Source organism: Zingiber officinale, chromosome 10A (assembly GCF_018446385.1).
Source record: "Zingiber officinale cultivar Zhangliang chromosome 10A, Zo_v1.1, whole genome shotgun sequence".
NCBI classification, from domain to species: Eukaryota; Viridiplantae; Streptophyta; class Magnoliopsida; order Zingiberales; family Zingiberaceae; genus Zingiber; species Zingiber officinale.
The window spans coordinates 78,889,188-78,961,276 of NC_056004.1; the positions used below are offsets into that span (position 1 = coordinate 78,889,188).

The 72,089-nt window shown below is 39.4% G+C and overlaps 1 protein-coding gene across 2 annotated transcripts; it reads left to right on the plus strand.

Moving 5' to 3' along the window:
* Window positions 1-11,477: 11,477 nt before the first annotated feature.
* Window positions 11,478-48,602, plus strand: LOC122027203 (nucleoside diphosphate kinase-like). Of its 2 annotated transcripts, XM_042586116.1 has the most exons (8): window positions 11,478-11,822; window positions 11,922-11,978; window positions 12,067-12,153; window positions 13,156-13,236; window positions 13,335-13,447; window positions 13,562-13,611; window positions 32,510-32,670; window positions 48,338-48,602. In XM_042586116.1, the coding sequence occupies exons 1-8, from the start codon at window positions 11,568-11,570 to the stop codon at window positions 48,356-48,358; spliced, it is 825 nt and encodes a 274-aa protein (XP_042442050.1). In that variant the 5' UTR covers window positions 11,478-11,567; the 3' UTR covers window positions 48,359-48,602. The 2 variants fall into 2 exon arrangements, with proteins under 2 accessions (XP_042442050.1, XP_042442051.1); XM_042586117.1 differs by lacking the exons at window positions 32,510-32,670; window positions 48,338-48,602 and adding an exon at window positions 24,441-24,770 and having other exon boundaries at window positions 11,482-11,822.
* The last annotated feature ends 23,487 nt before the right edge of the window (window positions 48,603-72,089 follow it).

The following is a 72,089-nucleotide window of genomic DNA, read 5'->3' on the forward strand; positions in this document are numbered from 1 at the left end:
ATCATATGAGATATGCGAGTCATGCCTACGAGGCAAGATGACCAAGACTCCCTTTAGTGGGCACAGCGAGAGAGCGACTGATTTGTTAGGACTCATACATAGTGATGTATGTGGCCCTTTCAATGTCGCTGCTAGAGGCGGTTATAGATACTTCATCACATTTACTGATGACTTCAGTAGATACGGTTATGTGTACTTGATGACACATAAGTCTGAATCCTTTGAAAAGTTCAAAGAATTCAAGAATGAAGTACAGAACCAGCTTAGCAAGAGTATTAAGGTACTTCGATCAGATCGAGGTGGTGAATACTTAAGCCATGAGTTTCGTGACTACTTAGCTGAGTGTGGGATTTTATCTCAACTCACTCCTCCTGGAACACCACAGTGGAATGGTGTATCCGAAAGGAGGAATCGTACCTTATTAGATATGGTGCGATCTATGATGAGTCACACAGATCTTCCGACATATCTATGGGGATATGCTCTAGACACGGCAGCTTTCATACTCAACCGAGTTCCATCAAAGGCCGTGATAAAGACACCATATAGGATATGGACTGGGAGAGATGCCCAGGTGTCTTTCATGAGGATTTGGGGTTGTGAGGCTTACGTTCGACGTCAAGTCTCAGACAAGTTAGGACCCAAATCCGACAAGTGCTATTTCATCGGATATCCCAAGGAAACTAAGGGATATTACTTCTACATTCCCAGTCAGCACAAGGTAGTTGTGGCAAAGACTGGGGTCTTTCTAGAAAGGAATTTTGTTTCTAGAAAGACTAGTGGGAGCACGTTCGATCTTGAAGAAGTTCAAGATGCGAACAATAGCACTGATGCCTCGATGGAAATTGAACTGGAACCACAAAGTGTTGTGGATGATGTTGTTCCACAAGGAGTTGAGGAACAACAACCAGTTCAAGTAGACATACCTCTTCGCAGGTCTGATAGGGTACGTCGTCAGCCTGAGAGATACTCATTTCTCTTGTCTGACCATGATGACATTATGCTCATAGAGGATGAGCCTACCACCTATCAAGAAGCTGTGATGAGACCAGATTCTGAGAAATGGCTAGAAGCCATGAGATCCGAGATAGAATCCATGTACACCAACCAAGTATGGACTTTGGTTGATCCACCTGAAGGGGTAAAACCCATTGGGTGCAAGTGGGTCTTTAAGAGAAAGACTGACATGGATGGACTTATCTATAAGGGTCGCTTGGTAGCTAAAGGTTTCAAGCAGATTCATGGTATTGACTATGATGAAACCTTTTCTCCAGTGGCGATGTTTAAGTCCATTCGGATCATGCTTGCTATTGCAGCATACCATGACTATGAGATATGGCAAATGGATGTCAAAACCGCGTTTCTGAATGGAAACCTACTCGAGGATGTGTACATGACACAACCTGAGGGTTTTGTAGATCCACAGCATACTAGTAGAGTTTGCAAGCTGCATAGGTCCATTTATGGACTAAAGCAAGCTTCTCGGAGCTGGAATCTTCGATTCGATGATGCGATCAAACAGTTTGGTTTCATCAAGAACGAAGATGAGCCTTGTGTCTACAAGAAGGTTGTAGGGGACATAGTTGTCTTCCTCATACTGTATGTGGATGACATACTACTCATTGGGAAGGACATCCCTATGCTTCAGTCTGTCAAGACATGGCTAGGGAGTTGCTTCTCAATGAAGGACTTAGGTGAGGCATCTCGCATTCTTGGGATACAGATCTATAGAGATAGATCTAAGAGATTACTTGGCCTAAGTCAGAGTACATATATTGACAAGGTACTCCTTCGGTTTGCCATGCAGAACTCCAAGAAGGGATTTCTGCCGATGTCACATGGCGTGAGTCTTTCGAAGACTCAAGGTCCCTCTTCTAGAGAGGAGAGAGACCGCATGGATCAGATCTCTTATGCCTCAGCCATATGATCGATCATGTACGCCATGCTGTGTACTCGACCTGATGTCTCGTATGCTTTGAGCATGACGAGCAGATACCAGTCAGATCCAGGTGAAAGTCACTGGATAGCGGTCAAGAATATTCTTAAGTACTTACGAAGGACTAAAGAATATTTCTTGATATATGGAGGCAATGATGAGCTAACTGTAAAGGGTTACAGTGATGCCAGCTTTCAGACCGATCAGGATGATTACCGATCGCAGTCAGGGTTCTTATTTTGCATTAATGGGGTCTTTGTCGGTGGAAGAGTTGAGCGAGGATACGATGGTGATTCTACAACCGAGTATATTCTTTGCGCATCGAGGCGAAAGGAGGCGATTTGGATCCGCAAGTTCATCATGAACTTGGGGTGGTGCATCGCTGGCCCAGTTGAGCTCTATTGTGACAACAATGGAGCTATAGCACAGGTGAAGGAACCTCGCTCACATCAGCGGACCAAGCATATACTACGGCGCTTCCATCTCATTCGAGAGATTATCGATAGAGGAGATGTGAAGATTTGCAGAGTACCTACAGAGGCTATCATCGCAGATCCCTTGAACAAGGCTTTGGCAAGGAGGAAGCATGATGGTCACACTAGGTCTTTAGGCCTTAGAGCCTATACTGATTGGCACTAGTGCTAGTGGGAGATTGTTAGTTAGAGCCCTAGAGCCAATCATTTGATGATTGTATGGACTCATGTATATCATATTCTTGTATATTAATAAAGGCATTTGTTTGGTTATTATACTTATTTATATTAGTGCCAAATAGACTAAGTATAATAGCGTCCTTGAGTAGAAGGTTCATACCTATATCAATCGATTAGTTGAATCGATAGTGAGATGATATAGGGAACACTACTCTAAATCATTCCTAGTCGAGTATTAGCATTCAGGGACAATGTTAATACAATAAGACTAGCATGTAGGTCAATTCGATGACTTGATCTCACAAGTCATGGATATAGAGATATCGTTGACACATGGGTATGCAATGGAGAATGTATCTTGAATGACCCGCCATGAGAAAGTATCATGGATCGTTATATGAGTGTCATATACTTTCTCATGTGGCTATTAGTATGACTATTAGTCCTTGGACCTGAAGTCACCATGGATCCCTACATAAGGAGTTATGTACTTTGGTTTCGTCAAACGTCACCCGTAACTGGGTGGACTATAAAGGCGATTACTGGGTATATAACGAATTATGTAGAGGGATGTGAGTGATGTAGATGGGATCTATCCCTCCCATATGACGGGAGCGACATCGGTATTCTTGATAGAGTGAGACCACTAAGTGCATGGCCATGCCCAAATGAGTCAACATTAGATGTTGAGCTCATTTGATCGAGTGAGTCTACTTGGAGTTCAAGATTTAGATTGATTAGAGGATGACACGGTCTATGCCTCATATTGATCAATCTAGATGTCTAGGATAGAAGGACACTTGTCATTATTTTGTGAGTAGTCACAATTGGTAGTCACAAGGTAATGTCGGATCTCGACATTCTTGTAACTTGGGTAGTAATGATGTGTTGCTAGATACCGCTCATTACTTATGCTCCTAAATGGGTTTAGGGCATTGCCAACGTTACAAGAACCTATAGGGTCACACACTTAGGACAATTAGGTGGAGATTAGGTTCATATGATGAACCAAGAGGATTAGATTCATTTGATGAATTAAATTAGATTAAGAGTAATCCTAATTGGGCTAACTTGAGTTCGACTCAAGTTGATTCATGTGTTAAATGAGTCTAATTTAGATTTTGACTCATTGAATCAATTTAATTTAATGAATTAGATTCATTATATTAAGTTGGCTCGAATCAAATGGTTGGATTAGATCCACCATGGTAGAGATTGAGTCAAGTTTGACTTGACTTGAGAAGGAAGACCAAAGGTCAATTTTGACTTGACCTTTTGCCACCTCATTGGTGAGTTGGCATTAGGTGGACCAATAATGATGTTCCACATCATCATGGGTGCCACCTCATGGAAGTGACAAAGCCACTCTCTTAATGGTTTCATATTAATTGCAATTAATGCAATTAATGTGATTTTATTGTTTCATATTAATTGCAATTAATGCAATTAATGTGAATTTTTGAAATGTGGTCGGCCACTTTGTTTTGGGTGAAGAAATTTATTTTTCATTCACTTGTGTGTATCTTCCTCCTTCTCCCTCTCAAGCTCTCCCTCTCCCTCTCCTCCCTTGGCCGAACCACATAGGTGCTAGCACACCTTGGTTTTTGGTCATTTCCATCTAGTGTGTCCGTGTGGATACTTCTAGAGGACCGGCGCTTGACGGTCTTGAGATTTGGCATCATTTGGACGAGCGGGAACGCGAAGGGCATCGCATCAAAGGTATAAATGGTTTATCCTTATGTAGATCTACTGTAGATTAAAGTTTTTCAAACTCGTACTCGTATTTTCGTTCGGTTTTACCTTGCACGAGATCCGTGGCTTGGGCGATTTGGGGTTTCCGCGACGCGAAAAGCGGTTTTCGCGGCCCGAAAAACCCAACAATGATCTCACAAGTCATGGATATAGAGATATCAAGCTGACATATGAGTATACATTGGAGAATGTATACTGAATGACCCGCCATGAGAAAGTATCTTGGATCGTTATATGAGTGTCATATACTTTCTCATGTGGCTATTAGTATGACTATTAGTCCTTAGACCTGAAGTCACCATGGATCCCTACATAAGGAGTTATGTACTTTAGTTTCGTCAAACGTCACCCGTAACTGGGTGGACTATAAAGGCGATTACTGGGTATATAACGAATTATGTAGAGGGATGTGAGTGATGTAGATGGAATCTATCCCTCCCATATGACGGGAGCGACATCGGTATTCTTGATAGAGTGAGACCACTAAGTGCATGGCCATGTCCAAATGAGTCAACATTAGATGTTGAGCTCATTTGATCGAGTGAGTCTACTTGGAGTTCAAGATTTAGATTGATTAGAGGATGACACGGTCTATGCCTCATATTGATCAATCTAGATGTCTAGGATAGAAGGACACTTGTCATTATTTTGTGAGTAGTCACAATTGGTAGTCACAAGGTGATGTCGGATCTCGACATTCTTGTAACTTGGGTAGTAATGATGTGTTGCTAGATACCGCTCATTGCTTATGTTTATAAAGGAGTTTAGAAACATTGCCAACGTTACAAGAACCTATTGGGTCACACACACAGAACAAGTGGATGGAGATTGGGTTCATATAATGAACCAATTGGATTAAGTTCATATGATGAGCCAAGATGATTAGATTCATTTGATGAATCAAATTGGATTAAGAGTAATCCAAATTGGGCTAATTGAGTTGGACTCAAGTTGATTCATGTATTCAATGAGTCTAATTTAGATTATGACTCATTAAATCAACTTAATTTAATGAATTAGATTCATTATATTAAGTTGGCTTGAATCAAATGGTTAGATTAGATCAACCATGGAAGAGATTTGGTCAAGTTTGACTTGACTTGAGATGGAGAGGAAGAGTCAAGTTTGACTTGACTAATTTCCACATCATTAGTGAGATGGCAAGATGTGGACCAATGATGATGCTCCACATCATCATGGTATGCCACATCATGGAGGTTACAAGCCTCCATTCTCATTAATGTGGCCGGCCACATTAAATGAGTAGGAGTTACTCATGTGGGCGGCCACACAAGTGAATGAATGGGAATAAATTTTCATTCATTGGTCTCATTCATTTCATCTCCTTCCTCTATCCATTCTCTTCTCCCTTTCCTCCTTCTTGGCCGAGAGTTTCAAGTAAGGTGAAGAGGAATGTGTTAAGGTCCAAAGAAAAGGGTGAAGTGAAGGTCACAAAGGAGGACACCTAGAGGAGTATGTGAGATTCCTTTCCTTTCTCTCCTTTCTCCCTTTTCAAATCCTACCCGAGAGCTCTAGAAAGTGCTAGCACACTTGGGGCTCTCTTCTCCATCCTTTGAGTGTGAGAGACACTCCTTGTTCGTGTGGATATCATTAGAGGAGTGTCTACGTTGACACTCTCGAGATCCGGCAATTCCTTGGACGAGCGGGAAAGCGAAAGGGCTCGCTTCGAAGGTATAACTCTCATCTAGTGTAGATCTAGAGTCTTTGAAACTCGTACTCATATTTTCGTTCGATTTTTCCTTGCACGGATCCGTTGGCCTTGGGTGATTCGGGGTTTCCGCGACGCGAAAAGCGGTTTTCGCGGCCCGAAGAACCCAACAGCTCCAACTTCCACTTAGTATAAAAGGGGATGGATGAGATCAAAACCTAATTTTTCATCTCCTCTTCTCCTCTTCTCCTCTAGCCGAAACTTCTCCTTCCTCCTTTCAAGGTTCGGCCAAGAACCCTAGGGCTCCAAGTCATAAGGCTTTCCAAGGGGAGAATCTAAGGAGAGGGTCACTCCCAAGGATGTAGTCTGTGCGAGGGAGGGTGGCGTGGAGTTTAAAGCGTGCAAAAGAGAGGATTGTCTTCCCTACACCTTATAGTAGTAAGATCTAGCAAAAAGATGTAAGTATCTCTCACCTGAGTATGAGTAGCTTCGATAATACATGTTACGATATGTTTTAAGCATGTTGCATGTTATGATATGCTTAGTGCATGTTAAGGAAATCAAATGCTATGATATGTAAGATGCCCTCTAAAGTTTTGGGATTAAGAGCATCTTTAGATCATCTTGATTTGTTTCCCATTAAGTTTTGGGACTAAGAAGTATAATCAAGTGCCTAAATTGCTTCCCTATAAGTATGGGGGAATTAAGCGCACATAAGGTGTTTGGTTAAATGTCAAGCAAGTGCAAGTACAAGAAATTATAGTTAAAGGAAAGTATTTTACTTTCGAAAGGCATGTACTAGACACAAGGTCCATGAGTGGGCTCCTAGATCGCCCCTAGGCTCCTAGACTACATAGTAGTACTTTGATAAATTCGGGATTAGCTACCTCGGATCTTATTAAGGATGCGCGCAAAGTGATACAATGTCGGGTTCAAGCAAGTGATTATTATTTTCACTAGTTATGTAATATAATGTTTTTAAAATTCATTATTTGCTTAGTGGAAGCATCCCTATGGTTGAGGACCTGAGTTATAAAGCGCAGTATTGTGGAACTCTCTAATAAGCCAAGATTCCGGTTTTCATTACATTATCAGCATGTTTTTAAGTTGATTTTTGCATGATAAACTAGTTTAAAAATACATGTCATGCACATATTTCCGAATTATGCGTTTTAGCGTGAGTTGCTATCAAGTGCATGTTTGTGTTTTCCTTAAGCAGTTTTAAAAGCATGGTTGCATTGTTGTAATTTTCCTCAAGCAATTTTTAAAAGCATGTCCTCTTTTAAGGTTAAATATCTTTACGCTTGGTCGAGCTTTGCCTGACCGAGCACGTGCAAGCACTCATTGGTGCTCGCTCGACTTTCGCTTGGCCAGTATTATACTATGAGCTTTTATACGGCTAAATGCCTTTACGCTCGGTCGAGCTTTGCCTAACCAAGCGCATGCAGGCACCTCGCTCGGCCTTTGCTCGGCCGGTAGTATACTACGAGCTTTTATAAGGTTAAATGCTTTTACGCTCGGTCGAGCTTTGCCTGACCGAGCGCGTGCAAGCACTCATTAGTGATCGCTCGGCCTTCGTTCGACCGGTAATATACTACGAGCTTCTATAAGTCTAAGTGCCTTTATGCTCGGTTGAGCTTTGCCTGACTAAGCGCGTGCAAGCACTCATTGGTGCTCGCTCGACCGGTAATATTCTACGAGCTTCTATAAGGCTAAATGCTTTTACGCTCGTCGAGCTTTGCCTGACCGAGCGTGTGTAAGTACTCATTAGAGTTCGCTCAACCTTCGCTCGCTCGGTAATATACGACAAGCTTCTATAAGGCTAAATCCTTTTACGCTCGGTCGAGCTTTGCCTGACCGAGTGCGTGTAAGTACTCATTGGTGCTCGCTCGGCTTTCGCTCGGCCGATAATATATTACGAGCTTCTATAAGGCTAAATGCATGCCTTTACGATCGGTCGAACTTTGCCTGACCGAGCACGTCTAAGCACTCATTGGTGCTTGCTCGTGTTGGGTTTTTTGGGCTGCAAAAACTATTTTTTGCGTTGCAGAAACCCCAAAACCCCGCCACCGGATCCATGCGAAGAAATAAAATTTCGTAAAAACTTTTACGTACGAGTTTTCTAAGCCTAGATCTAAACTAGATCTACAAAGGAGAAGAGCTTTACCCTTGATGTGATGCCCTTCGCTAATCCCGCTAGTCCAAGGTTCGCCGGATCTCGAGAGTATCAAAGTAGATACTCCTCCATATGTATCCACACAAGCAAGAGATGGAGAAACCTAACAAAAGGTGTGCTAGCACCTTTGAAAGATTCGGCCAAAGAGGAGTAGAGGGAGAGAAGAAATCTAGAGAGGAAGAAGAAGGAGTGAATGAGAATCAATTCTCACTAGTAACTCCCAAAAAGTGGCCGACCACCTTCAAGTGAGAGGTTATATACTCCATGGAATTTCAAGAGTCAAAAACTCTTGATCTCCCTCATGATGTGGCACACACATGTGCTAATCTTGATGATGTAGCACATCATCATTAGCCCACTTAATGCCAACTCACCAATGAGGTGGCAAATGGTCAAGTCAAACTTAACCCTTCATCTTCCTCTCAAGTCAAGTCAAACTTGACCACTTCCCTCCCATGATTGATCAAATCTAACCATTGGTTCAAGTCAATTTTAATTTAATGAATCTCTATTCATTGAATTAAATTGACTCAATGAGTCTAAGTCCAAATTAGACTCATCTAACATATGAACCAAATTGAGTCCAGCTCAATTAGCCTAATTTGGATTACTCTTAATCCAATTTGGTTCATCACATGAACCTAATCCTTTATGTTCATCAAATGAACCTAATCTCTAGCTAATTGCCCTTTGTGTGTGACCCTATAGGTTCTTGTAATGTTGACAATGCTCCTAAACCCATTTAGAAGCATAAGTAATGAGCGGTATCTAGCAACACATCATTACTACCCAAGCTACAAGAATGTTGAGATCCAACATCACATTGTGACTACTAATTGTGACTCTTCACAATATATGACAAGTGTCCTTCTATCCTTGACATCTAGATTGATCAATGTGAGGCATAGACCATATCATCCTCTAATCAATCTAAATCTTGAACTCCAAGTAGATTCACTCAATCAAATGACCTAAATATCTCATATTGACTCATTTGGGCATGACCATGCACTTAGTGGTCTTACTCTATCAAGAATATCGATGTCACTCCCGTCATATAGGAGGAATAGATCACATCTACATCACTCACATCCCTCCACATAATTTGTTACATAACCAGTAATCGCCTTTATAGTCCACCCAGTTACAGGTGACGTTTGACGAAGCCAAAGTATGTAACTCCTTATGTAGGGAACCATGGTGACTTCAGGTCCAAGGACTAATAGTCATACTAATAGCCATATGAGAAAGTATATGACACTCATATAACGATCCATGATACTTTCCCATGGCGGGTCATTTAGTATACATTCTCCAATACATATCCATGTGTCAACTTGATATCTCTATATCCATGACTTGTGAGATCAAGTCATCGAGTTGACCTACCTGCTAGTCTCGTCGCATTAACATTGTCCATGAATATTAATACTCGACTATGAATGATTAAGAGTAGTGTTCCCTATATCATCTCACTATCGATTCAACCAATCGATTGATAAGAACCTTCTACTTAAGGACGCTATTATACTTAGTTATTTGGTACCAATATAAGTAAGCATAATAACTATAAGCAAATGCCTTTATATATATAAGAAATATGATACAATGAGTCCATACAACAATCATCAAATGATTGACTCTAGGGCTCTAACTAACAGCTCGGCCTTTCCTCGACCGGTAATATATTACGAGCTTGTATAAGGTTAAATGTCTTTACGCTTGGTCGAGCTTTACCTGACCGAGCGCGTGCAAGTACTCATTGGTGCTCGCTCGACCTTCGCTCGACTGGTAATATATACTTCTCTCATCCTTCTCAATCCTAACTCCCTCTTCATTTAATTGATTGACCTATCATAACCTGTATTAGAAGATATAACAAGAAAGAAAAGATATGTACTAAGAGCATCTTCAACTAAAAGTAAGAAGCAGACTCTCTTTTTGTTTTTTTGGGTGACTCTTTGCATTGGAGATGTTTGCGATTAAAAAAATAATAAAAAATAAAAAATAAAAAATAAAAGAGAGAGTTAGAAGCTGACTCTCTATCTAGAGAGTGTGCATTTTTACTTTTCGTTGATACATCAGCAGGGAAAAATAATTAAGGAGCTGGGAAAAAATTTCCATGGGAGATGCTCTAACACCAATGAAATATGAGAAATCTCATGCTTTTGCACTCACGCAATAGCAATTTTAGTTAAAATTATCTAAAAACTACAATAAATAATAGTTTAGAATACAACTGCTATATGTATAATAACTTTGAAGAAAGTTGTTATATGTTTTAGCAATTTTAAATAAAGTTATTATAATAATATTAAAGTAAATTTGATCAATTTGAATAATTTTGATTAAATTTGTTTCAATATAGCAATATTTGGTGTGTAATAATTTTAGCCAAATATGAGTAGTTTTATTTTACATTGTACTAGTTTTGGCAGAAACTATTACAATAATGGTGGAATAATAACATATTTTAGATAAAAATAGGATACAGTGTGGTTTTAATATATATACGATTTTAAAAAAAATTAAGGTATTCTTTTGACTATAATAAAAAAGGAAGATTTTTGTTCAAATTTTTATAGACAAAAATTTAAAGCCCCCTAATTATCATATTGTCAAAAAGACAAACTTTTTTTTTTTTAAAAAAAGTACAAATAACACCTTATTATATTTTTTTCATTCCAAAAATATCCTCATTCCAAATAGTATTGTAACAAAATCAAATAATACCTTATTATATATATATTTTTTTCATTCTGAAAATATCCTCATTCCAATGTTATTACAACAATAGCTAAATTATTTTTCTAAATTTAATTTGATAAAAATACTATACATAGAATATTTTTATATCAAAATAATTTTTTACCAAATTAATTAAATTACTTAAACTAAATAGAATCATTTAACTTGATCAAAATTATTTTAAAACTATTATAGTAGATAACTACTAGCTACTATACTATTATAACAACCATTAGTTTTAAAGCATTTTTATTCATATGAAATAATTTTAATTATATTTAAATAATTTTATCATAAAGAGTATTTTGATATAAAATATTATATATATATATATAATTTTAATTTTGATTAATTTATTTTAATACATTATTAGAATAAGATTATTATTGAGATGAGAAATATGATAAGTTGTTTTAACTTTAACAAAAAATATTATTTTATTATTTTTTGAAAATTTATATTATTAGCGCCGTATTGATGACGGTGGTTGTGTAGCTTCGACCGGCTGGTAAACGCCCGATAAGAAACACCACCCTTAAAAACTCAATTTATTTTATTCAACTGTGACCTAGCAACTGATATAGGAGGGTGTGGGCGAGGCTCGAGACGAAGAGCGGCCAGCAGCAGAAGGAAATGGACGCCGTCGGTGTGCTCGCAAAAATCCCCTCTGCTCTACCCAAAACTCTCGCATCCCCGCCAAGGCATGCCGCCGTTCGCGCTTCACTCCGTGCCCATGGCGTCGCCCAGACCTTCTCTCTCCCCTCGCACGCAGCCTCGCAGCCCCTTCGCTTCCCCAGCCTCATCCCGTCTTCCTCCCGCCGCCGCGCCGGCCGCCGCGCTGGGACCAGTTCTACGCGCGTATTCCTCACCCACCTCGTCGCTTCAATGGTTCCTACTTCTTTCCCTATTCCGTCGTTCGATTTAGGGAATTGACGTTCCCTCAATCTGATTCCAAGCATCGCTCTTTTCCGTGCCTTTTCTGTGTAGGACGGGGTTGAGGAGACTTACATTATGGTAAAGCCGGATGGTGTGCAACGCGGACTGGTAAGCGTTCCTTTTTTGTGTTGATTTCGCCTCGCCTTTTATTCCCCTTGTCTGCTTGGGTTGATGTTGATTTGGGTGAATGATTCAGGTTGGGGAAATCATTTCCCGGTTTGAGAAGAAGGGTTTTTTGCTCAAAGGCTTGAAGCTTTTTCAGTGCCCGAAGGAGTTAGCTGAGGTTTGCTGCCTGAGTTGGTTTCAGTTTAATTATTGCTTTTTTCCTCAGAGGTTACTGATTAGGTAACTAGTGGTTAATATCAGAAATCCGAAAGGGAATGGTGCTACTTAATCAAACTAAATCAGACTACTGATTGTATTGTTCTATTATTATTTTTCTTTTAGCGTTGGTGTTGGAGGGTTTAGTTGCACCTGATGATCTCTTTAGTAAAAAACTGTTTCAATTCAACTTGTGATCGTCTTTATTTTAGAAGTGATTTATGTAGTTTTCCTAAAGCTAACTAGTTGAACGTTTGCTTTATCCATTGCGTAGGCTTGCCAATATGATATAGCAACCATTCAACTTGGAACCTTCTTAATGCTGTTACTCTATGTTTATCAGATATTTTACGATTTCTGAACAATAATAGAACTCACTGATTGTGTATGATGTTGATTTCAAATACGCCTATTTTTTATGAGATTTGAAATAAAATAGTCCTGTTCCTGCCTTATAAATTGATTTTCCGCTGACTAACTGAATTATCACTGTAATGTAAAAATGAACCAGTATAATTCAAGGCCTAAAATATCATTCTGTGCTGAAGTTTCTCTGACTGTAAGGGTACAATTTTGGCACTGTGCCATGGCCTACACAAGTTTGAAAAGCCTTGAATCATCAATAAAGTTCAGGGATCTGTCAAGGAAAAACACATACATGGGCTTCTTCCCTCTTCCTGATCAATATAGATTAGAAGGAGACCGACATAATCTGTCTCTTTCAATATATGTACATCAAAGATTCCGAGTGGGTCCCCTGTCAAAATTCAGGAGTGTGAGCAGTGTGAGCTGAAAGGCTTTTGTAGTGTTTGGAGGGCATGGGACATAAATGCTAAACTTGATCCTTTTCCATCGTCATAGAATTTGTTCCTTGAAAAGATTATGCTACTCTGGTCATTTCTGTTGAAAAAATCATTTATAATGTTTTGTTTATTTCTCAATGATAATGTCATTTAATTGACAGGAACATTATAGGGATCTCAAAGACAAGTCTTTCTATCCCAAGTTGATAAATTATATCACTTCAGGCCCGGTTGTTTGTATGGTATAATTTTCAGGCATACATTTTTTATTATACAAAAGATACACGAACTAATTTTGGTTTTATTCTTGGATCTCATTTTCTTTTTGTTTTTTTGAAAGGCTTGGGCAGGTGTTGGTGTTGTTGCATCAGCACGTAAGCTCATAGGAGCAACGAATCCTCTTCAAGCTGAACCAGGAACAATACGAGGTGACCTGGCAGTTCAAACAGGAAGGTTTGCAACTTGATTTCACTTAATGGAATTAATTTCATATTTTTAATGCAACTCATGTTGTTTCTTTTTTGTGTTGAATCTTGGCGGCATTTCATTTTCATTTTTTTTTTGCAGAAATGTTGTACATGGAAGTGACAGTCCTGAGAACGGTCACCGTGAAGTTGGTAAGTCTTTATAACACCTTGTATAATTTCCATGCATCCATGCACAATATACCCTGAAAAGAGATACATGGCCAACCTTTTTCTTTGCCTTTTTGATCAACATAATTAGGATGTTTTGTTGAATGCGCATTATGATGTAGGACAAGTAAGCATTTTATTAGATTTCTAGTCATTAGTCGGGTTAGATTTGTGGTTTGCCCATGACTCGGTTAGGGTGCCATCTATTTAAACTTGCTTAAGTGATGATTAGCTTGTTCCAAAGTAGTTCGAAGTTTGGTTCTACATAACTGCATTAGGCATGACAAATAGTTTCTTTCAATTAGAAAATTGATCACAAATAGTTTCTTTCAATTAGAAAATTGATCTTGTCTGAAGGCTAGGGAGATGACGCGCTAGCTCGGGTGGATGGTCTGTTAACCGACGGAAGACTTCTTTAACCGGCGATGAAGCTCCTCAATGATTCTGCACACAATCCGACAATCTAACAAAGCGTTAGTGATCACAGACTAGGGAGAGGGGCTTGACAAGGCCCTCTGATGCTCAAGTTAGTACGTTTTTTGGTAGGTGAATGAAGGACAGTAGGAGATGCACGTAAGAGAAAGGTTTAGATGATGTTTATTGCGTACCTTGCCAATGGAGAAGATCTTCCTTTATATACCACCTCTCACAACCTCCGTGATCGTGAGGTGACCTCTTGCGTCGGAGTTTGTTAGGTGATAGGAAAAGTACAGTCTGGGTGCTTCGCAATGATCGTTTGCGGAATCTTTTTTTATCTATAGATGTACCTCTTTTGTCGTTTATGGTTCACGCCATTATTGAGGCGGTTAAAGGAATATACTGTTGTGATTAGCTGGCTTATGAGAGATAATAACCTTTGAAGAAGGCTTCAAAGGAATATTCCCCAACAAGTTTTGGCAAGTTGTTATAATGTTGTTAAAAGTTGTCTGTTGAGTATATCTCAGTCATATTTATACCCGCCTTTCTATTAATATGCTCCGTCATGCATCAAATACTGTAAAAATCTATTCAGAGACTGATATGGTGCCTACAGTATGCCAAAAATTCATTTAAGCAGTCATATGATCAATTGTATATTAAAGCAACATTTAAGAGATGATATGATATTAGGTAATCTTAAATCCGGCCAACCTTTACCCGATCAGCCGTTCATGTCAAGCCTGTCAAGCCCCAGAGGAGTCCCTGCTCGACAAACGGACAACATCTTCCATGTAATAGTGACAATATGAATCATATATACAATGTCACACGGCTACTCACAAGCTATAATCATCAACCCACACGGCTGGAACATACACAACCACGTAGTTATATACACAGCCCATTCGGCTGGAACAAAATGATCACAACTACGTAGTTGTATAATAAACAACCTACACGACTGTACTAAAAATACAGCGAAAAACGAAAGGAAAACTCATAAATCAGGAACAATAAATTGCTAGCCGGCTAGACTTTACACACAACCACAACAAGACAAATACAAGATATCAACATAGCAAAACTCCAAAACAAAATCGAAGTAATACAATTCCAAGTTCACAAATTTGTAAAACAAATAAAGTAAGAAGCAAAACCCAAAACCGTCTTAAGATGTGATGTGGGACCGGTAGATAGAATACTCCAAGCGACTCCACAATCATTTACCTGCTATCCGAGGAAAAAGGCAATAAACAAATGTGGTGGTGAGTATGGGTCACTCAACGGGTAATAGACAAGATAATGCATGGTCTATAAAACATGGAGATTAAAGTATACAGTCTTGTAGGGAAATAAGAACATGATCATACTGACATAATCAATGCAATTAAACATAAGATCATAATCATCCATGACATAATAAACATACAATCCCAATCTTGATCTAACACATAAGGTTTAGATCGAAAATGGTATAATAAATGCACATGCTCGAATCAGTCGAACACACATAGTGTAATAAATGGTAAACTCACCAGAAATCAGCAACAGATCTGCTAGGATCACCTGACCAAAACATACGACAATATATACACGTCGTATGATATATGAGCATGTATGCAGCATGACATCCATATGCAACGATTATATCTCAAGCAAGTGCAACATATCACAATCACATGCAGCTATTATCTACTAAACATGTATGCAAATATATCTCCACAAGATGCATCGCACATTATATGCAAATGTGCATGCATGCCACATGGTTACCCTAGCCACTTCTCCAGACATCACGACTCTTGTATGGCCGAGAGGCTACCCTCTAGATACCACAATAGAGTGGCCGAGGCGGATAGTTCTCTAAGTAGCTATCTAGCTACATAGCATAAGAGTCTCTGACTACTCATATGATATTAGGTAATCTTAAATCCGGCCAACCTTTACCCGATCAGCCGTTCATGTCAAGCCTGTCACGCCCAAGAGGAGTCCCTGCTCGACAAACGGACAACATCTTCCATGTAATAGTGACAATATGAATCATATATACAATGTCACACGGCTACTCACAAGCTATAATCATCAACCCACACGGCTGGAACATACACAACCACGTAGTTATATACACAGCCCATTCGGCTGGAATAAAATGATCACAACTACGTAGTTGTATAATAAATAACCCACACGACTGTACTAAAAATACAGCGAAAAACGAAAGGAAAGCTAATAAATCAGGAACAATAAATTGCTAGCCGGCTAGACTTTACACACAACCACAACAAGACAAATACAAGATATCAACATAGCAAAACTCCAAAACAAAATCGAAGTAATACAATTCCAAGTTCACAAATTTGTAAAACAAATAAAGTAAGAAGCAAAACCCAAAACCGTCCTAAGATGTGATGTGGGACCGGTAGATAGAATACTCCAAGCGACTCCATAATCATTTACCTGCTATCCGAGGAAAAAGGCAATAAACAAATGTGGTGGTGAGTATGGGTCACTCAACGGGTAATAGACAAGATAATGCATGGTCTATAAAACATGGAGATTAAAGTATACAGTCTTGTAGGGAAATAAGAACATGATCATACTGAAATAATCAATGCAATTAAACATAAGATCATAATCACCCATGACATAATAAACATACAATCCCAATCTTGACCTAACACATAAGGTTTAGATCGAAAATGGTATAATAAATGCACATGCTCGAATCAGTCGAACACACATAGTGTAATAAATGGTAAACTCACCAGAAATCAGCAACAGATCTGCTAGGATCACCTGACCAAAACATACGACAATATATACACGTCGTATGATATATGAGCATGTATGCAGCATGACATCCATATGCAACGATTATATCTCAAGCAAGTGCAACATATCACAATCACATGCAGCTATTATCTACTAAACATGTATGCAAATATATCTCCACAAGATGCATCGCACATTATATGCAAATGTGCATGCATGCCACATGGTTACCCTAGCCACTTCTCCAGACATCACGACTCTTGTATGACCGAGAGGCTACCCTCTAGATACCACAATAGAGTGGCCGAGGCGGACAGTTCTCTAAGTAGCTATCTAGCTACATAGCATAAGAGTCTCTGACTACTCATATCTCTAGCCCCTGACTACATTACCCTCCAGATACTACTACTCATGAGTGACCGAGGCTGCCAGAGTATAACATTGAGTGGCCAAGTGAGCACGATAGGACTAGCTCCACTCCTAACTACCACTCTCTCACAGTGGCCGAATGGACAGCTATAAATGACTGACAACTCGCTCAACCACCAAGGAAACATTTGATTGTCAGCATGCAATGCAAATGATGGGCATGATGAAATAATTATGATGTAGACATAGTTATCATCAATGCAACAACACCAACAACATAAATGCCCCCAGTACATGATCCATCAAACACCTATATCTATAGGTATGGGTAGATCCAACAAGTGTCTACTAAATATCAAATACAGTAAGTAGCATCACCAAACACGTAAACACCATACACATACGCAACCTACAACATAGGTATAATCAACATAATACCTCCAATATTATACCGGACACATAAGATCATTATTGACATGATTTCTCCAACATAGATATAATACATGTCATACATGTATACACACAACATAGATATAATCAACATGGTTCTTCTAATAGCAATCACCGGACATGTGTACACATACAACATGCAAATTGATACTCAACCAGGTGACTCTTATAACACGTACCAATCATGTGTAACTCAACATCAAATACATAATTAACATGTTAACTCAGTCAACAAGATATCTCTTACTATAGATACTCTACATGCATATACACAATAGAGTATAGATAGCCAAAAGCTATGATTGTATCTGAAATAAATAGATCATCTTAAAGGTCAAGCACAAGTATCAAGCAGGATAACAACACAGATAGATTTAAGGTAAAGCAACCTAATCCATCAATCAGAAACAACCATGCACTAAGTTCAAAGAACTAAAAAGGCCAAGGAAGAAATACCCGCCTTTATCTGTCGATCGTGCTAAACAACCCTTATGTCGAGACGCTCGTCTCAAATCAATATCCTGCAAATTATATGATTTACAGTTTAGCTAATCACATATAGAAAAATTAGCTAAACCCAAAACCTAATCCTATTTCGAATAGGTAACCACGTTTAATTCTACCTAATGATCCAAATCCAGTTAGATAATAAGTCTATCCTTAATCCACCAATAAACTCCTTATTTCTCACCAATCAATCACTAATCAAATTTCATCATAAACCCTTCTAAATCCACCAATCATTAATTATCCAAGCAACAACATATTACAAAATCTCCAACATAATTTGATACAAATCCATATCCACCAATCCATCTCAAAAATACAACCAAATCCCATACTCAATCCATGAATCTTTAATTAAATCCATTCAGCCAACAAGAAACCACATGAATTCAATCCATCACCACTAATCACAATTTAATGATTCTGATAACAATCCTGAACCTATCTAAATTAACCAATCAACTAATTAATCAAACCTCAACAGGAAATGAAAACACATGTCCATCATCAACAAATTAACAGATTCCAAATTAGATTCAAATCCGAATCAATCTAATGTTATCAACTGGGTATAGATTAATCCACTCTTTAATCTGTTCAAACCTAGTTTGTTACACATTAGATAACTCTTACCATTCCACATCTCATTGGACTAGGCTAAGTATAAATAAATTCTAAAAACTCACCTGAGTTGATACCTTAGCCGATGCTTCACAGCGGGAGAAACTCATCGCCAAAATTGGTGGCCGAAGCTATAATGAAGTTGCTGCCGGGAACAGAGCCAGAGCTACTGTGATCAATTAACCCACTTAGCGCAAACATCCCATACAAGAATTAGAAATCAGATCTCTACAAACATAAAACCCAGCATGCCTTACCCTAATTCTGTTACGGCAACTCCCTTTCTGACGAAGATCAACAGTCGGCAGTGGTAGAGAGCGACAAGAGAATCGACAATGGAAAGGGAGGATCAGAAAATCAACAAAAAAAAAGAAGATAGCGAATCCATCCCACTTAAGGGATTTGCAGCAGATCTTCACCGGCGAAGAACAGGAACCAAATTCGATGAAGAGAAGAAGGCGATAGATCTTCTTGATGGAACCACCGCTGTTCTTCTTGAATCCGCAAGCGAGAGGTAGAGTTTGCCCTAATCCCCTTCGTCGACTCCTCCCTCCCGGCGACGACGACGGCGATGACGACGCTGTGCAATGGGTGGCATAGACGTGTTCAACCGGTGGCAAAACTAGGGCACGAACCCCGGCGTTGGATGGCCTCCACGGCGATCGGGAAAATGCTTTGATGTGAATCTGCTCCGGAGATGAAGAGAGGAGGTGGCTCTCGTGGTAGCCGGTGACATCGATGCGTGGTGACCAGCGACGTTGACGATGAGGAGAGGAGGATGGGGGTCGGGTGAAGAAAAGAGGAATCGCTGTAGAGGGGGAGGAATAAGATCAGAAACTTAGGTTTAGATTATTTATACCTAGGTTAATTATATAAACCTTAGGTTGAATTAAATGAATCAACTCCCTCTTAAATGGTTATTCCAAACAGGCCTCCTCTAAGCCTAATCGTTTTATCCCCTTAAACGTGTCATATCGACTCCGTTTAAATCCCAGAGATTTTCTAAAAATTTCCCAAAAAATTGTAAAAATTCTTAGAAAATCTAATAAGGTTATTTCTTCAATAACACTTATTATTTAATTTTTCGTATATTACAAAGCCTCCAAAGGACAAGTGCCTTTAAGCCTAGCCGACCTTTCCCCGCTTGAGCGTATATTGCAAGATTTATGGGTCTGTGTCTTTGAGCCCAGTCGACCTTCGCCCGGCAGGACGGAAGAAACTTATGTTCGACCAGCCTTTATCCGACCGATTGTATATTAAGAATTTTACGAGGCTAAGGATGTTAAGCTTGGCCGACTTTTGCCCGGCAAGGTATACACAGAAAGCCTTATGTTCGGCCGACCTTTAATCGGCCGATCGTATATTATGAGTTTTATGAGGCTAAGGGCGCTAAGCTCGACCAGCCTTTGCCTGGCCGGGCGTACACAGAAACGCTTATGTTCGACCAGTCTTTATCCGACCGATCACATATTAAGAGTTTTACGAGGCTAATGGTGCTAAGCTCGACCAGCCTTTGCTCGGCCGGGCGTAGACAAAAAGCTTTATGCTCAATCAGCCTTTATTCGACCGATCGTATATTAAGAACTTTACGAGGCTAAGGGCGCCAAGCTCGGCCGGCCTTTGCCCGGGTGGGCATTTACTGATCGAGCATATTATTTCTTTAGTTTCATAGTAAAGTCCTAGAGTTCTTATATTCGACCGGGTTTGTAGCCGATTGGCCTTATCCGAGCGTCCTGCTTTAGGGCCGTGCAGACAAGACCCGAGAACTTTTAGACTGGGTGATCAACAGAATTATGTGTGGAATGCTCCTCCCTCTTGACTTTGATTGGCACATCACCTTGACTTTGACTACCATGTCGTCTTCGGGATCCGCTCGCTATAATCCGTATCAAAAATGAAGACAGGTGTCCCCACCCATTGCTGCCAGAACCTGGGGCAAGACACTTGTCCTTCCCCCTTGCCTGAACTCACTAACTGTGGTTGTCCTCTAGCTTGGCTAGTTAGTTCTATCAGGTTTAAATGATGCACCAAGTTCTATGATTGGTAGGTAAGGCTGTATGTAACTCCATCTCAGCGTCGAAAGAAGTTGGGGAAATTTCCCTTCTCTTAGTAGGGTTGATGGACTTAGATGTATATATAAAACCTATATGTTTATCATACTTTTCCATCAACAAAGTGGAAATTCTGTGTATGCCACTCTTTGGTTTAGGATATAAGTGTGGCTTGCATGTTCACAATAGGATTTATATAGAACTATACTTATAATAGTTTACAATAGCTTCTGATATCAGTAAGCAATCAGAAGTTTTGTTTTTTTTTCCCTTTACTATATCCATTCTTAATCATTCATGATTTTAGTGTTGGATCGAGAGAGATGCTAGAGGTGGGGGAATAGCGGAGTAAAAAAATCTGGGAAAATTCTTATTTTCAAAATCTATTAGAATTATAGCTAAATTAGAGAGATTATACATTTTTGAAACACAGTGGAAATAAGATATCTTTTCAAAAAGATCTTGCAAGGATTTAAATTTAAGAGTTTCCAAAATTCATGATAAAATATTTTAAGGTGGAATCTAAATTTCTTTTTATTACGCTTAGACGAAAATAAGAGAAAAAATTAGATGTGAGAGAAAGTTGAATGTGAGAAAAATATGATGAGAGAGAATGATGAAAGAAAAAGTGTGATGAGAGAGAAAGTATGATGAGAAAAAAATAAAGGGAAAGTGTGGTGAGAGCAAATGAGGAGAGAGCGTGATAGGAGAGATTGAGGAGAGAAAAAGTACGATTAGAGAGAAAGTGTGCTCAGATAAAGTTAAGAGAGGGAAAGTGTGATTAGAGAAAATGAGGAAAGATTGAGGAGAGAGAAAATATCATGAGAGAGAATGATGAGAGAGAAAGTGAGCTGAGTGAGTGTGATGGGAAAAATAAAGAGAGGGAAAGTGTGATGAGAGAAAATAAGGAGAGAGAGTGTGATGGGAGAGAATGAAGAAAGAAAATGTGATGAGAGAAAATGAGAAGAGAGAATGGTCGGAGAGATCGAGGAGAGAGAAAGTATGATGAGAGAGAGTGTGATGAAAAAATGAGGAGTATGTAATGGGAGAGAAAGTGGGATGGAAGAGAATGAAGAGAGAGAAAATGAGGAGAAGAGAGTGATGGGAGAGAATGGAGAAAATGGTAGAGAATGTGATGAGAGAGAAAGTATGTTGAGAAAATGAGGAAAGAGAAACTATGACGAGAGAGAACAAGGAGAGAGAAAGTGAAATGAAAAAAAAATTGAACAAATATATTAAGGGTATTCTTGTCCAAAATTTAATTTTCATTCACATTTCTATCAAAATCCAAGGGAAGAGGTGAGTTTCATCAATACTCATATTTTTTTGGATTTTATTCTAAAATCTTGATTTTATTCCCATCAACCAAACATAAGATTTGGGAATGAATCCATTCCCTCATTCTCAAATCCTTAAACCAGCCACCTAAGTCGGGATAAAGATGTGCATTGGAATGTTGTCTCAAGAAAAGTTGTGTATATTGTATTAGATTTTTTTTTACAAATAGTAGAGAAATCTAAGAACAATAAACAAAAGAAATAAATAAATAAGAGAGGTATTTTTACGTTATTTGGAACCTTCTATTCCTACTCTACAGTGTAAGGTGAGTCAGCCCTCAAAAAAACCATAATACTTTCGCCTTTTGAAAACCTTCCAAATATAGAGAATTATTTTACAAAACCTATTATAGCAAAAGAATTTGAATAATAGTAGATATGAAAATTCGAAGCAAAACAGAAACAACAGTGAGTTTGAAACTGTGGAATAGGAAGGATTAAAATGACAAACTTGAAAGCCACAGAATCTTGTTCTATTTGAGCTGCTTTCGCTCGACTGATCAATTATTGTCAGTTGACTAATTACCATTTATTTGTTGACTGATCCACTATTGGACTTTATCGATAACAACTATTATCTGATCGTTACTGCCTTTAGTTTGTTTGTTACTTATTAGTAGATCAGATTCAATTTTTTGATTGACTCATCTAAAGTAATTTTCGAGACTTCCTCTGTATCACATGGATTTGAACGTATTCATCTACTGATTGGTTCATTAGTTGACTGAACCAGATACAATCATAATCGAATTCCTTGGATCACAATGTTGTCATCCTCTTATGTGTCATTTGTTAAACTCATCATCTGTTAAAGTGGATTTCTATTTACCATCAGTCGATTGATCAAGATTTTATTGTGGCTGATATCTTGGATAACGATTGTGTCATCCATTGACCATCCTCTGCTAACTGTATCGTTAGTTTACTAGTTATTACCATGGTCGACTGGACCAAAATATCCCGTTGAACATTTACTTTATTTGAATTTAAATAATAGTCGATTGATTTTTGCTTTTAATTGACTAGATTTACGACAGAAATTAATCTGATGCAAGTCTGGGTCAATTATACATTCTAGTTGACTATGCAATATTAATAGTTGACTTTAGCCTTAGACAATTGTTTCCTTGTCAAGTCATCGCCCAAAATACAGATTAACTCACATCTCACCTACCAAGAGTTTGCCTCTTGGAGTTTTTCTATATTGGTATGACTTCTTGTTTGCCAAGGGGCAAGGTCTTCTTTCATTTGTCTCGTATCTAGTCTATTTTTACCTACTGAGACTTTAACATTTACTAGGCTTTACAACTCTAGCTGGTCAAATCCACTTGAACTTCTGTCCACTCCGGACTTTTTCATTGCTTCACAATGTCAATGTCAAGACAAACCTGTACTTGCATAGTAGTTTTTAACCTTTGCCAACCACATTAAAACAATATGATCGGTCTCGATCACTTGGTGCCTGATTGCATCAAGTGATCATGAAGGTGGCTGAAACCATAAAGAATCAGATTCTGATCCTTCTCACCCGCTTAAAATCTTATCAGTGGCACATGTGGTGAGTTTATCAATTAGTACACCTACTGGTATTTTTTATATACTAGTTGGGCCTCATGTCTGTTAGTACCAACTGGCCTGTGATCTACTTTACAGTAAAGGCCTAATTTATATGTTAATAATTTTACTAACCATGATATAATCTAACAACTGATCTCTTAGTCAAGTTGGTCAGGTTTGGACTGTGAAACAAGGCTAAAATTACAATAACTACCATGCAGAATCCAAAGAACAATGAGGAGAATAAGAACCAATTGTTCAATCGGACTACAATAATTTTAAACACGTATGCTTCAAGACCCAACTAATAATCCATTAAGCTACATATAGGGTAACTTGAATTATTTTGCAATAATGATTTACAAGGTAAAGAATACATTTCTAGAAACTATACAATTTATAATTTTCTTCTTTGGAAGATTGAAGATGAGCGTTTTAATGTTTAACTCTTGGCTCGATGAACATTTATATAGATTATGAGTAGGAAGATCAATGATCATTTCAACTAATTGCAACAACTTATCCATGTTTCTACTTGGAATCCATACCAATGGAAGGAGAGTTTAACTAAAAGACACTAATTGCTGGAAACAACAAAACCACCATCATTTATGATCAGAATAGCGAGTGCATTTCAATAAATAAATATGGTTCCTTTTGAGGTTTTTTCTCATGCCCTTGCACTAGTAGCTGTATCTAATAATTAATCTTTACCACTTTCATACAGCTCTGTGGTTCACAGAAGAAGAGTTATGTCAATGGATACCAGCCCAAGCACATTGGCTGATGGAGTAAGGTTTAGCCAATGATTCCAGTAATATACATTGGCTGTTGTCTAGTATATACTTCATGTCTATCGCGGCTCATGAAATGTCACTTGATTGAGGTTGCTGTTCCCTCGAGATCTGATGGTCACTCCTGACTATTATGAAATGTGTTCTTGTAATACCACCAATCAAGTTTTAGGTGGTGAACCATGAAGTTCTCAGTTCAATCAATTCGTTGTATGTTGTTGTTTAAAAGATCGATCAACTTCTTTGAACAGTGGTGATGATAACTTGGAGCTCGTTGATCATATCTATCATCATAAACTGTTTGTTCACTGATGATTGAGCAATCTGATATTACTTCAATCATTAAGACTTAATAACCTCCTGTGTTATTCTTGCTGGAGTATCTGATAGATAGTGCGGGGAATCAAATAATTTTAAAAACTAAAAATTAATTTATAAAATATATTTAAAAAATTTAAAATATGAAGAGATAAAACTAAAAGCATATAAATAAAAAAAAGTTAAGATTATTCATTAAACTATCCATGAATAAAAGATATATATTTAATTAGTTTAAAAATTATATAAACAGCATATTATGATTTAATATTAATAAACACTAAATTTAAATTCAAATATTCGTATTTTTCGTTTCTTTTATGATATATTTTGTATTGAGTGACCTTTCATTTTTGTTGAAACAGTTCTGTATAAGCTTAGGTTTTATGACCATTCTATGGTCATTTAGAGATATATTTGAATTTATTTATTTATTTATTTTTTAGTTTTCAGATGCATTTGATAAAGGGTTTAAGGTTAAAGTTGTGAACTTATTTGGCCCATGAGAAACATATAAAATTTGACTGTTCTTGAAATACTTCTACAAGAACAACTAAAATTGATAAAAGAAAAGAATTATTACTTTTCATTAATAGTTTTAATTACTAGTATAAATAAAACTCATAAATAATAAAATGACTGAATTTATTTTTCTTTAAAATGTACTGGTAATTTGACAAATACAACCAAGCCGGATTAAAAAATAATAAAAAAGATAACCATGATAAGAACAACTAGCGTCTACTGTTTATTTACTTGTTATTTAATTTATAATTAAGAAAAATATTTTATGATTTTAATTAGTCAACTAAAAGAACAAACATAATTAAAAAATAAGTTTCATACGAAATAACAACTGTTAGTGTCCACACAAGACTTTCATTATTAGACTTAATAAGACCGTCTGCCGTTCTGCGAATATAAGCATCACCAGATGAGATCTATGCCTTATTTTTCTTTGTCTCCATGTTTCATTCATCGATCGGACGAATCATATTAGATTATGCATCTTTGAAATTTGATATGATCTAATAATGATCTGTCTGATCAGTGAATAAGATATGGATGACCCCCCGAAATAATTTGATTTGGGCTCAGTCCGCGCATGTGTGTAAATCTTCTTAACATTGTTAAGCATGGATGGAAGGACTTCATATATAAGACCTTTCAACCTTCTTGACTTAGTAATGTGAGACTAAAAGCATAAGAAATAATGTGAATTAAAATTGAACATTGGTCGTGACGATAAGTTGCAAGGAATCGCTGCTGAAGATCAACAAGGCGTTGTCTTTTCTTGCTCGGCATGTTCCTCGATTGAACAGGTTCTAGAGCAAGTCAACACCCAAAGGGTGCAAATTCTAAAGCAGCGATCTATTTCCAAGCGAGACGATGACCTGCAAATCACATCTTTGACTATATATATCTTGTGTCGTTTTCAGCTAAATCAAGAAAGCAATTGTTAGTCTTGCACCTTTATGGAGTCTACGCGTGATTGATGTATTGGGTGTTCACAGCCATGCATCATCCGTTGGACCCCAGAAGCCATCCCTTTCGTAGAGCTACCCTGCAACACCCTGCTCTATGGTATATATAATTGTGCAAAAATTAAAACAGCGTCCGGTAAATCATAAAAAAAACCATCCCTTAAAAAAAATAATAATAAATAAAAAAGACACCCTATCAAATATTTTATCGTAAAAATATTCTTATTTCCCATGTTATTATAGTAGCTAATTTAATATGTAGAACGTATTGTGTACATAACGTGTAATATTTAATATAATCATTTTATAATATTACAGTAACTATTTAATAACAGCTAACTTATTTTTAAATGATTTTAATTAAGTGAAAATAAGTTTAAATAATTTTAATTAAATTAATAAAGAGTATTTTGATATAACAATATTTAAAGTTATGATTTAAGATTTAAAGTTTAAGAGAATTGTTAATTTTTCATCTTGTAACGCCACTATGCAACTTCTATAAAATGTGGCTAAATCCTAAATTTAAAAATTTTGAACTCTAAATCATAAATTCTAAATGTTGAAATTGTTAAGTTTTTATATTGTAATAGCTAATACCAAGTAGCTTTTTATAACAGTGATATGGCGGATATAGGAGTCTATGTGTAAGGCTAGGCCAAGAGTGAAACTTGGGTCAAAAGTTAAGCCAAATGTAAATCAGAAAGATCAGATTAGGTCACAACACAAATTGGGTTGGATCCGAAAGTTATCCGGCACTCGACTCCCTCAGCTCCGTTACCCTACTCTCAAAGCTCAGTCACCCAAGTTCCTCATTTTGGTACACCCGACTCCCTCAGTTCGGCACAATCGTGCTCCCTTAGTTTGACACAACCAGGCTACCCGACTCCCATAACTCAGTCACTTGAGTTCCTCAATTCGGTACACCCGACTCCCTCAAATCGGCACAATCAGGCTGCCTCAATTTAGCACAACTACACTCCCGATTCCCTCAGTATAGCACAACTAGGCTCCTTCAGCATAGGTTTCCTAACACCTCTCCATCTTGGTCCTTTGCGTTATGTTTCCTAGACTCCCCCAGACTCGGTGACTTAGCCTTACAGACTTCTTCTACTTGGTCTTCTTGACCTCTCCAACACTGTGAGGCTCAGTCGTCCCTTACCTTACATGGCCTGTTACAAAAGTGGGAGGCGACATAACTGCTTCATGTTGGAAGCAATCTTGAGGGTACGGTGTTACCATGAGTTTTGATCTTTGGGCAAAAGAGTTTAAGTTAGATTTAACCTTGTATTTGATATGTGTATTTGAGTTGTGCATGTCACGCCCCCGGGAGAGTCTCTGCCAGAAGAAATTTTGACAACATCTCCCCTGTACGGGTGACAATCTGCAACTTTTCTACAACATAACCATACACGGCCAACACAGCCTGAACTATACAATTAAATAAAAGCGACAACCACACAGTATAATAGTAAACAAACCAATTTAAAGCAACGATAAGGAAATCATCTCAAATATCCTACTCAACTACACCCATAAAACTCAAATCTTATATCCTACTCAACTACACCCACAAAACTCAAATCACCAGCATACATCCAAACCTACCTCTTCTGCCGCCCGGGCAGACATGTAGGAAGATATACCAAATGAAAATCCATTGATAATAAAGGGCCATTCAAGATCCAAAGTGCCAAAAAGATGCAAGTCTGAAAACATAGACGATAACATAATAAGGAAACAAATGAAAAGATCCAAAATGGAAACCCTCGCAATCTGGAGGGGGGGGACTAGCGACTGGAATCCTCCCGACAGCCACAACCTGAAAATGGTAATATCAACGGGGTGAGTCAACTCCTCAGCGGGTAACTACTGACATGCATAGTAAGAAATAGCAACTAATAATAAATATGCGTATAGTTTCCTGGATATATATCATATGAAAAATGCAAAACTGTAAGGAGCAGGAGTATCTGTACTAACCAGGACCTGAGTATAGGGATAACAAGGTCATCAGACCGAGAGTATCATAAATCCTGTATGCATGTCAAACATATGCATCCACCAAATATGCAGCATATAAAGTGCAGCAAACACAAGCAATAAATGCAGTCAGTGCATATGATGCAATATGTCCTAGTCACCCCTGACGTCAGTCAACCGTCTCACACATGATAGTGAGACCGAATGGGTAGGGATGTGACAACCGTGCATTCCACCATCACTGCTCCTGAGTGACCGAGTGGACGGGATGCTGTCGGAGTATATCTATCCTCCTTACCCCAAATGATAAGTGGGGGAGCTCAATGCTCTCATCTCCCTGAGACAATCTAGAAGAGGGATCCCTGTCCTGCTACCACGCTGCGTCACACTACCCATGAGTGGACCAACGGAGCCCTTGACAGAGCAACCTGCTGCAACACATCCTGCCTGAATAAAAATCACTAACCTATGAGTGGTTGTGTATGCAGATCCATGTAACTAGCGATGTGCTTAACAATAATGGAGCCAACTATCGCACAACATGCAATCATGCGAGATGATGCATGACACTAGCATGGAAATATCCTGATCCTATCCCCCTCTACATAATGTATACCAAAAAGGTATATGAATTAAATAGAATATCCTAGGTACACAGGCCAGGTAAAATAAATCAATGTCCTGAACATAATCAGACATCATATGTCATTACCTTAAGGACATAAATAATCAAAGGAACATGAATGAAAAGCAGGTAATAAATACAGCATGCTCAGGTAATAGATAATGACATACCAATGCAGAAATAAATATAAATATTACTACTCGTTAAATATTACTATGCATATCAAATGACAATATCTTAAAAGATAAGTCAAAGTACCCGCCTCCAATAAGAGGATCGTATCCGAAATAGATCCCTCGTCGAGACACCGTCTCGAATCAAAGTCCTGTAATATATCATACGGTTTAGCTAAGTTTTTATTATAACAAAAATAGCTAAACAAAATCCTTATTTACCAGAAACCCTAATTCTATATAACTCAACGTTCAACTAGGGTGAGTTTCCTTAACCTAGTTATTCCATTTAGATTTAAATCTATACTTAAATTGATTCTAGTGGCAATTCATGAATAATTACTAACCATTCCACAATCCAATAGTTTATCTAAACATAGATCAATGTCAACCACTCACCCAAAATCCAGATATGCCCTATCGATTTACCGTCGAAGGAGATGGTTGTAATCAAACCACTGCGCCCAAATGCCCCACTGCCATTTGGAAAACAAACAATCCCTAAAACCAACTAGTTAGGAATCCTAACAATAATTTTCCTAAATCTACATTGTTGTTGAAGTTCACAAGAATCCTTACCTAACTTGATACCCCTCGTTTCCTCTCTGCCGACGACTAGTGGCGAAGAAGGAAGACCCGGTGGAGAGGTCTAGGGCACGGGTGAAGAACTAGGGCTTGGATCTTTGCCCTTGGTTGAAGCCCACTCTTGCAAGGGTGGCGGTGGACCAAGTCTAGGGCACAGGAGCGCTGCTTGTCAGCGAAAGGGCTCGGACAGCCGGCGTCGGCTGCGATGACTGTGGCGTCGGGAGTGGGCCGTCGACGCTAGGGTAGAGGGAACAAGGAGCTTCGATGTTTGGGTTTTCAGGCGAAGATCAGGAAAGATGAAAGCTCGGCGCTGCTCAGCCGGAAGAGAGGAAGAGATGGGGAAACAGAAGCTTGGTCGGCGTCGATCGGAGAGGAAGGGGAAGAAGAGGATCGGCTCGGGGAGGAAGAAGGAGAAGAGAAGAGGCGTGAGGCTTCCCTTGGCCACGACTTTAATCACGAGGAAGTAGAAACCATCGCATGTGGCGTCGGTTAGGAAAAGGAGGAGACGACGTCGAGCAAAGTGGTAGACTAGGACACGTGGGAGGAGAAAAGAAAATAAAGAAAAAGAAAAACAAAAAGAAAAATCAAACTTTTCCTCGTTTAAATGGGGTAGCCTAAACAGGCTTTTCCGTGACCCAATGTTTATCCCTGTAACCTACACTATCTATACGGTCTCCGAAAAATTCCCAGAAATTTTTTGAAAATTCTTAAAAATTCCCTTATGGTGATTCACCCATTTTTGGTATTTTACATTCTCCCCCACTAAAAAAAAATTTGGTCCCCAAATTCTGTTATTTACCATCAGCAAGTACTAGCAAAAGTTAAAAAGTATCAACGCTGAACGGAAATATAACTTACCTCAAGTAAAAAGATGAGGGTACCGAGCTCCCATCATATCCTCGAGCTCCCATGTCACCTCCTCGTTCGAATGATGCTGCCATCCGACTTTAACCAACCGGATAGTCTTGTTCCGCAGCTGACGTTCTTTCTGGTCCATAATCCGTACTGGAACCTTCTCGTAGGTAACGTCAGGCTGAATAGGAATTGGGATATCGGTTAGCACATGTGCCGGGTCGGATATATATCTCCTCAGCATAGACACATAGAACACATTGTGAATGTCTGTCAGGGATGGTGGTAGTGCCAGACGATAAGCTACCGCTCCAATCCTTTCCAAGATCTGGAAAGGTCCAATGTATCGCGGAGCTAGCTTACCTCTGAGGCCAAATCTCTTCACCCCATTCGTGGGTGAAACACGTAGAAAAACATGGTCGCCAGTAGAGAACTCCTGGGGTCTCCGTCTCCGATCAGCACAACTCTTCTGGCGGTCCTGCGCCTCTGACATCCTCCGTCTGATAGTACGAACCAACTCTGCCTCCTGGTGAACTCTATGAGGCCCTAGTAGTTGGGCCTCCCCAACCTCCTCCCAGAGGGTGGGTGTCCGACAAGGCCTACCATACAACGTTTCAAACGGTGCCATTTGGATAGTAGAATGAAAGCTGTTGTTGTAGGCGAACTCTATCAATGGCAAATGTTCCTCCCAACTGCCTCCGAAATCTAATACACAAGACCTCAGCAAGTCCTCTAAAGTCTGAATGGTCCGCTCTGACTATCCATCAGTCTGCGGATGGAAAGCTGTACTGAAACGGAGCTGAGTGCCCAAGGCCTACTACAGACTCTGCCAGAATCGGGATGTGAACCGAGGGTCCTGAGGTTGCGGATAATCCTTCTCTTCACTGCTATCAATCCTCTCGCGTTCGTAAGTCTACTAAACTACCAGATTTTTCTTACTCTTGTTATTCTCATTCTTTTGCTTCATTTGTTTCATCTGTTCATTGTCTTTCTGAGTTTGTATCCTATAGAAAAGTTATTTCTAACCCACTTTGGCAGAGTGCTATGGCTGAGGAACTAACTACTTTGCATCAGACACATACATGGGATTTTATACTATTGCCACCAGGAAAACACACTATTGGTTCTCGTTAGGTATATAAGATCAAAACTAAACGTGATGGATCTATCAAAAAATATAAACCTCATATTGTTGTTAAAGGTTATTCTCGAGAGTATGATATGAATCATGAGGAAACATTTGCTCTTGTTACAAAAATGACGACTGTTCATACTCTGATTGTTGTTGCTTCTATTTATCGATAGAGAATATCTCAGATGAATATCAAGAATACATTTCTAAATGGTGATCATCATGAAGAATTTTATATAACATATTCTCTTGGTATTTCACACTAACCTGGTGAAGTTTACAGGCTTCGTAAAGCACTTTATGGTCATAAACATGCACCTCGTGCTTGGTTTGAGAAGTTCTTTATAGTGATTACTTCGCTTGATTTTTATCCTAGTAATCATGATTCAACATTGTTTGTTAGATGTACGAGTGCAGGGCGTATTCTTTTATCATTTTATGACATGATTATTACTAGTGATGATTATGATAAAATTACTTTCTTTAAGTCTGAGTTGATTTGTTGTTTTGCTATGAAAGACTTGAATATACTACACTATTTTCTGAGAATTGAGGTTGCGTATTCCTTGAAAGGTTATCTTTTATCTCAGTCAAAGTATATATCTGATCTGTTTGAGCATGCTCGTCTTACTGATAATAGAGTTGTTGGTACTCCTATTAAGACTAATGCTCGATATTCCCCATCTGATGGCTCACCTTTGTCGGATCCTAGTCTATACAAAACTATTATTGGAAGCTTGGTTTATCTCATCGTAACTCATCCAGATATTGCGTATGTTCTTAATATGGTTAGTTAATTTGTCGTTGCACTAACTACAGTTCATTGGACTGTTATTCTTCATATTTTCAGGTAAATTTGGGGCACTCAATTTCAAATCCTTTTATTTCCTTCTACTTCATCTCTGGAGCTACGTGTATACTCTGATGTTGATTGGGCTAGTGATCCTACGGATCGTAAATCTACCACTCGCTTCTGCATTTTTCTTGATGATTCCTTCATTTCTTGGAAGAGTAAGAAACAATATGTTATTTCTAGATCTTCCATAGAAGCTAAGTATCGTACCATGACCTCAACTACTTGTGAGATAGTTTGGTTGTTTTGGTTGCTTGTAGATATAGGTATCTTTCTTTATCAACCTACTCCATTATATTGTGATAATTAGAGTACTATTCAAATTGCACATAATTTAATTTTTTATGAGCGGGCGAAATATATTAAAATTGATTGTCACATTACTTGTTATCATCTTCAGATTGGTATCATCACATTATTTTTTGTTCCTTTAAATTTGTAGATTACTGATATGTTTATCAAGACACATTCCACTTTATACTTTCGTTTCTTGTCTAACAAACTCTCAATACTTCTAACTGTACCATCATGAGTTTGAGGGGATGTTAGATTATATATATTTATTTGTTTATAGCTTTTAAAACAATTTGATCCTTTTCCCTTTTATATTTAGGATTTAGGATTTCTTAACTTAATTATATAAGACTTTATCTTCTGTATTTCTAAAATCTATTTTGAATTTAATAATATGACTAATTATTTTTCTTTTCTTAATTTCTACAATTACCACCCTGGCTTTCCTATTTTTCCCAATACAAGAATATAGTATTTGTAGCACAAAGCAAACTAAGTGCTAGTGTTATTGATATAAAAGTAATCTTCATAGTTTAAACTATCAAATTCACCAAGTTGAAGTTTTTTTTCAAAATCAAGAAACCATCAATCCATGAAGTGATAACACAGATATCATGGAGATTTTTTTTAAAATGCCTATACTTGACCAATTTGTTTAGCTAGACAACTTGCAGAATAAGTAGCATGGGCAGTTCAAACAGCATGAGCAAGAAGTGTGGGCAACATGTTAGCCCGTGCACAAATGGCCAATGCAAGAGTCCCACGATCACTTAGTAGGCAGGCGCATTAAAACTATTTTTGAACTTGACTAGTTAATTGATGTTCGGTTGGCCTTCATCCTAAGAAAATTGCAAACCAACTATTCCTTAAAATTATTAATGGAAAACAAGATTCAAAAAACATACCCCTCTTCAAAATTGACAATCAATATTTAAACTAATCTAATTAGATGATGCTAAATAACAAGCTTTTAGGTATTTAGTTCAAGAAATTAGCAATGCAAGAACAATATCACCTTGCATCCAAAAGAAAACAACATTTATGAAAGAAGAAAATTCATGTGAATTAAGTTCCCATATTTACACCCATGAATGTCTCCAATCAATCTCTAAATTGCAACAATTAAAAATCTACTCATTCCAAATTGAAGTTGTGGTGGAATCTAAAAATGAAAGCTAGTTTGTTACTGAAATTAAAGCTTGCACCATCTCTTCATATTTCTAAATCAATTTAATCCTGATGGTATGATGTCCAAATTGTTGATTTAAATAATTCGAGCGTGAATCCTCCGCTCTGTCATAGTCGACCGGGGATCCTAAGGAGTGATCGGTCGGACTTCCTTAGGGGGAACCGGAGACATTAAACCTTTAAACAATTCGAGCGTGCATCCTCCGCTCTGTTATAGTCGATCGGGGACCCTATGGAGTGAGCGGTCGGGCTTCTTTAGGGGAAACTGGAGACTTTAAACCTTTAAACAATTCAAGTGTGCATCCTCCGCTCTGTCATAGTCGATCGGGGATCCTATGGAGTGACCGGTCGGGCTTCCTTAGGGAGAACCAGAGACTTTAAACCTTTAAATAATTCGAGCGTGCATCCTCCGCTCTATCATAGTCGATCGGGGACCCTATGGAGTGACCGGTCGGGCTTCCTTAGGGAGAACTGGAGACTTTAAACCTTTAAACAATTCGAGCGTACTTCCTCCGCTCTTTCATAGTTTATCGAGTTTTCTTATGAAGAACTGGGAACTTTAAATCTTCAAAGAAAAGGGCGAGCCTGCATCCTATGCTCTGTTATGACCAATTAAAGACCTAGTAAAGTACTCAACTAGATCTCCATGAAGAAAAACAAAGACAAGGAAAGGAATTCAAACAAGGGTGGTTTTGAAGACACAAAACAAAGAGGCATTAGGACGCATCAAACAGGTGAACACTAATATCTGAATACCCAGTCTTGGTTTAAAAGATACGTTATTCAATTGTTTCACATGTGCATGTGCAATACTTTGCTTGCTACAAAAATATCTTAGCAAATCTGCTTTACAACCTTAGAAAAATATTGGGTAAACAAATAGGGATGAAATACATTGACATAGTTTTTGAGCAAGAGGACAGACATCAGTAATGTTGTCCCATAATCAATATATACACCTAACCCTCATCTAAAGCGGCTGATCAGGTTTTTAGGTAGCCCATCTTTGAGCCGCCGCAGATCTATGAAGTAGGGAGGAGGTTCTTGGGGTAAAAAACCTCCTTCTCGCAGTTGTTCAAGAATACCTTCCACTGAGTTGGTCATAGTCCCAATGATGCGCCCGATAAACTCAGCTCCGAATTCAGGAGAAGCAAGATATTCCAGACACCGACTCTCCCAACCCTTTCCCTCATCTGTCTTATAGGCTTGTAGCTCTGAGGTAAGGCATTCTGATTTAGCTTTAAAATTATCCCTTTCTGCCTTAACACGATCCAACTCTTTAGACAAAAAATCTGCCTCTGAGGCTTGAGCTTTCAGTTGCTCTTGTAGTTGCAGCATCCCAAAATTTTGAGAGGCCAATTCTTGAGCTGAATCAGGGGATCGAGGATGTGAAGTTTCAAATCGAGTCAAAAGAGTAGACCTGAGGGTGGCATCTGAAATGACTTTATCTTTCAGGACCACCTCAACATTCAATTGAGAGGAGAGGCTCTGTATTTGTAACTCCAAAGTCCTTTTCTTCTCATCTTTAGTCTTTATTAGTTGTTGATGATTTTATAAATCTTGCTCTAGAAGGATTGTTTGTTGAGCCTGGGAGTCTATCTTTTCCTTCAATCAGTTGATTTCTCCACTAATAAAAGGAGGGGTTGCTTCCAAAGCCCTTATCTGATCCCTTAAAATTTTATTCTCTTCGTCTAACTCAGCAGCCAGGATGCCCATGTGGAAACTCGAGGCCATGAACTATGTAAAAGTAGTAACACAATTACAGAACTGTAATTACAAAATAAGGAGGCATATCCAAAATACTTATAGTAGAAGCTTGATGATTGTGAAGATCTGTCTGTTCGGAAATGCTTTTACCTTTTAGAAAGTCTTGGCCGCGTAGCCAAGCTCCAGCTATCGAGTCATGTAATTGGAGGATCCCATAAGCAGAAGGGGGTACATTCTTCCTCATCACAGAGGGCACACATTGGGCTTGCCAAAATAGAAGTTTAGGAGGAGCGGAAGATGAAGGACCATTAGAGGAAGGAGGTAGGGATTCAGAAGAAGAAGGTGGGGGCTCAATGTTGAGAGTCACAAGACTGCTTGGGTTAGAAGTGTTGGGAGGTAATGCTAAAGGAAGAGATCCAAAGGGTGGTTCGGAGGTAATATCTTGAGAAACAAGACGAGAAGACCTTTTACAAGGAGTTCTTTTGGCCCTTGCCTTAGATTGAGGGGAAGAGAAGGCAAGGGGAAGCGGAGGAGATTCAAGTGTGGTTGGTGTTACCTTAGGAGCGGAGACAACTGGGAGAACTGTAGAAATCAGTAAACCGGGGCGCATCATGTTAAGGGCCAAGTTATAATGAAAATGACTGGGGGGGGGGGGGGGGGGGCTGGTCCCTTACCTCTCTCGTAGGAAATCTCGGAGGTCGTGATCGGGGCTTGTGTAAACTCAGATATGATAATCGGAGCGCGATTATTTTTTGAGGTAAGATGTTGCGTGCGTCGGACAATAAAGGGACTCTCTTCCTCAGGAGATTCATCAGCCTCATTAGGAGTCTCATGAAAAGGAAGTAGTCCAAGAAAAGAAGAACGAGGATTAAGCCTACGCCGCCGTAATAGTTCTTCGCCCAATTTGGATATAACTGAGTTAGTTAGCTCCGGATGTTTGTACATGAAGGCGGGAAGAACAACGTCAACTGAGAGAAATAGAAATTAAGAAGATGAGGTAAATGTAGTAGGAGATTAATAAACATGGATAGAAGTATTGAACTCACCAAAAGAAGCCTCCAATTCTATATCCACGGAGCTTATTCCAAAGATAAATAGCAAGTCTTTAACGATCAATGGAGGTAAGCTAAACTTGACCCCTCGTAGTTTTGACATAGAAGGGTTAAATGTCATATCAATGGACCTTGTCTCCGGAGGAGGAGAAGGAGGAAGAACCCATCACCAGACTATGGGGTATGGGGGAGGAGAAGGAAGTTGTAAAAAGAAAAACTTTTGTCTCCATTCTACTTGAGGGGGAATATGACAAAATAAACTGGTCTTAGGGCGACTTTGAAATTTAAAAAGACTATCCTCTACTTGACGGAGAACGAAAAATTGATTGAACAAGTGAGGAGTAGGAGGAAAATCCAATATCTGGGAGATAGCAATAAAGCCCGATAGGATGGAAAAAGATTGAGGAATAAGTTGGTTTAAGGGCATATCGAAGTAGGAGCTTACACCCACAAAGAAAGGGTATAGAGAAAGTCAAAAACCTGCCAAAACTTGCTCCCAAAAGACGGTGATACTACTTGTAGGAGGAAGATAGGGGCGATCCTCGGGAGAAGGAAGGGCTACATACGAGGGAAAACCATAATCTAGGCCAAGCACACAAACCTCCGCCTCACTAGCGTCGAAAGAGCAGCTAGCGAACCATTCAGTAGCCGAGGAAGAAGAAGCCATCGTAAGCGAAGGATCGAAGAAAAGGGCTAGAGTTGCTAATTGAATAGAGATAGGGGAAATAGTGTGAGGAGGAAGACGAAGAGAAAAACCCTTAATCTCTTTTCCATCCTTTTTTCCTAAAACCCTTGAAACAACGGCTTAGAAAGATGAATCACAGATCAAGATGAAAACACTAAGACGGAAGGAAGACCATTGGAAGTGTAGGTAGAGCAGAGGATACACAAAAGGAAGTGCGCTTATGTTGCGCCATTTCCTAGGACAATAATCCCAAATAAATATCAAATCCCGAAAAGGATGAAAACTCGCCTTTTAACAGCCGTCTGGAGATAAGCTCAAGCAAATGCTTGAGATTAGCCCAGTCAATGCAATAAAAAGGTGTATCAAGATATCCATTCGGTATGGAAGGAACGAACATCCGTACGATTGGGAAAATCAAGGAGAGGTGTGAGACAACTCGAGCGGATGGGAAAGTTCCGTCCGATATGTAGAACGAACGAGAAGAAAGGAACTTATAGGTTCGCCCTATCTTTTGAGAGGGGGGTCGGACGGATAAGCCCTCCCTGCCTTGATAGAAGGACCGAGCGAAGGGAACATTACCCGGAGAATGAAACCAATCAAAGAATAAGCAAAAGACATCCAACCAAGTTTTAAAATCACCATAAGACCATTGTAAAAGACATAACACTTCCAGAATTACAAAAATTGAGGATAGAAGTTAGGAGGGCGGTTCTTTAATATTCTTCTATGATCAGGAAAGCTGGGAGGAGGATCAGCGACCATCAACTTCAAGTCTTTTAGTTGATCCACCCCCTCCTTGAGTATGAAATCGATGCTGTTGATAACGAAATCATACATAGGGCCCATGAAGGCAGGAGACTTGAAGAAGGCCTTCTGGCACATCTCTAATCGAGCATCCTCGTCAGCCTTATAATCCACCAATTCTTTTTGAGCGGCCTTTAGAACATCCTCTTTCAAATTTAGCTGGGATAATTGATCAGCTAGCTCTTTAGCGTGACCGTCCTTTAAAGACTGTAGCTGAGAAGATAATCGGGAAGTCTCGACCGCCTGCTATGCTAGTTTGGAGGATAGTTTATCACTGTGGGTGGTGGCTAACTGTAATTGAGACTAGGAGTTCTCCGCCTCAGTTTTGTATTGGTCAGCTCTCTAGGTCTCAGACTGAAGTGATGAACGAACCTCTTGAAGCTCGGCAGACAACTTGTTTACCTGCTCAACAGCCTGAATTGAGGATAAGCCCGAAGCTTGTCCCCTTAATATCTCTATCTCCCGAAGGGAAGCATCTAACAAATGGGACAGGTACAAATTATGTAACCAACACTGCACAATTAAAGTACCTCAGCAAATCACTGAAAACATGATAAATACAGATAAGAAAATATTGTTACCCTTGTCTCCTCAGTAGAAAATCGAGTGGCCACTTCTGAAGGAGAAGTTCTCTCATATGCCTGGTGCACCTCCTCCCAAAGGGTGCTAAGGGACCCTCCTAGGATTATCGGAAAGGGGGAAGTGAGGGAAGAAGCAGAAGACAAATGGGTTTGAGTCGAAGGGGGATAAAAAACAAGACAGGTCGAGTCTTGAGTAGTTAAAGTGGCATGAATAGGGAAATTCGCAAAAAGGGTAGATGCAAGAGGTTGGGGAAGATAAAGTTGTCTGCCGAAAGTAGTGGAAGGGGTTGGGGAAGATAAAGTGGCAAGAGCCGGATAGAGGGATGCAAGAAGAAGATCAGGAGACGTAGGGGTGATGTCCATAAGGGGGGAATCCTCAGGAATGGAGGAAGATGCCCTCTTGGGGGGAAAGTGCAATAGTCAATTTACGTCTTTTCCAGACAAGAGCTCTCTCAGGAGATTTCCCCGAGGACACTGGAAAGGGGAGTTCGGCAATTGTGGGGGAATCATCGAGGGTCTCCTCCGAGGTCGCAGCTTGAGAAACAGAAGCACCCTCGGTACCCGCAGGAACCTCTGCGGAAGAAGATTGACCCAACCTAGCAGGAACCTCTATTGAGGGAGGCTGATTCAAAGCAGCAAGAAGTTCTTTCTCCTTCGCTTTGATTGCTTCATCTCGCGCTTTTAGTTGCTGCTCAATCATGGAGTCATAATAGGCCTCCACTGCGCCAAACAAAAAACAACTTAGTTAGTAAAAAGGAAACTTAGATAAGTGAATGACAACTTACTAAGGGAGCCACGGAGCTCCACCCTAACAGGACTCAATCCAAAAAGATATAAGAGGTCATCGCGAAGCCATTTATGAATGTATAACCGATGGCCCAATAACTTCTTGGAATAAGTGGCAAAAGAGGGAAGCTTGTGCAACTCCTTCACAGTAGGCATATTAGGGAGAGAAGATATCCAGGAATGAGACCAGGAGATGGGTTCAGGGAATTCTATGAAAAAGAAGCGCGATTTCTATGTCTTGATGGAGGAGGGCATTTCTTCGAAAAGAGTCATTTTGGGTCTAGATTGAAACAAGAAAACCCCAGGGTCTGACTTCTTGGGGTAGGAAAACATGAAGAAATTCTAAGGAATAGGAGGGATGTCGTGGAGGCGAAAGAGCATATACAACCCACAAAGATAACGAAAGACATTGGGAGCAAACTGCTGTAAGGGAATACTGAAATGTTGGCTTCTCTCTATCAAAAAAGGAGGGATGGGAAAGCGCAAACCAGCTACTAATTGATCTTTAAAGAAGGTTACATAATTTTTAAGAGGAAGATGGGGACGAGATTTAGGGTTAGGGACAATAATACGAAAAGACTGAGGAATCTTATACCGGGAATAGAGAGCAGATCGATCAGATTCACGAAAGGTAGAGCGAGTTTGTGCATACCAAGCAGAAAATGATTCTTCAGTCATGGAGAAATGTAGGAATAAAGAAGGAAAACACTTGCTGAAGTCTTTTGGGAGAACACGATAGGAAGAGGCCGGAAGAAGAAGGAGATCAACAAAGGACGGAAAAGAACTAAAACCGTGGCACCACTGAAACAACTCAAGGAAGAAGATGAAGGGACTATAGCATAAAGGGTTTAGGGTTTCGGTGAATGTTAACTAATAACCAGCACCGTAGGATATAGAGTGTGCCCATAAGGGGAGGCATTGATTTGTCAGAAAAAAGAAAATGACAGGGCGATGGCGTCAAAGCATGTATCCGGGCGCATCAGCATAAAAGATTGGAGAACACGTGTCACGAGCCCGTACAAGAGCATTTATAATGGATATAACCGAACAAGTCATATTCATATCAATATCATTGCGTATTGCGCTACTGATGTTATCTCCTTGTTAGGGAACCGGTCAAGATATTCAATTTCCTATGTATAATAAATGAAGGAATGAGTGAAAGTGGAGTGTTTGAATAAATAAAGAAGCCCGTTTATCCTTATTAACTAGAAGAACCCAAGAAAATCATCCAGTCTTATACAAGAGACCGCTCAATTTCACATTTTGGACATAATCAGTTACATAGCGTTACATTTTCCTCCCAAAACATTAAACCTTGGAATGTCAGTAGAAATTTTAAAACATGAGCTTTCAAACTCCTCAGAAAACTTCAACCCAGCTGAAGGCGAACCCGACCAGGTTGGAGAAGTGGGAATATTTTATCTGGTAGGGGAGTAGGATGAAAAATCTGTCATCCAACTGAATTGCCCCTCCCCCTCCCTAGTTAGAAGAGCTAGTGCGTTCTTTTGCACCCAGGAGAAAGTAGGAAGAAGAGTGGTATGATGGACAATGGGGTGTAAACTTGTTCACACTCCCTTAGACATATGACGGAACAATCCACTTCCTGCTTGAACATTTTAAGCTCTGCTTCCAGAGCGCCCACCTTAGCCTGCAGACGACCTAGGCGTTGCTGCCACCGTGACGCCAACAGGTTAGTTACTTGAACCTCCCTGATTAACATGGATACTTCTGATGCCTGTTGAGTCTTCAAAGCAGTCAGCTCTTGGCCCTGAAGATCTAGATCTCGACAAACTTTGTCCCTCAAAACCATTTCCGATCGTACTGGAAATTGGGTGACCGGCAGAAGTGCCTCCAGCTCTCATGCCTGAGAGTTGGTTAGATCTAAAGATTGAGTAGCTTCATTCGTAAATTTTTCCTTTTCCAACAGGAGTCACTCCCAGAGAGGAGGGTCTAAAGCCATACTCTCAGTAGTAGGAGAAGAATAAGATGGAAAAGAACTAAGGCAAGTGAAGAGGAAGGAAGGATCACAACCCTATTTAACCGGCCAAAAGACTCATGAGATCACTATACTGGGGGGTCACGAGATTGCTGTACTGGGAGTCATGAGAACTACTATAAAAAAAGGTCACGAGACCACTGCAATGGCCATGGTAGGCCCATAACCAAATATAGGCAAAGAAATAAAAATAGGCTTAGGTCTAGTCAGTCGGCTATACCTTCTTCGACTAGACTTGGGGAGAAGGCTAGTGATACGGGTTATGAAGAATGGATCTATTTTTCTAGTAAAGAGGGAAAGAGGACTAGATGAACAATGATGCTCGTATAGGCACAGCGGGCAAGGACCGACCGAGCGAAAGAGGCCGACCGAGTATCTAAGTTCGACAGGCCGAACAGGCCGAGCAAGAACAACCGGTCGAGCAGAAGAAGCATGTGGCCCCATAGCAGACAAGACACAGTATGCTCGACAGGTAAGACTGACCGAGCGAAAAAGGTCGACCGAGTATCTAAGTTCGGCAGGCCGAGACAGGCCGAGCAAGAACAGTCGATCGAGCAGAAGAAGCATGTGGCCCCATAACAGACAAGGCATAGTATGCTCGACAAGTAAGACCGACCGAGTGAAAAAGGTCGACCGAGTATCTAAGTTCGGCAGGCCGAGACAGGCCGAGCAAGAACAACCGGTCGAGCAGAAGAAGCATGTGGCCCCATAACAGACAAGGCACAGTATGCTCGACAGGTAAGATCGACCGAGCGAAAAAGGCCGACCGAGTATCTAAGTTCAGCAGGCCGAGACAGGCCGAGCAAGAATAGCCGATCGAGTAGAAGAAGCATGAGGCTCCATAATAGACAAGGCATAGTATGCTCGACAGGTAAGATCGACCGAGCGCAAAAGGCCGACCGAGTATCTAAGTTCGGCAGGCCGAGACATGCTGAGCAAGAACAGCCGGTCGAGCAGAAGAAGCATGTGGCCCCATAATAGACAAGGCGTGGTATGCTCGACAGGTAAGACCGGCCGAGTGAAAAAGGCCGACTGAGTATCTAAATTCGGTAGGCCGAGACAGGCCGAGCAAGAACAGCCGGTCGAGCAGAAGAAGCAAGTGGCCCCATAGCAGACAAGGCACAGTATGCTCGACAGGTAAGACCGACTAAGCGGAAAAGGCCGACCAAGTATCTAAGTTCGGCAGGCTGAGACAGGCCGAGCAAGAACAGCCGGTCGAGCAGAAGAAGCATGTGGACCCACAACAAACAAGGCACAGTGTCCTCGACAGGTGAAGACCGACCGAGTGAAAGAGGCCGACCGAGTCTTGCACCGTTTGACTTCTCACAAACTCTGGCATATATAAATCATATGGAAATACTTTGTGATTATACGAGGGCTTAACTAATTTGGCGGGAAATGTCTTCTAGAAGCTTGTACAGGTTTGCTAAATGACAAAAAAGGTACATCTGGGGTACGATAAAGATTCCTTAAATTATTTTCACAAGTGGTGCTTATGTCATCTCATAACCAACTTCAACAAACCAGGGTCCACCTCATGACTGTGGAGGTCAAGTGAGGTGGTATAAAAAGGGGAATCCTCTCCACTGGCCAGGCAAGTGATCATTCAGACACAACTCAAAGCCTAATTTTCATCTTCTTCCACATTACTTCCTCTTCTCGCCGGAAACTAACTTGAGCGTCGGAGGGCCTAGCCAGGGATTCCCACCCTGGTCTTAGGTCACTAACGCTTTGTCGGTTAGAGTCATTATGTGCAAGATCACGGGATCACTTCATTCATCGGATCGTCTGATTTCTGCTGATCTTTGGAGTCATCTCACCGGCGTTCTCTTTTGTGAGGTACTATTCATAAGATCCGCTTTGGTTTTCTCGGATTAGTTATCTTGTCTTCAAGCCAAGTGAGGTCTTCTATGGTTTTCTCGGATCCTCTCTTGTTCACTGGTATCAGAATTCGCCATCACCCATCGTCGCCATTACCCATCGTCGCCCAGTGCTTCATCTTGCAAGCTCTCAGACAAGATCATTCACCTTGCACATCATGTCGTAAATCTTGAAGAGACTTCGTCAAGGAAGCGGTGGATCTGGTGAAAGAGATGCGTTGGGAGGCGACAAAGGCAAGGGGAAGACTTCTTCTTTAAAAGGCAAAGGAAAAAGGGTGGCGTGCGACGAAGGTAACAAAAACGAGTTTAATATTATTTTCAAAAATCATGAACATAAAGCTAGATATGATATCCTTGTCATTAGAAGAATTATATGCACTAGATATATGGATCCCACTACTTTGGATATGCTAGGAATTAGGGATGACGTAGATTGGATGATTGTTCCTTAGACTGGAATGATATTATGTACGCTCATTTATCGACTTAATCCCGCCTAGTCCTTGAATTTTTGAGCTCAATTGATGTTAAATTTTCATCTGAGGATGACTACATAGGGATCATAACTTTTAGGTTGATGAATAAAGAAGTTCGGTGGACATTTAGTGATTTTAATAATTATTTTGGTTTACCCACTGGTGGTGCCCATAGATTTGATGATGAGATTCAATTACCAGATCAAAGGACCCTTACGAACCCTCTAGAGCTAAGGCATCCCGCATGCGAAACCTGACCTTTAGATACGGTCGTGCCACATCTGCACGAAGCAAAAGAAGGCACGACCGTGTCGCGGCGCCGTACCCTAGCCTATAAAAAGGTTTCTAACCCTTCTCCTTAGGGGAAGGCAAGCCGTTAAAGGGAGAATCACCTTGGTGTCATTCCACGCCATCCAGGACCTCCGTCCAGCGATCCTTCATCACCACATCAACTCCATAAGCAAAAGATTGGATCCGAAGATGACTCGTCATCGTTGGATAAGCATCCTTTCTCTCTTCTTGTTTGAGGATTGTATGCTTGATTACATTATGTCTTTGGGGTTTTCTCCGACCTCTATGGAGTAGATTCCTTGTTCTAGGATTAGGGAATAGTTGTGGATTGGTTTTGATGTAAGACTCATATTTATGCCTTTATTCATTGGATGATTTTGCTTGCTCTGTTTTAACTACTATGCATGAGACTTGTTGGTAGATTTCTATATCGTATTAGTTGATTGTGTAGGAATTGCTAACTTCGTAGAGAGAGTATCCTAGATTGAATACCCGACGGACCCTAGTGACAGGGGTAAGCCATTCACGGACATCTAGGGTATTTCCTTGAAAGGAGAGGTAACTTCTCCACAAGGAAGTAAGAGACCAAACCAAGCCCTTATTTCTATCTTTAATGACATCAATTAGAGTGGCGTTCTTGTGATCTACCGAGGCGCCCTAGTGATAGGGGTTAACTGTAATAGGATTTCATAGGGATCTTCTCTATTTAGTGCTTAAGGATGGTTGCTTTAGCTTCCGGCAAATGCATGTTGATGGACAATGAGTAAAGGATCAAAAGTGATACATCAATACCACCACAATGAAGTCAAACTCCTAGAACTCTTCATAAACCAAGTTAATTACTCTCTCTTCACTAGTTCTCGCCTCCGCTTCCCAATCTCTTTTCTTTAGATAACTTACAATCATCAGTAGTTTAGCTAATCCTAAGTGAACCATTGCTAGTGCTTATAACCAGTCCTCGTGGGATCGATAATATTTATTACTGACGACGAATCCGTGCACTTGCAGAATCGTAACATAATCGACGACAAGTCTATAAAAAGGAGTAGGATGTGGCCCCTAAAATCTAACTTTCTATTATTCCATAATTCCCTTCTCTCCTTGTGGTTGTCGCCCCCCTCTCTTCCCTTGCTAGGGCCGGCGGCACAACTCTTTCTCCTCCTCCTAGGGCCGGCGCCCTTCCTAAGGCTTCCAAGGCCGGCGACACTCTCCTCCTTGGTGGCCAGTGTAACACCCATAGGATCCCTAGCAATTTTATATAAATTATTTCATGATTAAAATAGGCTTTATGTAGACTTTTCAAAAATAAAGAGCAAAAAGAACCAAAAAGAGGCATGACCAAGGTTTGAACCTTGAACCTCTTGGTAAGTGGTTGTAGGTGATAACCAGTAGCCCCAGCAGGGGTGTGCTGTTAGGAAGAGAAGGGAGATTTTAGTTAAGGGTGGTGAAAGTGAAGGCCCCTTTCACTTAGAAGGAAAAGTTTGAGTTTCCTTCTTCCTTCCCAATGAAAAGATGGTTTTGCCTTCTTCCTTCATTTAGCATAAATAAGAGAAAAGAAAGGAAAATTTCATTTTTTTCTTCTTCCTTCCTCCTTCTTCTCCTTCTTCCACCGAAAATTCAAGCCTTTCTTCCCTCATTGCCGAAATCAAGCTAGGAGCCTTCTTCCTAGGAAAACTTCTCAAGCAAGGGTACTCTTCCTTAGTAAACCAAGAGAAAGGATGTAAGTATTCCCCTCACCTGCAGTACAAGTAGCTTACGTATACTTCTATGTTTAAATGTTGCTTGAAAAACCTAGGGTCTTGCCTTTAGGTTTCGACCAAGATAAGGATAAGAGATTATCTATGGTTGTTAAAAGTTTCATGCTACTTGTTGCTTAAGAAGTGTAGAAACATCTCCTTTAGGTTTCGGCCAAGGATAGATAATAGGTTTAGAGAAAAGTTTTGAAACCTAACTATGCTTGTTCATGATTTCTTATGATGTATGATCTCCTATATGATGTTAGTTTAAGTTTTCATGCCATATGTTACTTGAAAAGCTAGAACCATGACATGTAGGTTTCGGCCAAGAATAGATAAAAAGGTTTAGAGAAAAGTTTTGAAACCTAGCTATGCTTGTTTATGACTTCTTATGATGTATGATCTCCTAGATGATGTTAGTTTAAGTTTTCATGCCATATGTTACTTGAAAAGTTAGAACTATGACATGTAGGTTTCGGCCAAGAATAGATAATAGGTTTAGAGAAAAGTTTTGAAACCTAACTATGCTTGTTCATGATTTCTTATGATGTATGATCTCCTATATGATGTTAGTTTAAGTTTTCATGTCACATGTTACTTGAAAAGTTAGAAACATCTCCTTTAGGTTTCGGCCAAGGATAGATAATAGGTTTAGAGAAAAGTTTTGAAACCTAACTATGCTTGTTCATGATTTCTTATGATGTATGATCTCCTATATGATGTTAGTTTAAGTTTTCATGCCATATGTTACTTGAAAAGCTAGAACCATGACATGTAGGTTTTGGCCAAGAATAGATAAAAAGGTTTAGAGAAAAGTTTTGAAACCTAGCTATGCTTGTTTATGACTTCTTATGATGTATGATCTCCTAGATGATGTTAGTTTAAGTTTTCATGCCATATGTTACTTGAAAAGTTAGAACTATGACATGTAGGTTTCAACCAAGAATAGATAAAAAGGTTTAGAGAAAATTTTTGAAACCTAACTATGCTTATTCATGATTTCTTATGATGTATGATCTTCCATATGATGTAGTTTAAGTTCTTCATGCTTATGTTGCTTAAAGACCTAGAGCCATGACATGTAGGTTTCGTCCAAACCAAGGAACTAGGGTTTGTGTTTGCTAAAGGTCACACATGTGGTGCTATGTATCATGAAACATTAGATAATTGATCCATGTTTAAATGTTGCTTGAAAAACCTAGGACCATGACATGTAGGTTTCGGCCAAACTAAGAAAACTAGGGTTTATGTTGCTAAAGGTTTCCTATGTTATGATAAGTACCATGTGATACTAATGTGATGCTTTCCTTGTTTAAAATGTTGCTTAAGATCCAAGACCATAACTCTTGCAAGTTTCGGCCAAGTCATGATTAGGGTTTGTAGAAAGTTCTAAGAAAAAAAAAAGATTTCAACTATGCATGATAATGACTCTCTATGATATGCTATGTGAAATGTGAACTTCATGATTACCATGTTATGTTTATGCAAGATATATGTATGATGATATGCTATAAGAGTTGCTTCCCTATAAGTTGGGATCAAGAGCACTCTTCATGATATGACAAGAACATGCTATGCTCCATGATATGACAAGAATATGTTATACCTTATGACATGATAAGAACATGCTATGCTTTATGATATGACAAGAACATGCTATGCTTTATGATATGACAAGAACATGATATGCTATTTTACTTTTGTATTGGCTTGTACTGAACCCTAAGAATGGTCCATGGGATGGGCTCCTAAGTTGCCCCTAGGTCGATGGTCAATGAAACGGGCCTAGTAAGGGATGGGCTCCTAAGTTGCCCCTATGTCGATGGTCAAAGAAACGGGCCTAGTTCCTAATAGGTTCGAGATTAGCTACCTCGTATTTATTTAGGATGTGCGTAAATTCATGTATGTGGTACAAAGCCGGGCCCTCATGTTGAGATTATGTTTAAGTACCTATGTAATATATGTTTTCAAAGGAACATCTTGCATATATGCATTATCATGAGTTTTCAAAAGAACATCTTGCATATGGACATGCTATATGATTTTCTTTATGCTCTCATATACTATGTTTTCTATACTCTCTTGAGTGATGTCTAAAATGCCTATATGAACATGCTATATGATTTTCTTTATGCTTTCATATACTATATTTTCATACTCTCTTGAGTTATGTCTAAAATGCCTAGATGAACATGCTATTACCTCATGCTTATGCTTTCACATGCAATGTTTATTGTTCATATTTTTATGTTCTTTTCCTTTCACATTATGATTCATGGTTTTTGTGAGTAGGAAAGGGATCTTACTATGCCTATGTGCTTATAGTTTAATTTCCTTGTACTGCAGAAAAGGGTAAAGAATGGCTAAACTAAGGGGAGCAGCAGGAAGGGCAAGTGTGTGTGTGTGGTAGTGGCATGGTGGAAGTGATCTGCTTATGTTTTCAAGACTTATATATGTTTTAAACTTTTGCATGTGAACTTATACTATTTCCTATTGCATGAAACCTTGTTAGTTATCATGAACTCTAGAGAATAATATCCATCTTAGTTCCTTCATATTTGGTACACTTTATGCTCTAGTTAAACAATCATGTATTATGTTTCAAGTGGTAGATATCAAGTCACGTTATGGACTCTAGCATGTTCACATGTTTAATATGTTACAAGATGATATTGTTCTCCATATTATGTTGTTAACATGCATATGATTAAATGAAATGAAAATTTTTCTTCCGCTGCCATGACCCCATATGCATATGCATGTATGTATGTAGCATTGGTAACGCCGCCCCTTCAGAGAACGAGAAGGGCGGGCGTTACAGCCAGCACCCCACCTCCTCCTTGGTGGTCGGCACCCCACCTCCTCCTTGGTGGCCGGTGCCCCCTCATCCATTGGTGGCCAACGGCTTAAAGAAGAGGAGGAAGAGAAGAAGAAGAGGAAGAAGAAGAAGATTAGAAGGTGCCCCTTCCTAGAGGCTCCTTTTGTGGCCGGCATTTTGGAAGAGAAGAAAATAAGGGTGGTGTCGTCTTGGTAGATCATTGCCCACATGACGTCCAAGAAGAGGAGAGGAATACGGCAGAAGATCAAGAGGTCTTTAGCTACGAAGAAAGGTACAACTAGTTCTTTAATTCCTCTGCGTAATTGGTTTTGTTTTCTTCGTAACAATTTTGGATATCGATTTTGAATACCAACACAAGAGGCTAGTGATCTTGTGCTTAGATCAAGGTGCGCTTTGATCAATCAAAATCTTTCTTGATTGATCAAACACATGTCTGATCGAGCATGTGGGTTGTTAGGAAAGGTTTTGTGCTCCTACAAATTTTTGTACGTGAAATTTAAACGGAATGGAATTCCTAGCGCCAACAACATGGTCCCTTGGCCCAAACCTGGGTGGATACTAGGGCTAGGGTGATGATAATTCCGCTCAGGGGCTTGCTGACAGCTTTAGCCAAAAATCCACTCGGGTAAGCTCACCCAGACTTTTCATGTTTATGTTTCCCGATCAAACTTAATTGACTTCTTTATCTATCCATACAGTTTTGGGTGGAGAGCCTAGCTATGTGTCAGAGGCTGTCCCACCTTGAACATGAAAATAGTCAATTACAAGCCCCGGTTAGGGAAGTCGGAACCTCACAAGTTCTGGTTGAGCAATTAACTGAAGTTACTCAACTAAAAGATGACCTGGAGAGAACTTCTAAGCATCTTTTGAACTCGGAGCAAGCTCTAATTGTGGAAAAGGACAAGAACAACGATCAGGCTGCCATGTTGGAGGAGCTTAGGAAGCAAGCCCATAATTTTGAGGTGAAGATCAACTCAGCGAATGCCAGGAAGCTTCAAGCCATTGAAAACTTAGATATAAAAAACAAAGAAACCTGAGTCTTGGCAAAAAAACTCGAGGAAGCAGAAGACACTCTAGCCACTAAGCAGGTTAGCCAAACTACTAAATAGGCAGCAACAAAGCTCTAGCTCAAGGAGCACAAGTGAGTAATCACTGAAAGAGATATCGAGCTGCTATCCTTAAAAGTTGAGCTAGAAGCCTCCAAGGCCAATTTTGCCATGTTCAAGGAAGAGGAGCTTGGTCGGCTAGAAGCTTTCTGTTGGCGTTGGGAATTTCGTTCTGTTTAACTTTCCAGTACAAAAAAATGTACAAGTACAGAACTATTCCTAGCAACCCGCATGTTCGATCAGACATGTGTTTGATCAATTAAGAAAGTCCTTGATTGACCAAAATGCACCTTGATCGAAGCACAAGATTGCTTGCCTCTTGTGTTGGCATTCAGGATCCATACAAAGAAAACACAACTAGTTACGCTGTGGAATAAATAACTAGTTGTACCTTTCTTCATAGACAAAGACCTCTTGATCTTCTACTGTATTCCTCTTCTCTTCTTGGATGTCGTGTAGGTGACGATCTACCAAGACAAACCACCCAAACCTTCTATTGTTTCCAAGCTGCTTACCACCAAAAGATGTAAAGAAAAGGGGTGCCTCCTCCTTCTTCTTCTCCTCCAAACTGCCTACCACCTAGGGTGGTTCTTCTCTTCTTCTTCTTCTCCTCCAAGCTCCAGCCACCAAAGGAGATATGCGCCGACCCTAGAGGGAGGAGAGGGAGGAAGAGATGAGAAGGTGGAGTGCCGGTCCTAGGAGGAAGAGAGGAGGTGGGTGCCGGCTCTAGGGGAAAAGAAAAGAGAGAAAAAAGAAGAGATGAGGTGACGACCACAAGAAAGGGAAAACAACTTAAGAGAGATTAGGTTATGGTAGCATGGCCTCCTCCCTTTTATAACCTTTGGCACTAGATAAAAGAGGAGAAATATTAACAGAATTTTTGTTTAGAAAAAAATCTCTAGAAAAGAATTAACATAATTCTTTTTAGAAAAATTTCTTAGGAAATAATTAAATAATTTTTTTTAGAAAATTTCTAAGAAAGAATTAACATAATTCTTTTTAGAAAAATCTCTAATTCTGTTGAGAAAAAAAAATCTCCCTTTCACAACTCCCTCTTTTTTTTTCTTCTTTCTTTTTCTTTTCCATTTCTTTTCTTTTGGTTTGGTCGGCCCCTTGCTTGGGCACAAAGCAAGGCTTGGCCGACCTCTTTCTTGGGTAGGAAACAAAATCAAACGAGTGAATGCGAGACTATGTAGAGGCTACAACAGGGACCGAGAGGAGGAATTGGTTTTGGCGTCCTGATGGACTTGAGCTTCCTGTGTTCGACCCGAACACCCAACTCAAGTTTATCAATAATAACTCATACTGCTAAAGAGTTATTATTCAACTACCGCACCAATCCCATATTACAATATGGGCTCCTTCTTATTATGAGTACGTTAATCTCCCTGTGTTTAAGATATCGTATGTCTGTTAATTAAATGAGTTACTGACAACTCACTTAATTAACATCTGACTCCAAGAGTAATACCACTCAACTTTATTTTCATGTCAGACTAAGTCCACCTGTAGAGTTTACATGATAAACCTTTTGAGCTCCTCAAGGGAACATCATCAACTTAAATAAATAGGACACAGTTTTCTTTTATAATCAACAACACACCGTATAAATAGCATTATCTCCCAACTCATCGGACCTATTGATTTAATGAATAAATCTCACCCATTGATAAGTCAAAGAAATAAATACTAAGTGTACGTGCTTGTTATTATATCGGGATTAAGAGAATGCGCATCCATAATAGCAGAGGTTCTGTTCTTTTTTGCAGTCAGTATAAATCGAACAACCTCAAATGGTCTTACTCAATACACACATAGTGTAATAGTGTAATTTTATAGTCAAGACAGACTAATACCAAATTACACTACAACCGTTCTAATAGTTTGTCCATATCCATCTCGGTCGTGAGCTATTATTTGTAATTTATAAAGAACTGATAACATGATCTTCTGTGTGACACCACACACCATGTTATCTACAATATAAATTAAATGGACAACTGCATTAACATATAAATAAATATAAAATATAACATTTGACCAAAGTGATTCTCATTTCAAAATAGATGTTCATACAAAAAGGTAGGCTTATAGTATACATCCCAACAATCTCCCACTTATACTAAAAGACTATGCTGCCATATATACTGCCATACATCTGATTCCCATCCCCTCAACATGCCCATCAAAAGCTCTCACCGAAAAGGCCTTAGTGAAAGGATCTGCTAGGTTATCTGCTGATGCAATCTTAGTATCAACAACTTCTCTTCGCTTTACGATATCTCGTATCAGGTGTTACTTGCGCTCAATGTGTTTACTTGCCTTATGGGCTCGTGGTTCCTTCGAGTTTGCTACTGCACCACTATTATCACAATAAATTGTGATAATTTTGAGTAAATTAGGAATCACATCTAAGTCCATCAAGAAGTTTCTGAGCCATACAACTTCTTTGGCTAGCTCAGAGGTTGCCACATACTCAGACATATAATCTCTAGTCATTCTTAGGTACTTTAATATATGCTTTACGGCAGTCCAATGTCACGATCCTGGGTTACTTTGATATCTGCTGACCATGCCCATGGCAAAACAGATATCCGGTCTCATACATAGCATTGCATACATTAGGCTACCTACAACCGAAGCATAAGGAACTACCTTCATCTCCTCTATCTCCTTTGGTATCTTAGGAGACATCTCTTTAGATAAAGGTAATCCATGCTAGAAATGTAGAAAACCTTTCTTGGAGTTTTGCATGCTAAAGCGAGCTAGGATAGTATCGATGTACAAAGTTTGGGATAAGACCAACATCCTTTTCTTGCGATCCCTTATTACTTTGATCCTAAGAATATATCCACATTCTCCCAAATCCTTCATATCAAACTGCTTGGACAACTATACTCTTACATATGACAACACTTTGACATTGTTGCCAATGAGCAAAATATTATCTACGTATAGTACAAGAAATACCACCACGTTTCCATCACTTTTCTTATATACACAAGACTCATCCGGATACTGAATGAATCCATAAGACTAGATTACTTCATCAAACCGGATGTTCCAAGATCACGAAGCTTGCTTCAGTCCATAAATGGACCGATTGAGCTTACAAACTAGATGTTCTTGGCTCTTTGCAATGAAACCCTCTGGTTGCTTCATATGGATATTTTCTTCAAGACTTCCGTTAAGGAAAGCTGTCTTGACATCTATTTACCAAACCTCATAATCCATATGAGCAACAATAGATAAAAGAATCCGGATAAACTTAAGCATGGCTACCGGCGAAAAGGTTTCCTCATAATCGATTCCCTCTTTCTGAGTATACCCCTTCGCAACAAGTCTTGCTTTAAAGGTTTCCACCTTCCCGTGTTTTCCTCTTTTTCTTTTGTAGACCCATTTATATTCAATAGCTTTTACACCATTTGATGGTTCTATAAGCTCGCAGACTTGATTAGAATACATAGATTTTATTTCAGAGTTCATTGCGCTTTGCCAAGATGTTGCATCTTTATCTTGGAGTACTTCATCATATGTACAGGGATTAGGTTCATGTTCACCAGGGATCAAGTCCAAAGACTCTCCCAAAAATATTAATCTATCAGGTTGTCGAACAACCCTCCTACTACGACGAGGCACTACCTGTAATTGTGCATCATTTGTGACACGTGTTGCAGTTTCTTGTGGTATCTCATCTTGTACCATTGGTAATAAATTAGACGTATCCTCTCTTATTTCCTCAATAATAATTTTACTCATGGGCTTGTAGTTCATTACATAGTCCTCTTCTAAATATCGGGCATTGGTGCTAACAATGACCTTATGATCTTTAGGACTATAAAATAAACCACCTTTCGTTCCTTTAGGATAACCCACAAACAAGCGAACTTCTGTATGTGATTCTAACTTATTAGCATCTCCCTTCAGCACATGTGCTGGACTACCCCAAATCTGAATGTGTTTCAAACTAGGCTTACGCCCATTCCACAATTCTGTGGGAGTAGAGGGTACTGACTTAGAGGGTACCAAGATCAGAATGTACACTGTCATTTCCAAAGCATATCCTAAAATGAATTTGGTAATTCTGAATAACTCATCATTGATCTAACCATTTCCATAAGAGTCCTATTTCTTCATTCCGCCACACCATTCTATTGGAGTGTATCAGGTGCAGACAGTTGGGATTGAATCCTGACCTCTGATAAGTAATTCCTAAACTCTCCTACGAGGTACTCTCCACCACGATCAGACCATAGTGTCTTGATACTTTTACCATGACGTTTCTCCACATCAGCCTTGTACTCTTTGAACTTATCAAAGCACTCAGACTTGCGGTGCATCAAGTAAATGTACCCATATCTCAAATAGTCATCTATAAAAGAGACAAAATATTCAAAACCATCTCTCTCTTGGATAGTCATAGGTCTACACAAATCAGAATGAACCAATTCCAACACTTCTTTAGCTCTATACCCTTTGCCTTAAAAGGCCTCTTGGTCATTTTTCCTTCCAAGCAAGACTCGTAGGTCGAAAAATTTTCCACTACCAATGAACCCAAAGGTCCATCGGCTATTAACCTTTGAATCCTACTCAAGTTAATATGACCTAGCCTTAGATGCCAAAGATATGTTTGGTTCATTTTTGAAGGTTGCTTTCTCTTATTAGAGTTAGAAGATGTGTTGTTAATTTCCATTTGTTGCATCATGGGAGTTATTGGATTAAGAGTATACAAATTGTCAACCAATGTACCAGAACCGATAACCACCCTATTTTTCTTGACAACTACTTTATCATCAAAAGAAATAGAATCTCCATCCTTATATAGTTTAGAAACTGAAATCAAGTTCTTTCTAAAACACGGTACGTAAAGACAATTTCTCAAAATCAATTTTTTATTCCTATCAAAAGATAAATAAACATCTCCCACTATAACAGCTGCCACTCTCATAGCATTGCCCATGTAGACAGTGATTTCCCCTTCATATAGTCATCGGGTTTCCTGGAACCCCTGTAATGACTTACAGACATGATAAGTGGCTCCTGTATCTATACACTAGGTACCGGTAGATAACACCGCTAAACATATTTCAATAACTAATGAATGATAAATACCTTTATTACTCTCCTTTCTATGAGGACAGTCCACCATCCAATGTCCAGACTGCTTGCATGCAAAGCACTTGTCCTTCAGCTTCTTCACACCTGCTTGCGGTCCAGTCCCTTGAGGTCGAATCACCTTCTTTGCTGATCCAACTTGTTTCTTTTTCTTCTTCCTGCCTTTCGGCTTATAAGCAGAAATGTTTTCAGCAATCAGAATTTGAGAACTTTGACGAAATAGCCCTTCTACTGCTTGGAGTTCTGTCAGAAGTTCTGCCAAAGAATAAGTCCTTTTGTTAATATTATAGTTCAGGTGGAACTGCTCAAAAATCTTGGGTAGCGTTTGGAGAATGATATCGACCTGGGTTTCCCCATCGATTTTAGCTCCAAGGATTTGTATCTCGTTCAAGAGAGCCATCATTTTTAGGATATGATCCCTCACGGGTGTCCCCTTAGTCATGGTGGTTGTCATCAGGTTTCTCATAGCCTCCTGCCTGACAGCCTGATTCTAGTGTTCGATGAGTTCTTTGAGATTGTACATCATGTCATAGGCAGTAGGCATGGCCTGATGCTGATGTTGCAGCACATTTGACATAGAAGCCAAAATGTAACACCGCACCATCTCATATGCCTTGACCCATTTCCTATGTCTGTCAATCTCCTCTTCACTAGAATCGCTATTAGGCAGATTAGGACAGACCTCAAAAAGTACGAACTTGTATCCTTCAACAGTTAAGACAATGTCTAAGTTTCGTTTCTAATCAATATAATTGGGACCAGTAAGTTTGTTTTCTTTTAAAATAATAGCAAGAGGATTGAAAGCCATTTTGAAATTTTGAGAATCACAAAATAAGATATTTGGTCAAAACTTTAGAATTTAAAATAATATTGATTCCTCGAACAATATAATTTAAATTTACCAACACCTCAAAACACCGTGAATTTCATATGCCACGATAGTGTGTACGTATACTAATTCAAACATTTGTAAGAGGAGGTTTTACCTATTAATTTTATTATCTTGTTAACCTAACTTTATGACAAATAAAATTAATAGTTAGTTTGTCTTCGGTCATACAAATAATAGTAGTGACTCCGATGGGGAGGATACTATTAAATGCACCTAAGTGTATACCATTACTTGATATTTAGTCCATTAATTGAATTGTGCCCCTTCAGATGGAGAAGATCACACAAACCTAAATAATTTCCTATAATCATCCATAGAGGAAATTTGATCTAGTGATATGCAAACAAGCTCATCCGATGTGGAGGAAGACACTTAAAGCCAACACGCAAGCTTGAATGCATCACTTACAAACCAGTAATGGAGACCATGGAATTTATTTAAATAATTCCTCTCCCGCTTAGTTATTTAAAATCGAAGAATTTTAACATGCACACACATCACACATGTGTTGGGTTCTTCGGGCCGCGAAAACCGCTTTTTCGCGTCGCGAAAACCGCTTTTTCGCGTCGCGGAAACCCCGAGTCACCCAAAGGCATGGATCTCGTGCAAAGATTCGTAAACAAAATTATCGAAAAACCTTTTCTTGTACGAGTTTGTAAAAACTTTAGATCTACACTAAAGTTAAGATCATTACCCTTGTAGCGAAGCCCTTCGCGTTCCCGCTTGTCCAAGATGTCGCCGGATCTCTAGTTGTCAAAGTAGACAACCTCTATATGTATCCACACGGACACAAGTAGAAGGAGATGACCAAAACACAAGGTGTGCTAGCACCAATGGAGTGTTCGGCCAAGGAATGGGAGAAGGAGAAGAGAGAGCACCCAAGGGAGAAGAAGAGTGAATGAATCAATAAATGAGGAAAATAAAAAAAACCCCTTAGCCATCAAGTGGCCGGCCACTCTAGGAGGTGTAAAACCCCCACATTAATTCCAATTAATGTGGAGACCATTAAGAGTTGTAACCCCCATGAGGTGGCACTCTAGGATGATGTGGATCAACACTATTGGTCCACATCTTGCCACCTCACTAAATGACATGGCAACAAGTGTAACCTCCTCATTTAATGTGGGCAGGCCACATTAAATGCTATGGAGGCTTGTAACCTCCATGAGGTGGCACACATTGATGATGTGGAGCAATCCTATTGGTCCACATCTTGCCAACTCACTAGTGATGTGGCAAAAAGTCAAGTCAAACATGACTTTTTCTCTTCCTCTCAAATCAAGTCAAACTTGATCAAATCTCTCATGGTTGATCTAATCCAACCATATGATTCAAGCCAACTTAATATAATGAATCTAATTCATTAAATTAAGTTGATTTAATGAGTCATAATCTAAATTAGACTCATTGAATACATGAATCAACTTGAGTCCAACTCAATTAGCCCAATTTGGATTACTCTTAATCCAATATGATTCATCAAATGAATCTAATCCTCTTGGTTCATCATATGAACCAAATTTCCATCTAATTGTCCTTAGTGTGTGACCCTATAGGTTCTTGTAACATTGGCAATGCCCTAAACCCATTTAGGAGCATAAGTAATGAGCGGTATCTAGCAACACATCATTACTACCCAAGTTACAAGAATGTCGAGATCCGACATCACCTTGTGACTACCAATTGTGACTCCTCATAAAATATGTCAAATGTCCTTCTATCCTTGACATCTAGATTGATCAATGTGAGGCATAGATCGTGTCATCCTCTAATCAATCTAAATCTTGAACTCCAAGTAGACTCACTCGATCAAATGAGCTCAACATCTCATGTTGACTCATTTGGGCATGGCCATGCACTTCGTGGTCTAACTCTATCAAGAATATTGATGTTGCTCCCATCATATGGGAGGGATAGATCCCATCTACATCACTCACATCCCTCTGCATAATTTATTACATACCCAGTAATCGCCTTTATAGTCCACCCTGTTACGGGTGACGTTTGACGAAACCAAAGTACATAACTCCTTATGTAGGAATCCATGGTGACTTCAGGTTAAAGGACTAATAGTCGTACTAATAGCCACATGAGAAAGTATATGACACTCATATAACGATCCATGATACTTTCTCATGGCGGGTCATTCAGTATACATTCTCCAATGTATACCCATGTGTCAGCATGATATCTCTATATCCATGACTTGTGAGATCAAGTCATCGAGCTGACCTACATGCTAATCTTATTGCATTAACATTGTCCCTGAATGTTAATACTCGACTAGGAATGATTTAGAGTAGTGTTCCCTATATCATCTCACTATCGATTCAACTAATCGATTGATATAGGTATGAACCTTCTACTCTAGGACGTTACTATACTTATTTTATCTGGCACTAATACAAATAAGCATAATAACCAAAAACCAAATGCCTTAATATATATACATGAATATGATATACATGAGTCCATACAATCATTAAATGATTGGCTCTAGGGCTCTAACTAACAATCTCCCACTAGCACTAGTGCCAATCAGTATAGGCTGGCTCTAGGGCTCTAACTAACAATCTCCCACTAGCACTAGTGCCAATCAGTATAGGCTCTAAGGCCTAATGTCCTAGTGTGACCATCATGCTTCCTCTGTGCCAAAGCCTTGGTCAAGGGATCTGCGATGTTAGCCTCTGTAGGTACTCTGCAAATCTTCATATCTCCTCTATCGATGATCTCTCGAATGAGATGGAAGCGCCGTAGTATGTGCTTGGTCCGCTGGTGTGAGCGAGGTTCCTTCGCCTGTGCTATAGCTCCATTGTTGTCACAATAGAGCTGAACTGGATCAGCGATGCTAGGAACCGCCCCAAGTTCAGTGATGAACTTGCGGATCCAAACTGCCTCCTTTGCTACCTCTGATGCAGCAATATACTCGGCCTCTGTTGTAGAATCAGCTACTGTGTCCTGCTTCGAACTCTTCCAGCTCAAGCTCACAGCACCACCATTTAAGCAAAACACGAACCCTGACTGTGATCGGTAATCATCCTGATCGGTCTGGAAGCTGGCATCACTGTAACCCTTTACAGTTAGCTCATCATTGCCTCCATATATAAAGAAATATTCTTTAGTCCTTCGTAAGTACTTAAGAATATTCTTGACCGCTATCCAGTGACTTTCACCTGGATCTGACTGGTATCTGCTCGTCATGCTCAAAGCATACGAGACATCAGGTCGAGTACATAGCATAACATACATGATCGATCCTATGGCTGAGGCATAAGGGATCTGATTCATGCGATCTCTCTCCTCTCTAGAAGAGGGACCTTGAGTCTTCGAAAGACTCACGCCATGTGACATCGGCAGAAATCCCTTCTTGGAATTCTGCATGGCAAACCGAAGGAGTACCTTGTCAATGTATATACTCTGACTTAGGCCAACCAATCTCTTAGATCTATCTCTATAGATCTGTATCCCTAGAATGCGGGATGCCTCACCTAAGTCCTTCATTGAGAAGCAACTCCCTAGCCAGGTGTTGACAGACTGAAGCATAGGGATGTCCTTCCCAATGAGTAGTATGTCATCCACATACAATATGAGGAAGACAACTATGTCCCCTACAACCTTCTTGTAGACACAAGGCTCATCTTCGTTCTTGATGAAACCAAACTGTTTGATCGCATCATCGAATCGAAGATTCCAGCTCCGAGAAGCTTGCTTTAGTCCATAAATGGACCTATGCAGCTTGCATACTCTACTAGTGGATCTACAAAACCCTCAGGTTGTGTCATGTACACATCCTCGAGTAGGTTTCCATTCAGAAACGCGGTTTTGACATCCATCTGCCATATCTCATAGTCATGGTAGGCTGCAATAGCAAGCATGATCCGAATGGACTTAAACATCGCCACTGGAGAAAAGGTTTCATCATAGTCAATACCATGAATCTGTTTGAAACCTTTAGCTACCAAGCGACCCTTATAGATAAGTCCATCCATGTCAGTCTTTCTCTTAAAGACCCACTTGCACCCAATGGATTTTACCCCTTCAGGTGGATCAACCAAAGTCCATACTTGGTTGGTGTACATGGATTCCATCTCGGATCTCATGGCTTCTAGCCATTTCTCGGAATTTGGTCTCATCACAGCTTCTTGATAGGTGGTAGGCTCATCCTCTATGAGCACAATGTCATCATGGTCAGACAAGAGAAAAGAGTATCTCTCAGGCTGACGACGTACCCTATCAGACCTGCGAAGAGGTATGTCTACTTGAACTGGTTGTTGTTCCTCAACTCCTTGTGGAACATCATCCACAACACTTTGTGGTTCCAGTTCAATTTCCATCGAGGCATCAGTGTTATCTTGAACTTCTTCAAGATCAAACGTGCTCCCACTAGTCTTTCTAGAAAAAAAGTCCCTTTCTAGAAAGACTCCAGTCTTTGCCACAACAACCTTGTGCTGACTGGGAGTGTAGAAGTAATATCCCTTAGTTTCCTTGGGATATCCGATGAAATAGCACTTGTCGGATTTGGGTCCTTATTTTTCTGAGACTTGACGTCGTACGTAAGCCTCACAGCCCCAAATCCTCATGAAAGACACCTGGGCATCTCTCCCAGTCCATATCCTATATGGTGTCTTTATCACGGCCTTGGATGGAACTCGGTTGAGAATAAAAGCTGCCGTGTCTAGAGCATAGCCCCAAAGGTATGTCAGAAGATCTGTGTGACTCATCATAGATCGTACCATATCTAATAAGGTACGATTCCTCCTTTCGGATACACCATTCCACTGTGGTATTCCAGAAGGAGTGAGTTGGGATAGAATCCCACACTCAGCAAAATAGTCACGAAACTCATGGCTTAAGTATTCACCACCTCGATCTGATCGAAGTATCTTAATACTCTTGTCAAGCTGGTTCTGTACTTCATTCTTGAATTCTTTGAACTTTTCAAAGGATTCCGACTTATGTGTCATTAAGTACACATAACCGTATCTACTGAAATCATCAGTAAATGTGATGAAGTATCTATAACCGCCTCTAGCAGCGACATTGAAAGGGCCACATACATCACTATGTATGAGTCCTAATAGATCAGTCGCTCTCTCGCTGTGCCCACTAAAGGGAGTCTTGGTCATCTTGCCTCGTAGGCATGACTCGCATATCTCATATGATTCTAAATCAAATGAGTCCAGCAAACCATCCTTATGGAGCTGGGATAAGCGCTTGTCATTTATATGACCTAAGTGACAGTGCCAGAGATAGGTGTGGTTCATATCGTTCGATTTGAACCTCTTAGTACTAACATTATAGATAGAGCTCTCAAGGTCTAGAATATAGAGTCCGTTCATCAGAGGTGCACTACAATAGAACATATCGTTTAAATAGACAGAACAACATTTGTTCTTTATTATAAACGAGAATCCTTTCTTGTCCAAACAAGAAACTGATATAATGTTCTTAGTCAATGCAGGCACATAACAACAATCGTCTAACTCTAGTATAAGCCCAGAGGGCAGAGATAGAAAATAAGTCCCTACAGCAACAGCAACAACCCGTGCTCCATTGCATACTCATAGGTCTATCTCGCCCTTTGTCAATGCTCTGCTATTTCTCAGTGCTTGTACATTAGTACAAATGTGCGAAGCACATCCGATATAAAATACCCACGACGAAGAAATAGAGAGGTTGACTTCTATAACATTTATACCTGAAGTAGAAATCTTATTTCTCTTCTTGTTAAGATCTTCCAGGTGTCCTGTGAAGTTCCTCTTCCAGTGCCCTGCTTGTCCTTGATATAGTTGACGAAGATGTGCAACCATATCGTAAGCACCCATCAACTCATGTTGCTTCTGAAGCTCAGAGTTCATGGTTGCGAGCATTAGACAGGACACATCTAATGTGTCATCTTGATGCTTCTTGTAAGCATCTCAGTCAGCTCGCATGGCAGTGGCAGGAGGAGTCTCCGGAATGGGCTGCTCCAGAACGTACAGTTTACGTTGCTGAGTGAGAACTATTCTCAGGTTCCTGTACCAGTCCAGGAAATTTGCTCCGTTGAGCTTGTCCTTCTCAAGGATAGATCGCAGAGAGAAAGTGTTCGTATTCGACATCATGGTTATCTACAACAGAAAATTTGCAGAAATAAATATCATATTCTTTAAAAATCATTTAATTAGGCCTTTAATTAAATGATGCTCCCACTGAATTCTATAATTCTTGTGGGACAAGATCCACATCATACTAACCCTTGAGTTAGCTTTGGCTAATACGCCCAAGGCTTAGTATGATCGGTAGGTAACGATTACCAATTACATCTCTATGCAACTCTTATTTATAGAATCAATATCCGCATTTATATTAAAACTCGAGTTAGCTTTGGCTAATACGCCCGAGAGTTAATATAAACGTGATTTTGTCCTACCTTTCCAACTATTGGAAGAATGCCTATAGTTGACTCGATCCAACCGAGTAACTAGGAATACTCAATCTAATTGAGTTTGTATTCACCCATGCGTTGATAGGCGGGACCAAGATTGTTCCTCCGTACCCTACCAAGATAATATGTATTGCTCTGCTTTGGCAGATTCAACAATACATGTGATCGAGGTAGTGATAGGTATCACGGCACGGTTAGACATTTAGAGTTGGTTCGATCTAGATCTAATCTAATCGAGAAGGATGCATCTTGTGCATGACTTAGATATAATCTAATCGCAAGGGTGCATCATGTGCACAACTTAGATCTAATCTAATCATTAAGGCACTAATTAATTAATTAATTATTAAACATGCATCAGATACATAACAATTAATTAATTAATCTATTTGTGATTTAGTCATGGCCCTACTACGATCTTCTCAAGCCAATGAGAAGATCGAATGGTCAACCTAGGGTCAACAGCTTCTCCAAGCTCCTCCCTTTGACCACCTTGTGTTGCTCGTGCCCGCCTCGGAACTCCGTCTCGTGTGGACCCTCCACCGCTCCAATTTGTACATTACAATTTGAAACTCGAGTTACATTCGAGTCTAAATCTAATTTACAACCAGAATAAGAGAAAGGCACGACGCGCAAGCCGTGGAAAAAATAAAAATACAGCACACACAATCATATGACGGCACGCAGGCCGTATTATGAATTACAACACAAATCCAATCTTATTGGGTATGTTGGGCCATGACTATCAAAAATTAATATATAATTCAAAATTATATATTTTTCAACATTTTCTGTAATTTTAAAAATAATTTTTTACAATTTTTTATGAGTAAAATTTCCCGGCGGTCCCGTTTAGCGGTTTCGGGCGCAATCGCGGAACGGATCCCCTTGCGGGGCCCAGGGGCAGCGCCCCTACCCGCGATCTAACCATCGCAAGGGTTCCTTTGCGATCCAACAGCGCCTAAACCCGCTGTCCCAAAACGATTTGGGTCGAGACATTGCCGTTTCGGAAAAATCTTCCCGGCGGGTTCATTTGTGCAATCGCGAAGCAAATTCCCTTGCGGGGTTAGGGGCAATGCCCCTACCCACGATCTAACCATCGTGAGTTGCTCCTTTGCGATCTAATGGCACCTGACCCCGCTGTCCCAAACGGATTAGGGGCAAAACGAAGCCGTTTAAAAGAAAACTTTCCGGTAGCCGAAGCCTACAAGTGCCGAGACACTTGTGCTTCGCTTCTACGGAAAAATTACTCATAAAAACTCTAAAAACTCAATTTTTACAGAAAATCACAGAAGGTATATTTTTCATAAAAATACAAACGAACTCGTACAAGTCTTTGCACGTGGCTCTGATACCACTGTTGGGTTCTTCGGGCCGCGAAAACCGCTTTTTCGCGTCGCGGAAACCCCGAGTTACCCAAAGCCATGGATCTCGTGCAAAGATTTGTAAACAAAATTATCGAAAAACCTTTTCTTGTACGAGTTTGTAAAAACTTTAGATCTACACTAAAGTTAAGATCATTACCCTTGTAGCGAAGCCCTTCGCGTTCCCGCTTGTCCAAGATGTTGCCGGATCTCTAGTTGTCAAAGTAGACAACCTCTATATGTATCCACACGGACACAAGTAGAAGGAGATGACCAAAACACAAGGTGTGCTAGCACCAATGGAGTGTTCGGCCAAGGAATGGGAGAAGGAGAAGAGAGAGCACCCAAGGGAGAAGAAGAGTGAATGAATCAATAAATGAGGAAAATAAAAAAAACCCCTTAGCCATCAAGTGGCCGGCCACTCTAGGAGGTGTAAAACCCCCACATTAATTCCAATTAATGTGGAGACCATTAAGAGTTGTAACCCCCATGAGGTGGCACTCTAGGATGATGTGGATCAACACTATTGGTCCACATCTTGCCACCTCACTAAATGACATGGCAACAAGTGTAACCTCCTCATTTAATGTGGGCAGGCCACATTAAATGCTATGGAGGCTTGTAACCTCCATGAGGTGGCACACATTGATGATGTGGAGCAATCCTATTGGTCCACATCTTGCCAACTCACTAGTGATGTGGCAAAAAGTCAAGTCAAACATGACTTTTTCTCTTCCTCTCAAATCAAGTCAAACTTGATCAAATCTCTCTCATGGTTGATCTAATCCAACCATATGATTCAAGCCAACTTAATATAATGAATCTAATTCATTAAATTAAGTTGATTTAATGAGTCATAATCTAAATTAGACTCATTGAATACATGAATCAACTTAAGTCCAACTCAATTAGCCCAATTTGGATTACTCTTAATCCAATATGATTCATCAAATGAATCTAATCCTCTTGGTTCATCATATGAACCAAATCTCCATCTAATTGTGCTTTGTGTGTGACCCTATAGGTTCTTGTAACGTTGGCAATGCCCTAAACCCATTTAGGAGCATAAGTAATGAGCGGTATCTAGCAACACATCATTACTATCCAAGTTACAAGAATGTCGAGATCCGACATCACCTTGTGACTACCAATTGTGACTCCTCACAAAATATGTCAAATGTCCTTCTATCCTTGACATCTAGATTGATCAATGTGAGGCATAGACCGTGTCATCCTCTAATCAATCTAAATCTTGAACTCCAAGTAGACTCACTCGATCAAATGAGCTAAACATCTCATGTTGACTCATTTGGGCATGGCCATGCACTTCGTGGTCTAACTCTATCAAGAATATTGATGTCGCTCCCGTCATATGGGAGGGATAGATCCCATCTACATCACTCACATCCCTCTGCATAATTTATTACATACCCAGTAATCGCCTTTATAGTCCACCCTGTTACGGGTGACGTTTGACGAAACCAAAGTACATAACTCCTTATGTAGGGATCCATGGTGACTTCAGGTCAAAGGACTAATAGTCATACTAATAGCCACATGAGAAAGTATATGACACTCATATAACGATCCATGATACTTTCTCACGGCGGGTCATTCAGTATACATTCTCCAATGTATACCCATGTGTCAGCATGATATCTCTATATCCATGACTTGTGAGATCAAGTTATCGAGCTGACCTACATGCTAGTCTTATTGCATTAACATTGTCCCTGAATGTTAATACTCGACTAGGAATGATTTAGAGTAGTGTTCCCTATATCATCTCACTATCGATTCAACTAATCGATTGATATAGGTATGAACCTTCTACTCTAGGACGTTACTATACTTATTTTATCTGACACTAATACAAATAAGCATAATAACCAAAAACCAAATGCCTTAATATATATACATGAATATGATATACATGAGTCCATACAATCATCAAATGATTGGCTCTAGGGCTCTAACTAACAATCTCCCACTAGCACTAGTGCCAATCAGTATAAGCTGACTCTAGGGCTCTAACTAACAACATGCACACAAGTACACAAGCACACACACAGCATATAAAGGCAATAAATATGAAAATAAATTTCCAACTATTATGGCCTCATCCATCTTTGTCCTCTCTATGCCATCAACCCTAGCCGCCACCAATCATAGCCAGGTGAGGAGGAGAAAATCTAGCTGTCGGCCCTAGGGTTTATGTTGTCACGTCTATCTTGCTTCCTTCTTAGCCGCGCCTCCGGTTCTCAAGGTATCACCACGCATAGCAAGCTGTATCACGCATAGCAAGCCGCAACAACAAGAAATAAAAAATTACATTTATCCATCCTATATTCCACGAAGGAATATACATGTAATCTAGATTGAACAAAATATAAAATAAACTAATACAGCTCTGACTGTATTTAATAATTACAATCATGCACACACAAAATACCCTAGACATGCCCGAGGGTTCAAATCACATACAAATACAATAGGTCATAATAGTTAGAACTAGGATGCCTGTAACCATAGAGTTAATTTATTTTGTATATCCTACTATTATCCTGCCTAAATTATATATGATCAGTGCATAATTTAACTGAAAACCAAACACATAGAGGCAGAAACCTTGCTCTGATACCAATTGTTGGTGCTGGGAATTCCATTCTGTTTAACTTTCTCGTACAAAAAAAATTTGTACAAGTATAGAAATATTCCTAACAATTCGTATGTTCAATCATACATGTGTTTGATCAATTAAGCAAGTCCTTGATTGACCAAAACACACCTTGATCGAAGCACAAGATCGCTTGCCTCTTGTGTTGTTGTTCAGGATCCATACAAAGAAAACATAACTAGTTGCACCACGGAATAAATAACTAGTTGTACCTTTCTTCGTAGACAAAGACCTCTTGATCTTCTTCTGTATTCCTCTCCTCTTCTTGGACGTCGTGTGGGCGACAATCTACCAAGATAAACCACCCGAACCTTCTTTTGTTTCCAAGTCGCCTGCCACCAAAAGATGCAAAGAAAAGGTGTGCCTCCTCCTTCTTCTTCTCCTCCAAACTGCCTACCACCTAGGGTGGTTCTTCTCTTTTTCTTCTTCTCCGCCAAGCTCCGGCCACCAAAAGATATATGTGTCAGCCCTAGAGGGAGGAAAGGGAGGAAGAGATGAGAAGGTGGAGCGTCGACCCTAGGAGGAAGAGAGGAGGTGGGCACCGGCTCTAGGGGAAAAGAAAAGAAAGAAAAAGAAGAGATGAGGTGCCAACCACAAGCAAGGGAAAATAATTCAAGAGAGATTAGGTTATGGTGGCATGACCTCCTCTCTTTTAGAACCTTTGGCACCAGGTAAAAGAGGAGAAATATTAATAGAATTTTTGTTTAGAAAAAATCTCTAGAAAAGAATTAACATAATTTTTTTTAGAAAAAATTCTTAGGAAAGAATTAATATAATTCTTGTTAGAAAATTTCTAAGAAAGAAATAACATAATTCTTTTTAGAAAAATCTCTAATTCTGTTAAGAAAAAATCTCCCTTTTACAACTCCCTCTTTTTTTTCTTTTCTTTTGGTTTGGCCGACCCCTTTCTTGGGCACCAAGCAAGGCTTGGCTGACCTCTTTCTTGGGTAGGAAACAAAATCAAACGAGTGAATGCGAGACTATGTAGAGGCTACAACAGGGACCGAGAGGAGAAATGGTTTTGGCCTTCTGATGGACTTGAGCTTTCTATGTTCGACTCGAACACCCAACTCAAGTTCATCAATAATAACTCATACCACTAAAGAGTTATTATTGAACTACCACACCAATCCCATATTATAATATGGGCTCCTTCTTATCATGAGTGCATTAATCTCCCTGTGTTTAAGATATCGTATGTCCGTTAATTAAATGAGTTACTGACAACTCACTTAATTAACATCTGACTCCAAGAGTAGTACCACTCAACTTTATTATCATGTCAGACTAAGTCCACTTGCAGGGTTTACATGATAACCCTTATGAGCTCCTCAAGCGGACATCATCAAGCTAAATAAATACGACATAATTTTCTTTTATAATCAACAACACATCGTATAAATAGCACTATCTCCCAACTCATTAGGCCTATTGATTTAATGAATAAATCTCACCCATTGATAAGTCAAAGAAAAAAAATACTAAGTGTGCGTGCTTGTTATTATATCGAGATTAATAGAATGCACATCCATAATAACAGAGGTTCTGTTCTTTTATGTAGTCAGTATAAATCGAACAACCTCAAATGGTCCTGTTCAATACACACATAGTGTACTAGTGTAATTTTATAGTCAAAACAGACTAATACCAAATTACACTACAACCGTTCCAATGTTTTATCCTTATCCATCTCGGTCGTGAGCTACTACTTATAATTTATAAGGAACTGATAACATGATGTTCTGTGTAGCATCACACACCATGTTATTTACAATATAAATTAAATTGACAACTGCATTAACATATAAATAAATATAAAATGCAACATTTGACCAAAATTATTCTCATTTCAAAATAGATGTTCATACAAAAAGCTAGGCTTATAGTATACATCCCAACACTTTTAGAGTCAAATACTTTCGCGCGGAGGGTTTTAACCAGATGCTAACCAATCGACTCTCTGGCTGTTTGGTTATGGCATCAATGGAACCCTTCAGCAGCTAAAGGAGGGTGGCTTTCTTTCAGTAGAAGTCCCAGTGGCGTTCATTAAGAGGGAGAAGATTATGGAAATGCTCCAAGAAGGCATGGTTGCCGATCTGGCTTGATTTTCTTTTAATTTGTCAATGATTTCTTGTACCACCTAGGTACCTTTTTGTGAAAAACTGTCTAAGTTTGATTCAATGTCCACCCATTCTATATTTTAGAATTCTCCTTCCATGGATGTGCTCACTTTTGCCTCTCACCTTTGAAACTTAACTTCTTCGATCTACTTAGCAAGAGGGCTCAACTCACTTATAACCCAGTCGATTGGTTTGAGAGTCTAGAACACTTAGTGCGAGGGCTTTGCTGGTTTATAACATTTTCCAAACGACATGAGAATCTAGAATACTTAGCGTGAGAGTTTTGCTCGCTTATAACTCGGCCGATTGGTATGAGAGTTTAGAAGCATGAGAGCTCAGCTCACTTATAACTAGGTCAAACGACAGGAGAGTCTGGGACACTTAGCGTGAAAGCTTTGCTCGCTTATTATTAGAACCCTTGGTGGCCGGCTAGAGGGGGGTTGAATAACCCCTGCATAAATAAAAAAAAAAATACATTCCTCAAACTTATAACTTAATATAACACTTGCATAAGAATAAATAAAAGACTAAAAAGATGAGGCTTATAGATTTACTTGGTTATAATCAGGGAGGTTGTTAATCCAAGGAAGTTGAATCACACTAAGAATCTCCTTCAGATGGAGAAGCCTCTTACAACAATGAATGCATAGAAAAGAAGCTAAACAAAAACTAAAGTGCACAAGTGTTGTTTCTTTGTATTTCACGTTGTTGTAAAGCTTTAGGAGCAAGGCTACTTATATAGCCTTGCTTGGGGTGCCTGAAAGGGTTCCAAGCGCTTGGAGGGGGATAAAATTTTATCCCCTTCGCAACGGGTCATGGTCAAACATGATCCGAATAAAATCTGATTTCAGGCGCTCGGAAGGGTTCTGGGCGCCCGAAGTTCGAGAGCTCGGATTGAGTCTAGGCGCCCGGTCTAGGAAAGTCAACCAAATTGACTTTTTCAGTCCAGGCCTTCCGCTCCAGTTTTGCTTGCCTCATTCTGGGTCTTTCGCTCTGGTTCATCTTACTTGGGTGATCTCAACCATCCAGAATAGGGCTCACCCAAACCCAACTTCCAGCCTTCTCGAGCAAGCTTCCGCTTCTGGCTTCTCATCCCTCGGAAATGCCACACACCTCCTTCTCGTCTGCCCGCATACTCTTTCATAACACCTCATCGCTCAAACGTACTAGCCCGTTGGCTCTCTCCTTGTGTTGTCCTTCTCTCTAGCTGCATTATTTGCTCAATATCCTGTGCTCCTAAGTTCTTGCACATTTAGACACGGGATTAAACCCAATAGAACCTAACTTAACTTGTTTGATCACATCAAAACCATCTTGGGGTACCAACAATCTCTCCTTTTTGATGTGAGCAACCCAAGTTAAGTTAGGGTAAACCAACATAAAGTAAGAGAATAATTTTGCAATTAAAATGCAAAAAGTTGAAAAAATTTAAGCTATATCCCCCTAGACTTAATTTTCCCTTCTCCTCATTTGATCACATAAAAAATGAGGTACCAAAAGAAATCTAAGGGTAAATTTTTCATAAAATAGGAAAGTTTTTAGTTAAAAGAAAATGATTTTCAACATTTTGAAAAACTTATCATGTTTTTGAAAATTTTGAAAAATAATTTTGAAACAACATCAACAACAACAGCCAAGCCTTTTCCCACTAGGTGGGGTCGGCTATATGAATCTTTTTACGTCATTGAGCTCTATCTCCTATTATATCATCATCTATATTTAAATAAATTTTATCTTATTTTATTGTTGCTAATCAAGTCTTTTTTGGTCTTTCTCTTCCTCATTTGATATACATTTTATCATAGTTTCACATCGCCTAACTGGAGCATGTATTGGTTATCTAAGTACATGTCTGTACCATCTTAAACGTGTCTCTTGGAGTTTTTTCTCAATAGATGCAACTCTGACTTTCTCTCTAATGCTCTTATTTCTTATTTTTGTCCATCCTCGTATGTCCACACATCCACCTTAACATCCTCATCTTTGCAAATCTCATCTTCTGCTCATGTGCTCGAGTCGTAACCCAACATTCAACTCCATATAACATAGTAGGTCTAACTAATTTCATACAACTTACTTTAAGTTTAAGGGGTACTTTAAGGTCACATAAAACACTTGACGCTCCCCTCCATTTCATCCATCCTGCTTGTATTCTATATAAGACATCTCTCTCAATCCCTCCATCGTTTTGCAAAAATGATCCTAAATATTTAAATCTCTCGGTTCTGGGCAACTCGTCCTCTCCTATCTTAACAATTGTTTCATTACTTCTAATATTGCTAAACTTAAATTCTGTATATCCTATCTTTAATCTACTAAGCTTAAAACCTTTCCCATCTAGTGTTTCCCTCCAAGATTCTAGTTTAGCATTTACTCCTTCAAGTGTTTCATCTACTAAAGTAATATCATCTGCAAATAACATACACCACGGTACTATGTCTTGAATGTGTGCAGTGAGTTCATCCATAATTAGTGTAAAAAGATAAGGACTTAGAGCTAATCCTTGATGTAACCCTATTTTTATTGGAAATACTTCAGTTACTCCACCTGAAGTCTTTACTTTGGTTGTTACATCCTCATACATTTCCTTAATTAGTTTAATATATGTTACGCTAACACCTCTCTTTTCTAAAATTCTCCATATAATTTCTATTGGGACTCTATCATAAGCTTTTTCTAAGTCAATGAATACCATGTGTAGATCTTATTTTTTTCTCCATTGTCGACGTTCCAGGTATGAACCCAAATTGATTTTCTGTCACTATGGTCTCTTTCCTTATTCTTTTTTCTATTACTTTTTCCCCAAAGTTTCATAGTATAACTCATTAGTTTAATACCCCTATAGTTTATACAATTTTGTACGTCTCCCTTATTCTTATATAAGGGAACTAGCCTACTTATCCTCCATTGATCAGGCATTTTTTTCATTTTCAATATCATGTTAAATAATTTTGTAAGCCATTCAATACCTTGTTTCCCTAAGCACTTCCATACCTCTATCGAAATATCATCTAGTCCAACAGTTTTTCCATTATGCATCTCATTTAAAGTTTGTTTTACTTCTAAAGTTTGAATTCTACGATAAAATTTAAAATTTCTATACTTAAGTTACCTAAGTAAAGTTGGTCACCTAAACTTTTATTTAAAAGTTGATGAAAATACCTCTTCCACCGCTCTTTTATTTCTCCATTGTTTACTAATACCCTATTACATTCATCTTTAATACATTTTATTTGGCTAAGATCTCCTGTTTTCCTTTCTTTCACTCTAGTTATTTTATAAATGTCTCTTTCCCCTTCTTTTGTATTCAATTTTTGATATTCAAAAGTTACATTTTTTACTTCACTCACTACTTTCTTAGCTTCTTTCTTGGCTATTGTATATTTTTTAAAGTTTTTCTCGTTCTTACAAATATATAATTCCTTATAAGCTATTCATTTTTCCTTCACTTTCTCTTGTACTTTCTCATTCCACTACCAAGATTCTTTACTCGATGTTGCATGTCCCTTTGACTCACTGAGTACACTCTTAGCTACTATTTTCAACTTTGATACCATCTTA

What these genes read in the sequence shown, in the direction of transcription:
- LOC122027203 (XM_042586116.1), top strand. Translation starts at nt 11,568, where the DNA reads ATGGACGCCGTCGGTGTGCTCGCAAAAATCCCCTCTGCTCTACCCAAA. An exon ending in GCCCGAAGGAGTTAGCTGAG is followed by an intron (nt 12,154 to 13,155) that starts GTTTGCTGCCTG and finishes TTTAATTGACAG; the next exon opens with GAACATTATAGGGATCTCAA. An exon ending in TTCCTTCATTTCTTGGAAGA is followed by an intron (nt 32,671 to 48,337) that starts GTAAGAAACAAT and finishes CTTGTACTGCAG; the next exon opens with AAAAGGGTAAAGAATGGCTA.